The following is a 71,214-nucleotide window of genomic DNA, read 5'->3' as shown; positions in this document are numbered from 1 at the left end:
ATGGGTTGAATCGGTTGAAAAATGTAGAAATTAGAAGGGAAAAACTAAATTTTGGGAAAATTTGGTGTGAATTTCAAAATTGAAAATTTGCAAATTTTGCTAAGTGGGAAGGTGTGGAATAGGTAGGCAAAAGATGAACAGTTGAAAGTTGGAACGAGTTGAATCGGTGGAAAAATGTAGAAACTAGAAGTGAAAAACTAAATTTTGTGAAATTTTGCAAAATTTTGTGCAAATTTTAAAAGTGAAAACGTGAAATTTTTTAATTTGGCAAGTTTGGGAATGTCCCCAATGTGATTTGAATGTGTTGAAATAAGTGAATTTCAAACTGGAACAACAAAAATGTGAAATGTTGAATCTGCCATTAAGAATGAATGGGGAAAAAAATGCCACAAAATCGTGAATTTTGTGAAAACGGAAAATTTTTCGAAAAAAAAAAATGTAAGCAGCCGTGTCATGAATATTTGGAATAAGTGAAAAGTGGAACGGAGTGAATCGGTTGAAGTATGTGGAAGGAGTTAAGCGTCAAAAAAGTGAGCGGAATAAGTAGAATAATAATAACTAGAATTTGCAATTCCTGAAGAAATTGCGTGTGAAGGTGAAGAGGTTGAATAAATACTTGGGGAATGTTGCAGAATGATGTTGAAAAGAGTTGAATCGGTTGAAAAATGTAGAAATTACAAGGGAAAAAGGAAATTTGGGAAAATTGGGTGTGAATTTCAAAATTGAAAATTTGGAATTTTGGGTAAGTGGGAAGTTGTGGAATAGGTAGGAAAATGATGAACAGTTGAAAGGTGGAATGGGTTGAATAAGTTGAAAATGTAGAAATTAGAGTAGAAAAACAAAATTGTAGAGAATTTTTGGTAAGTGGGAAGTTGTGGAATAGGAAGGCAAAAGAGGAACAGTTGAAAGTTGGAACGAGTTGAATCGGTTAAAAAATGTAGAAGTTAGAGCAAATCTTGAATCCTAATAGAGAATGAATGGGAATTAAAAGAAAAAAAAATTGCACCAAAAGTTTCTGAAATTTGGAACAAAAGGAAAGAAACGGCTTCAGGAGGTTCACTTTTGGGGTTAAAATGTTGAAATGGGTTTAATCGGGCAAAATTTGCAAAAGTTAGCGCAAATGTAGGTATTTAGGGCACTTAATGTTGAAATATGGTCATTTCCGGTTTGATTTGGGTCACTTCCGGTTTGATTAGAGGCACTTCCGGTCCAGCTGAGGTCACTTCCGGTTTATTTGGGGTCACTTCCGGTTGAAAAAGGTCACTTCCGGTTGAAAAAGGTCACTTCCGGTTTGATTTGGGGTCACTTCCGGTTTGATTTGGGGTCACTTCCGGTTTACCTGAGGTCACTTCCGGTTCATTTGGGGTCAATTCCGGTTTGATTTGGGGCACTTCCAGTTCATTCCGGGTTCATTGGGGCACTTCAGGGTCAATCCAAGATGGCCGCCACTCTGGAAGTGGGGGTCAAGGGTTGAATTGTGGAAGTGGGGGTGAAGGGGGTGAATATGGTAAGCATAAGGTGAACAAAGTGAATAAAGTTGGAATGGGTTGAATCGGTTGAAAAATGTAGAAATTAGAAGGGAAAAACTAAATTTTGGGAAAATTTGGTGTGAATTTCAAAATTGAAAATTTGCAAATTTTGCTAAGTGGGAAGGTGTGGAATAGGTAGGCAAAAGATGAACAGTTGAAAGTTGGAACGAGTTGAATCGGTGGAAAAATGTAGAAACTAGAAGTGAAAAACTAAATTTTGTGAAATTTTGCAAAATTTTGTGCAAATTTTAAAAGTGAAAACGTGAAATTTTTTAATTTGGCAAGTTTGGGAATGTCCCCAATGTGATTTGAATGTGTTGAAATAAGTGAATTTCAAACTGGAACAACAAAAATGTGAAATGTTGAATCTGCCATTAAGAATGAATGGGGAAAAAAATGCCACAAAATCGTGAATTTTGTGAAAACGGAAAATTTTTCGAAAAAAAAAAATGTAAGCAGCCGTGTCATGAATATTTGGAATAAGTGAAAAGTGGAACGGAGTGAATCGGTTGAAGTATGTGGAAGGAGTTAAGCGTCAAAAAAGTGAGCGGAATAAGTAGAATAATAATAATAACTAGAATTTGCAATTCCTGAAGAAATTGCGTGTGAAGGTGAAGAGGTTGAATAAATACTTGGGGAATGTTGCAGAATGATGTTGAAAAGAGTTGAATCGGTTGAAAAATGTAGAAATTACAAGGGAAAAAGGAAATTTGGGAAAATTGGGTGTGAATTTCAAAATTGAAAATTTGGAATTTTGGGTAAGTGGGAAGTTGTGGAATAGGTAGGAAAATGATGAACAGTTGAAAGGTGGAATGGGTTGAATAAGTTGAAAATGTAGAAATTAGAGTAGAAAAACAAAATTGTAGAGAATTTTTGGTAAGTGGGAAGTTGTGGAATAGGAAGGCAAAAGAGGAACAGTTGAAAGTTGGAACGAGTTGAATCGGTTAAAAAATGTAGAAGTTAGAGCAAATCTTGAATCCTAATAGAGAATGAATGGGAATTAAAAGAAAAAAAAATTGCACCAAAAGTTTCTGAAATTTGGAACAAAAGGAAAGAAACGGCTTCAGGAGGTTCACTTTTGGGGTTAAAATGTTGAAATGGGTTTAATCGGGCAAAATTTGCTAAAGTTAGCGCAAATGTAGGTATTTAGGGCACTTAATGTTGAAATATGGTCATTTCCGGTTTGATTTGGGTCACTTCCGGTTTGATTAGAGGCACTTCCGGTCCAACTGAGGTCACTTCCGGTTTATTTGGGGTCACTTCCGGTTGAAAAAGGTCACTTCCGGTTGAAAAAGGTCACTTCCGGTTTGATTTGGGGTCACTTCCGGTTTGATTTGGGGTCACTTCCGGTTTACCTGAGGTCACTTCCGGTTCATTTGGGGTCAATTCCGGTTTGATTTGGGGCACTTCCAGTTCATTCCGGGTTCATTGGGGCACTTCAGGGTCAATCCAAGATGGCCGCCACTCTGGAAGTGGGGGTCAAGGGTTGAATTGTGGAAGTGGGGGTGAAGGGGGTGAATATGGTAAGCATAAGGTGAACAAAGTGAATAAAGTTGGAATGGGTTGAATCGGTTGAAAAATGTAGAAATTAGAAGGGAAAAACTAAATTTTGGGAAAATTTGGTGTGAATTTCAAAATATAAAATTTGGAAATTTTGCTAAGTGGGAAGGTGTGGAATAGGTAGGCAAAAGATGAACAGTTGAAAGTTGGAACGAGTTGAATCGGTGGAAAAATGTAGAAAATAGAAGTGAAAAACTAAATTTTGTGAAATTTTGCAAAATTTTGTGCAAATTTTAAAAGTGAAAACGTGAAATTTTTGAATTTGGCAAGTTTGGGAATGTCCCCAATGTGATTTGAATGTGTTGAAATAAGTGAATTTCAAACTGGAACAACAAAAATGTGAAATGTTGAATCTGCCATTAAGAATGAATGGGGAAAAAAATGCCACAAAATCGTGAATTTTGTGAAAACGGAAAATTTTTCGAACAAAAAAAATGTAAGCAGCCGTGTCATGAATATTTGGAATAAGTGAAAAGTGGAACGGAGTGAATCGGTTGAAGTATGTGGAAGGAGTTAAGCGTCAAAAAAGTGAGCGGAATAAGTAGAATAATAATAATAATAAAGGACAGCAATAACAATAGTGTGAAGGTCTTCACCTTCACACTAATAATAATAATAATAATAAAGGACAGCAATAACAATAGTGTGAAGGTCTTCACCTTCACACTAATAAAGGACAGCAATAACAATAGTGTGAAGGTCTTCACCTTCACACTAATAATAACTAGAATTTGCAATTCCTGAAGAAATTGCGTGTGAAGGTGAAGAGGTTGAATAAATACTTGGGGAATGCTGCAGAATGATGTTGAAAAGAGTTGAATCGGTTGAAAAATGTAGAAATTACAAGGGAAAAGGAAATTTGGGAAAATTGGGTGTGAATTTCAAAACTGAAAATTTGGAATTTTGGGTAAGTGGGAAGTTGTGGAATAGGTAGGAAAATGATGAACAGTTGAAAGGTGGAATGGGTTGAATAAGTTGAATGGGTTGAATAAGTTGAAAAAAGTAGAAATTAGAGTAGAAAACCAAAATTGAACGGTTGAAAGTTGGAACGAGTTGAATCGGTTAAAAAATGTAGAAGTTAGAGCAAATCTTGAATCCTAATAAAGAATGAATGGGAATTAAAAGAAAAAAAAATTGCGCCAAAATCTTTTGAAATTTGGAACAAAAGGAAAAAAACGGCTTCAGGAGGTTCACTTTTGGGGTTAAAATGTAGAAACGGGTTTAATCGGTCAAAATTTGCAAAAGTTAGCGCAAATGTAGGTATTTTGGGCACTTAATGTTGAAATATGGTCACTTCCGGTTTGATTTGGGTCACTTCCGGTCTATTTGAGTCACTTCCGGTTTGAATAGAGGCACTTCCGGTCTAGCTGAGGTCACTTCCGGTTTAAAAAGGTCACTTCCGGTTTAAAAAGGTCACTTCCGGTTTGATTTGGGGTCACTTCCGGTTTGATTTGGGTCACTTCCGGTTTATTTAGGTCACTTCCGGTTTGATTAGAGGCACTTCCGGTCTATTTAGGTCACTTCCGGTTTGATTAGAGGCACTTCCGGTCTAGCTGAGGTCACTTCCGGTTTATTTGGGGTCACTTCCGGTTTAAAAAGGTCACTTCCGGTTTGATTTGGGGTCACTTCCGGTTTGATTTGGGGTCACTTCCGGTTTACCAGAGGTCACTTCCGGTTCATTTGGGGTCAATTCCGGTTTGATTTGGGGCACTTCCAGTTCATTCCGGGTTCATTGGGGCACTTCAGGGTCAATCCAAGATGGCCGCCACTCTGGAAGTGGGGGTCAAGGGTTGAATTGTGGAAGTGGGGGTGAAGGGGGTGAATATGGTAAGCATAAGGTGAACAAAGTGAATAAAGTTGGAATGGGTTGAATCGGTTGAAAAATGTAGAAATTAGAAGGGAAAAACTAAATTTTGGGAAAATTTGGTGTGAATTTCAAAATTGAAAATTTGGAAATTTTGCTAAGTGGGAAGGTGTGGAATAGGTAGGCAAAAGATGAACAGTTGAAAGTTGGAACGAGTTGAATCGGTGGAAAAATGTAGAAACTAGAAGTGAAAAACTAAATTTTGTGAAATTTTGCAAAATTTTGTGCAAATTTTAAAAGTGAAAACGTGAAATTTTTGAATTTGGCAAGTTTGGGAATGTCCCCAATGTGATTTGAATGTGTTGAAATAAGTGAATTTCAAACTGGAACAACAAAAATGTGAAATGTTGAATCTGCCATTAAGAATGAATGGGGAAAAAAATGCCACAAAATCGTGAATTTTGTGAAAACGGAAAATTTTTCGAACAAAAAAAATGTAAGCAGCCGTGTCATGAATATTTGGAATAAGTGAAAAGTGGAACGGAGTGAATCGGTTGAAGTATGTGGAAGGAGTTAAGCGTCAAAAAAGTGAGCGGAATAAGTAGAATAATAATAATAATAATAATAATAATAATAAAGGACAGCAATAACAATAGTGTGAAGGTCTTCACCTTCACACTAATAAAGGACAGCAATAACAATAGTGTGAAGGTCTTCACCTTCACACTAATAAAGGACAGCAATAACAATAGTGTGAAGGTCTTCACCTTCACACTAACTAGAATTTGCAATTCCTGAAGAAATTGCGTGTGAAGGTGAAGAGGTTGAATAAATACTTGGGGAATGCTGCAGAATGATGTTGAAAAGAGTTGAATCGGTTGAAAAATGTAGAAATTACAAGGGAAAAAGGAAATTTGGGAAAATTGGGTGTGAATTTCAAAATTGAAAATTTGGAATTTTGGGTAAGTGGGAAGTTGTGAAATAGGTAGGAAAATGATGAACAGTTGAAAGGTGGAATGGGTTGAATAAGTTGAAAATGTAGAAATTAGAGTAGAAAAACAAAATTGTAGAGAATTTTTGGTAAGTGGGTAGTTGTGGAATAGGAAGGCAAAAGAAGAACAGTTCAAAGTTGGAACAAGTTGAATCGGTTAAAAAATGTAGAAGTTAGAGCAAATCTTCAATCCTAATAGAGAATGAATGGGAATTAAAAGAAAAAAAATTGCACCAAAATTTTTTGAAATTTGGAACAAAAGGAAAAAAACAGCTTTAGGAGGTTCACTTTTGGGGTTAAAATGTTGAAATGGGTTTAATCGGGCAAAATTTGCAAAAGTTAGCGCAAATGTAGGTATTTAGGGCACTTAATGTTGAAATATGGTCACTTCCGGTTTGATTTGGGTCACTTCCGGTTTGATTAGAGGCACTTCCGGTCTAGCTGAGGTCACTTCCGGTTTATTTGGGGTCACCTCCGGTTGAAAAAGGTCACTTCCGGTTTGATTTGGGGTCACTTCCGGTTTGATTTGGGGTCACTTCCGGTTTACCTGAGGTCACTTCCGGTTCATTTGGGGTCAATTCCGGTTTGATTTGGGGCACTTCAGGGTCAATCCAAGATGGCCGCCACTCTGGAAGTGGGGGTCAAGGGTTGAATTGTGGAAGTGGGGGTGAAGGGGGTGAATATGGTAAGCATAAGGTGAACAAAGTGAATAAAGTTGGAATGGGTTGAATCGGTTGAAAAATGTAGAAATTAGAAGGGAAAAACTAAATTTTGGGAAAATTTGGTGTGAATTTCAAAATTGAAAATTTGGAAATTTTGCTAAGTGGGAAGGTGTGGAATAGGTAGGCAAAAGATGAACAGTTGAAAGTTGGAACGAGTTGAATCGGTGGAAAAATGTAGAAACTAGAAGTGAAAAACTAAATTTTGTGAAATTTTGCAAAATTTTGTGCAAATTTTAAAAGTGAAAACGTGAAATTTTTGAATTTGGCAAGTTTGGGAATGTCCCCAATGTGATTTGAATGTGTTGAAATAAGTGAATTTCAAACTGGAACAACAAAAATGTGAAATGTTGAATCTGCCATTAAGAATGAATGGGGAAAAAAATGCCACAAAATCGTGAATTTTGTGAAAACGGAAAATTTTTCGAACAAAAAAAAGTAAGCAGCCGTGTCATGAATATTTGGAATAAGTGAAAAGTGGAACGGAGTGAATCGGTTGAAGTATGTGGAAGGAGTTAAGCGTCAAAAAAGTGAGCGGAATAAGTAGAATAATAATAATAATAACTAGAATTTGCAATTCCTGAAGAAATTGCGTGTGAAGGTGAAGAGGTTGAATAAATACTTGGGGAATGTTGCAGAATGATGTTGAAAAGAGTTGAATCGGTTGAAAAATGTAGAAATTACAAGGGAAAAAGGAAATTTGGGAAAATTGGGTGTGAGTTACAAAATTGAAAATTTGGAATTTTGGGTAAGTGGGAAGTTGTGGAATAGGTAGGAAAATGATGAACAGTTGAAAAGTCGAATGGGTTGAATAAGTTGAAAAATGTAGAAATTAGATTAGAAAAACAAAATTGTAGAGAATTTTTGGTAAGTGGGTAGTTGTGGAATAGGAAGGCAAAAGAAGAACAGTTCAAAGTTGGAACAAGTTGAATCGGTTAAAAAATGTAGAAGTTAGAGCAAATCTTGAATCCTAATAGAGAATGAATGGGAATTAAAAGAAAAAAAATTGCACCAAAATTTTTTGAAATTTGGAACAAAAGGAAAAAAACAGCTTTAGGAGGTTCACTTTTGGGGTTAAAATGTTGAAATGGGTTTAATCGGGCAAAATTTGCAAAAGTTAGCGCAAATGTAGGTATTTAGGGCACTTAATGTTGAAATATGGTCACTTCCGGTTTGATTTGGGTCACTTCCGGTCTATTTGGGTCACTTCCGGTTTGATTAGAGGCACTTCCGGTCTAGCTGAGGTCACTTCCGGTTTATTTGGGGTCACTTCCGGTTTAAAAAGGTCACTTCCGGTTTGATTTGGGGTCACTTCCGGTTTGATTTGGGGTCACTTCCGGTTTACCTGAGGTCACTTCCGGTTCATTTGGGGTCAATTCCGGTTTGATTTGGGGCACTTCCAGTTCATTCCGGGTTCATTGGGGCACTTCAGGGTCAATCCAAGATGGCCGCCACTCTGGAAGTGGGGGTCAAGGGTTGAATTGTGGAAGTGGGGGTGAAGGGGGTGAATATGGTAAGCATAAGGTGAACAAAGTGAATAAAGTTGGAATGGGTTGAATCGGTTGAAAAATGTAGAAATTAGAAGGGAAAAACTAAATTTTGGGAAAATTTGGTGTGAATTTCAAAATTGAAAATTTGGAAATTTTGCTAAGTGGGAAGGTGTGGAATAGGTAGGCAAAAGATGAACAGTTGAAAGTTGGAACGAGTTGAATCGGTGGAAAAATGTAGAAACTAGAAGTGAAAAACTAAATTTTGTGAAATTTTGCAAAATTTTGTGCAAATTTTAAAAGTGAAAACGTGAAATTTTTGAATTTGGCAAGTTTGGGAATGTCCCCAATGTGATTTGAATGTGTTGAAATAAGTGAATTTCAAACTGGAACAACAAAAATGTGAAATGTTGAATCTGCCATTAAGAATGAATGGGGAAAAAAATGCCACAAAATCGTGAATTTTGTGAAAACGGAAAATTTTTCGAACAAAAAAAATGTAAGCAGCCGTGTCATGAATATTTGGAATAAGTGAAAAGTGGAACGGAGTGAATCGGTTGAAGTATGTGGAAGGAGTTAAGCGTCAAAAAAGTGAGCGGAATAAGTAGAATAATAATAATAATAACTAGAATTTGCAATTCCTGAAGAAATTGCGTGTGAAGGTGAAGAGGTTGAATAAATACTTGGGGAATGTTGCCGAATGATGTTGAAAAGAGTTGAATCGGTTGAAAAATGTAGAAATTACAAGGGAAAAAGGAAATTTGGGAAAATTGGGTGTGAATTTCAAAATTGAAAATTTGGAATTTTGGGTAAGTGGGAAGTTGTGGAATAGGTAGGAAAATGATGAACAGTTGAAAGGTGGAATGGGTTGAATAAGTTGAAAATGTAGAAATTAGAGTAGAAAAACAAAATTGTAGAGAATTTTTGGTAAGTGGGAAGTTGTGGAATAGGAAGGCAAAAGAGGAACAGTTGAAAGTTGGAACGAGTTGAATCGGTTAAAAAATGTAGAAGTTAGAGCAAATCTTGAATCCTAATAGAGAATGAATGGGAATTAAAAGAAAAAAAAATTGCAACAAAAGTTTCTGAAATTTGGAACAAAAGGAAAGAAACGGCTTCAGGAGGTTCACTTTTGGGGTTAAAATGTAGAAACGGGTTTAATCGGTCAAAATTTGCAAAAGTTAGCGCAAATGTAGGTATTTTGGGCACTTAATGTTGAAATATGGTCACTTCCGGTTTGATTTGGGTCACTTCCGGTCTATTTGAGTCACTTCCGGTTTGAATAGAGGCACTTCCGGTCTAGCTGAGGTCACTTCCGGTTTATTTGTGGTCACTTCCTGTTCAAAAAGGTCACTTCCGGTTTAAAAAGGTCACTTCCGGTTTGATTTGGGGTCACTTCCGGTTTACCTGAGGTCACTTCCGGTTCATTTGGGGTCACTTCCGGTTTGATTTGGGTCACTTCCGGTCTATTTAGGTCACTTCCGGTTTGATTAGAGGCACTTCCGGTCTATTTAGGTCACTTCCGGTTTGATTAGAGGCACTTCCGGTCTAGCTGAGGTCACTTCCGGTTTATTTGGGGTCACTTCCGGTTGAAAAAGGTCACTTCCGGTTTGATTTGGGGTCACTTCCGGTTTGATTTGGGGTCACTTCCGGTTTACCTGAGGTCACTTCCGGTTCATTTGGGGTCAATTCCGGTTTACCTGAGGTCACTTCCGGTTCATTTGGGGTCAATTCCGGTTTGATTTGGGGCACTTCCAGTTCATTCCGGGTTCATTGGGGCACTTCAGGGTCAATCCAAGATGGCCGCCACTCTGGAAGTGGGGGTCAAGGGTTGAATTGTGGAAGTGGGGGTGAAGGGGGTGAATATGGTAAGCATAAGGTGAACAAAGTGAATAAAGTTGGAATGGGTTGAATCGGTTGAAAAATGTAGAAATTAGAAGGGAAAAACTAAATTTTGGGAAAATTTGGTGTGAATTTCAAAATTGAAAATTTGGAAATTTTGCTAAGTGGGAAGGTGTGGAATAGGTAGGCAAAAGATGAACAGTTGAAAGTTGGAACGAGTTGAATCGGTGGAAAAATGTAGAAACTAGAAGTGAAAAACTAAATTTTGTGAAATTTTGCAAAATTTTGTGCAGATTTTAAAAGTGAAAACGTGAAATTTTTGAATTTGGCAAGTTTGGGAATGTCCCCAATGTGATTTGAATGTGTTGAAATAAGTGAATTTCAAACTGGAACAACAAAAATGTGAAATGTTGAATCTGCCATTAAGAATGAATGGGGAAAAAAATGCCACAAAATCGTGAATTTTGTGAAAACGGAAAATTTTTCGAACAAAAAAAATGTAAGCAGCCGTGTCATGAATATTTGGAATAAGTGAAAAGTGGAACGGAGTGAATCGGTTGAAGTATGTGGAAGGAGTTAAGCGTCAAAAAAGTGAGCGGAATAAGTAGAATAATAATAATAATAATAATAATAATAATAAAGGACAGCAATAACAATAGTGTGAAGGTCTTCACCTTCACACTAATAATAACTAGAATTTGCAATTCCTGAAGAAATTGCGTGTGAAGGTGAAGAGGTTGAATAAATACTTGGGGAATGTTGCAGAATGATGTTGAAAAGAGTTGAATCGGTTGAAAAATGTAGAAATTACAAGGGAAAAAGGAAATTTGGGAAAATTGGGTGTGAGTTACAAAATTGAAAATTTGGAATTTTGGGTAAGTGGGAAGTTGTGGAATAGGTAGGAAAATGATGAACAGTTGAAAGGTCGAATGGGTTGAATAAGTTGAAAAATGTAGAAATTAGATTAGAAAAACAAAATTGTAGAGAATTTTTGGTAAGTGGGTAGTTGTGGAATAGGAAGGCAAAAGAAGAACAGTTCAAAGTTGGAACAAGTTGAATCGGTTAAAAAATGTAGAAGTTAGAGCAAATCTTGAATCCTAATAGAGAATGAATGGGAATTAAAAGAAAAAAAATTGCACCAAAATTTTTTGAAATTTGGAACAAAAGGAAAAAAACAGCTTTAGGAGGTTCACTTTTGGGGTTAAAATGTTGAAATGGGTTTAATCGGGCAAAATTTGCAAAAGTTAGCGCAAATGTAGGTATTTAGGGCACTTAATGTTGAAATATGGTCACTTCCGGTTTGATTTGGGTCACTTCCGGTCTATTTGGGTCACTTCCGGTTTGATTAGAGGCACTTCCGGTCTAGCTGAGGTCACTTCCGGTTTATTTGGGGTCACTTCCGGTTTAAAAAGGTCACTTCCGGTTTGATTTGGGGTCACTTCCGGTTTGATTTGGGGTCACTTCCGGTTTACCTGAGGTCACTTCCGGTTCATTTGGGGTCAATTCCGGTTTGATTTGGGGCACTTCCAGTTCATTCCGGGTTCATTGGGGCACTTCAGGGTCAATCCAAGATGGCCGCCACTCTGGAAGTGGGGGTCAAGGGTTGAATTGTGGAAGTGGGGGTGAAGGGGGTGAATATGGTAAGCATAAGGTGAACAAAGTGAATAAAGTTGGAATGGGTTGAATCGGTTGAAAAATGTAGAAATTAGAAGGGAAAAACTAAATTTTGGGAAAATTTGGTGTGAATTTCAAAATTGAAAATTTGGAAATTTTGCTAAGTGGGAAGGTGTGGAATAGGTAGGCAAAAGATGAACAGTTGAAAGTTGGAACGAGTTGAATCGGTGGAAAAATGTAGAAACTAGAAGTGAAAAACAAAATTTTGTGAAATTTTGCAAAATTTTGTGCAAATTTTAAAAGTGAAAACGTGAAATTTTTGAATTTGGCAAGTTTGGGAATGTCCCCAATGTGATTTGAATGTGTTGAAATAAGTGAATTTCAAACTGGAACAACAAAAATGTGAAATGTTGAATCTGCCATTAAGAATGAATGGGGAAAAAAATGCCACAAAATCGTGAATTTTGTGAAAACGGAAAATTTTTCGAACAAAAAAAATGTAAGCAGCCGTGTCATGAATATTTGGAATAAGTGAAAAGTGGAACGGAGTGAATCGGTTGAAGTATGTGGAAGGAGTTAAGCGTCAAAAAAGTGAGCGGAATAAGTAGAATAATAATAATAAAGGACAGCAATAACAATAGTGTGAAGGTCTTCACCTTCACACTAATAATAATAATAATAAAGGACAGCAATAACAATAGTGTGAAGGTCTTCACCTTCACACTAATAATAATAATAATAAAGGACAGTGAAGGAATGAGGTCGAAATACAAAAAGTCCTGCCTCGCTACAAAAACAGATATGCTCAAACCTCATTGAATAAAGTACATAAGCAGACAAGTACATTCACATATTAAATAAATAAAAGAAACATTTGAAGCATATAATTATACCTACACACCAAATCAATAAAGAAGACATAACTAGACATTTTTGATAAGTGGTGATGAGAAAGGTTTTTATAACTTTATGATCTGATATATATATTTCTGAGGACTTTGAAATAACAAATGACTTTTGATATATTGCCTAAATAGCTTAATGACCCTTAAGGAACTGTGGAATGCATGCCTGATGTTTTTTCTCTGAATCATGGACATGGCCAGAGTCGTCTTGACCGTTCAGTACTTGATTGTATCTTATGTTTTGACTAATGCTAGACGCCAGTTTTTGATTTCTACTGAACGCTCTGCACAGAGGGAAATAGTTTGTCTAACAAAGAAAAGATACGGTTGAATGCGGTACACAGTGTATGTCCAAGATTGGAGAAGAATGTTCACAGGAAGGTCACGTGGAGATAAAACCAGTGGGTGCCAGAAGGAGCCACCCGAGAACTCGGCCAAAGATGATCGCCAAGGCCGAGAGACGGGATGGAAGACAACAGCCCCCTCCACACACACACACACACACACACACACACACACCAACAGCCCCCCACCAACACACCGAATCGCCCATAACCAGCACCACTCCCATGGAAGCAGACTCTCCTTCGAACTTGCCCCACCCCGAAGACTCATCGCCCATCAATCCCAGCCCACAATGTGCTACTGAATATAAAACTGATCTAACAACCTTGGACTTTGCCTTTTCTGAATGGAGACTTTCCGCTCTTGAAGGGCCCAGCGCTGTATTGTACTTTCCTGAAAACAGAGCTTTTTGAACAAGAATTGTGATTGAACTCAACCAATCTGTCTAAGTCTAATTTCTGCTTCAGTGTCTTTGCATTTTCCTAAATCTGAAGAAATCAAACGAGCACGCAGTGAGTAAATTGGATAACAGGTGATTGGCAAAGGCTTTTGCCGTGAGGCGCAGATAACGCGCTCCCTAAATTGTGGACAGAATCCAACAAATGGTGACCATCCGACGTGATTTCTTCAGAAGGGAAAGTGCATGCTCTACAAAGGATTCTTCGTTCTCCGCTCTTGCTCAACAGTATTGCAGTCCGATCGGCACAAAAGGTAAGGGGGAAACTTTTTTTTTCTCTCTCCCAGTTCAGCAATATTGTGGAGTGAAAGCGGAATACAAAAATTAATAATTTCAGCTCTGTGTTCAGGAATGGTGGTTGTATAGAAGTGTGTGTTTGTGTGGAACTTGGTAAAAGTGATTTGTGGAAAAAATTAAAAATACAAAAACAGGTGAAGGCGTCGCTGATATAGCAGTACGGATGCCGAGCGACTCCAATAGTGTGACCTTAGAACATTATAGGGCTGTCTAAGGCGAGGGACATCTGGGATGTCCGAGTCGTGGTGAATTAAGAGAAAGGTGGTGAGGACTTTGTCTGATCAGCAAAGGGCGCTCACACCGCTGGAACTTGTGGGATGCCAGTGACTAGCATATGGGCACCTGAGTGGCCTCAGTAGTAGACACTTAGGAACTTATACTGTTGCCTAAGGTCGGGGTCGATTGGATCGGCCAGGCCACCAATACGAGTCGGGGACTCGTGAAAAAAATAAATAAAAAAAAAATAAAAAAAAAAATGGTGAAGGCATCGCTGATATAGCAGGACGGATGCCTGGCGACCTCAATAGTGCGACCTTAGAGACTTATATTGTTGTCTAGGGCGAAGGGTAACTGGGTTAACCAGGTCGCTACATATTTGTTGAAGTGTGTCTATGATGATATTGTGTGGAAAGCAGGCTTGGCTGTCAGATGGGACAGCGGCACAGCTGAAGAAGTGAGTGATTAGTTGTGGTGCTGTTCGTGGGATGGAAGTGATGATTTGTGGTTCATGAAGAACAATAAGTTGATTTGTATAAAATTGTTGATTTTATTTTGATTTTGCATGAGAGTTGGAGTCAGAAAAATGGCTTAACAAGAATTTGATAAAGAATGTATATTTAATTAGCATGAAGGTTATATCCCATTGTGTGGTGGGGTTAAACTGTAACCATTTTTGTTTTCAAAAGGGTGCGGCTCTAAAATTTGGGCCAAACGGTCAGGTGGGCACAAATGCATATTTTGGACAGAGGTGGGGGGTTACATTGGTGGCGAGGCTCTCCGCACTTCAGTTGCCTCCCACCCCATCCTTGTTATCAGCTGGGAAGATTGTCATGTCTATGTTGTGGGCCCGTGTGTTTGTTTATGTGCATGTTTGTCTTTGTGTATCAGTTCGTTATAAAGGATGGAATTGCGTTAAATTGGTCCACGGAAACGGTGTGCTAGACAATGGTTTATCAGATTTGCATTGTTAAATGTAAAAATTAGAAATGATAGAATAATCTGAGGGTTGTGGTCAGAAACTCGTCCAACGAGGAGAGTGCCCAGCCCTCATAAAAATGTGAGAGTAAGAGAGAACATACATTGTAGAATTGGATAAAATTAAATTATGATTGCAGATTTTAAATTTAGGAGGAATTATTGATTGGTTATGACATAAGACTATACAAGGACACATGTAAGGATAAGTCAAAGATTTGAATCACTTAGAGTTAAAAACAACAAATAAAAATGACATTGCAAGGGGGGCACTTTTTATCAAAAGAACACCAAGTAAAGTATTAAGTAGTGGGCATTCGTGATTGGGATTAAATTAAGGATAAAATTAGGTCAATGATTAGAAATCAATGGTGCTCTACACAAAAAGGCTTAAATTTTAATGGGGAAATATTTGGAGTACTGTGTTGGTCTACATAGGTCATGGGCCTAGTTTATTTGGTTTTGATTGTGGTTTGGGTTTATTTTGTTTATTGTTAGGTTTTCCTTGTGTTTATTGTTAAGGTGTTCCTTGTTATTCTCTTATCCCCTGCATTGTAAATGTCTTCTTTATGCAGATAGGTTAACAGGCTAGGAATTTAGTGAGGAGATAATTGATCAATTGATGGGGGTTAATAATTGTCCAAATCCTAGTCACATGTTTTGAGGGACCACAGCATTATATTTAATTTGCAGGCCATTATTTCGTATGTGATGACAGTGTCTAGATAAGTAGACTGTTTTATCAAAAATGTGAGAGTGAAGGAGGAGGTTTGATTTGTAATCTGGCATTTGGGTGCCACTTTTAAGAGTCTGTGCAGGAGCATAGATTGTTTTTGTTTGTTTTTAAAGATATATTTAACAGTTTATCTCGGTGCAGTAAGGATATAGCAATTTTGAAAGACTTAAAATTAAAAGCAAAATTCCATTTTAATTCTGACACATGCCAGCTAACATGAGGATGGGAAATAAATAAAGGAATGAATACTAGCTCAAATGTGGCATGTGTTTTAAATTGGGCGATAAGACATTCACTTCCAAGCACTATCCTTTAGCGCTGCTGACAATAATAACTTATGAGATGTTAAATCAAGGAGGAGTGTCATATTTGGAACACCGGCGCTGTATGACCTATAGATTGAACAATAACATTCACCGCATATACAACCATGTTGGTAGATTGTTAAATTACATTACAGTTTATTACAAAGGATTTCGGAACTTTATTTGATGATAAACACTGGAACAAGAATTTTAGCCGTGTTAATGGGTAGGGTGGATGGATTACTCGGAAAAAAAAAAAGCATTTGATAAGGGCGGCTTGATAGTAAGATGATGAGTGTGCGCAACTGATAGGATACAAAATGTTAATAGGAAGATTTGGGGTGTAAGGAACAAATACTACACATGAAGACTGATAACATGAAGATAGTTTTGTGAAATTTGTGTCCCAGTGTGTTCTGCCCTAGTGCATGGCACAAGTCCTGAACTGAGTCCTTGTACTCTACTGGCTGCCTCAAAATCAACAGAGGACTGTCCCTGGTCATGAGACACCTTTGACCTTTGGGAGAACAACAGGAACTATTATCATGCTTGAAGGGGGCAAGCACAGCTCTTCACAGGACAAGAACCATACAGTTGGTGGAATACACACAGTTGCAGATCAAAAAGAAAATGGACTGAAAGAACAAAGACAAGATGGACGCATTTGAGAATGGCGGACGGTCCAGCCCTGAATCATCATCATGAGAATCTAAGAGGAGAGGCTGCTAAAGACTTGCACGAGTCACATGAAGTCAAACTGGACACATTGCTAAAGACTGCTGAAGCATTACAAAGTTGGTGGAGTGTGGGACAAAAGGGATGGAAGTGTGTTTGGGTGCTGGGGCAGACATAACTGAGGAGTTTTGATAAAAGAGGGAATAATAAGGCTGCTTATTGACACTGAAATGGGGATAAAAAACAAAATACATAGATATGGACAGTGAAGATGCACTGACAAATTATACGACAGCGTGATCAGAAACTTTGTAAAGTGGACATTGATCAATAGAAATTAAATCATTTGAATCATAAATTTTTATATGTAATTTAGCATTTCGAAGACATAATTAATCTAACTGAAATAATGAAATTTTATAATGGACCAGTGAAAATTTGGATTCGGGCAACAGAAGGCTGAATTGCTAAACTTAATTGACCTTTATCAAAACAACAGAATTTAATTACACATCCACTGCGACTGATTTATAGGATGCATATTTCGGCTTGAAGGGGTGAGGGGCCATAATAAAGTTGGAATTCTGGATAGTCAGCAAAATAGTAATACAGTAGGGCTTTAAATAACCAATACAATGACATGACCCTTGCGACAATTGATTTAAATGGCAATTTATGATAGGCACTTGGGGTTAGGATTAACAATCCATCCATCCATCCATTACTGGTGCGGCTTGTCCTTACGAGGGCCACAGATGATTAACAATAATAACTAGAATTATTCATTTCTGTAGAAATTGCGTGTGAAAGCGAAGAGGCTGAATAAAAATTCGGGGAAAGCTACAAGATTATGTTTAAATTTGGAACGTGTTGAATTGGCTAGAAAATTGATAAAAATATAGAAAGAATTTTGTAAAATTGGGCGTGAATTTTAAAGTTGAAAATTTGAAATTTTCCACAAGTGAGAAGTTTTGGAATAGGATGAACCGTTGAAAAATTGAAATGGGTTGAGTCAGAGGAAAAAAAAAAAAAAGAAAAAAGGAAAACTAAGGGAAAAAAAAAGAAATTTTGCAAAATTTTACCGCAATGTTGGAAGTGAGGATGTGAAATTTAAATTTGAATCTAGGAGGTTAAAAGTGTAATGGAATAAATCAGATGAATTATGTGGAAGTAGTTAAGATAAAAATAAAATAAAAGGAAGAAGAATGCAGAAGAAGTTGAATAATAATAAAGTCAAGGCAATTCAAATTTATTTATATAGCCCACAAGCAAGTCTCAAAGGGCTCCAAATGTACAAAAATTGCCAATTTAAAATACAAGAACAATAAGTGTGAGGGCCACAATGATGATCATGACAGCAAAAATATTTCTAATTGGTTTTGATAGGTACAAAGGGGGAACATGGAAGAAGGTTTTCAAAATTTGTGATATAGCGTGACTCAATTATCAAGAGTAAGTATTTCTTTTTAATTCTAAGAATTGGCATCAACAAAAAAATGAGAACGATAATCCAAGGTTATAGTGTAAGTGGCAGGAGGAAGCTGTGTATATTTTTTAAACATTATTTTCAGTATCATTATTTTTTAGGAGGGTCAGTAATGCTTGTGAGAAGATGAATGAAGGAACAAGGTAACAGTAAAAGGGAGTGCTCTAAAAATGTTTGGTTCTTTGCCAGAGGTAGTTATTTGGAGGGATGAATTTAAACTGAAAGCAAAATGGAACTGTTTAGTGGAAGAAATATGGGAAGGTGGAAATATTGAAGTTACAGCTCAACACAAAGTGTCAAATAGTCTAAGTGTGAGATGTGAGCAAACTAAATGGGGAGTTAAATCATGTTCCAGTATTATGCATATTGGCAAACGATGTGAGGACAGGAGACCAGACAATTAGATATTAATTTTGGATTTAAAATAAAAAAGGGAAATTTTAATTGAGGAGAAAATTTTGCGTAGGGAGGGTTTTTTTTTTTTTTTACAATTTGATATGGTATGTTTTATGTGTGTGTTGTGGGATGACAGTTTGTCTGTAATGCTGTATGAATGTCAAGTCTGTACTTGGGATGGGGTTTGTGTATTGTGAATGGTTAACATGATTCAAGGTTGGGGTGATGTGATCACAGCAGAGGATAACATTCCTCTCACCTGAAAAATATAAAGATACTACAGATTTGAAAAAGCAAGATTGATTAGGGCTAATTTTGGACTAAATATGGGTTTAGGATTACTCTGGGGCATCATTGACAACAAAAGACTTCAATGGAGAAGGCCCATTTCAAGATTATGACCAGACGTGACTATACCAGCATTGACAATCAAGACTCTGAGCCAAGACAGTGTATGACAACAACTCTGGACTTACCTGACAGTGTGACGAAATGTATGTGACGGAATTTGTGATGACTTGCTTTGTTTTGATGTTTTACCTAATTGTATTGCAGCCTCTAACAGCAACCCAGGGAGCAGATTGTGCTTTATTTGTTAAACTTGCGTTTACTTTGCAGGTTGTCAACTGCAGTCTTGGAGAATTTTGTGTCATGTCTGTGAACATGCATTAACAACTAACCCCTTACTTTTCATAATGAGTCTGTAAATGTGATCGGTTTCATGACAGGCTCGGCAGGCTCCAATTTTCTATTTCATGCGTTTGACATGCGCCCGTGTGTGGATTATTATTTTTATCATTATGAATTTTATTTTTTGGTATTATGGATGTTTATTGTACGGAGAGCTGCATGCACAGCTACAGGTGGGTGGTGGCTTTTGTTCATACAGCCATGTGAGATGCTGCCAGTCGAGTTTCAGGGACTGAGAATTGGTGATTCCAGGCTAGGATGGCATCTGGAGGTACACCGAAGTCCAGCTGGCGATGGGTATGTCACCATGGACATTGTTATTTTTACTTTATAACCATTGTGACACATTTTTTAGAATGTGTCAAAAGGGGGAGGTAGAAAAAAAAAATAATAAATAAAACAAAGGGGGGAATTGTGAGATTTTAAGTGTTTTCAGATTTGATGGTTTTTAAGTCTTCAACATGCTGGACAGAGGAGAAGAAGCAGCTCGGCAGAAATGAAGTGAATGGGAGACAACATCATGAGATGGAGCCAAAGCCTGGTAACAAGTGTGAAGAGTTTCAAAATAGCTTATAATAAACTGTAGACCTTCACAAGATAGGATCAAATAGGTGGGAGAGTATTAAATGTAAAAGATTACAACAATAACATACAGACTCCAAACAAATTGGGAACAGGTGGATTATGAACGTTAAAGTTTGAATAACACATTATTCACGTGATTCATTTGCAGGATAAACAATGGAAGGGATTGATAAATAGATTCGACAAGTTTTTTCCCTATAAAATGGTGCCGTTTGGGTTTGAAGTACATAGTCGCTTCAAAGGAGGAAAAGCATGATTTAAGATATGTGATTGATCAATGAGAAGGCTATCCCTTGTACCAGGGGGGTCAAACTCATTTGTTCACGGGCCGCAGTGTAGTCATAGCTTCTTTCGGAGGACCGGTATGACTGTCATACCCAAATAAATGTGTGAGCACCTCATATTATATAGAGTAAAAGCTACAAAACAAACTGGCAAGTAACTTGCTTTCAAATCAGACAAATAAAAACCGGTCTGATATTTAAAAATCAAATATTATTAAAAGTGAAGACAATTTGCAATTCGAGTAATGACACGTGAATAAAAAGCACAATTTGTCTTCGCGGGCCGCATAAAATCATGTGTCGGGCTGCATCTGGCCCCCAGGCCTTGAGTTTGACACCTGTGCCTTATACAAAGGTAAAGTAGGATTAGAATTTGATAAAACAGATATGGACATCATCATATTCCATTAGGGTTTAAATTGCTTGCAATACAATTACAAATTAGTTAACACCTGTGTGATTGATTGATTGATTGATTGATTGATTGATTGATTGATTGATTGGTTGATTGATTGATTGATTGATTGATTGGTTGGTTTATTGATTGATTGAGTGATTCATTGAGTGACTGACTGAAGGGCTGAGTGACCGAATGGGCAATCGTTTGATGTCTGTCTGTCTATATGTATGTACTATATATGTATGTATGTATGTATTTCGTTATTTGTTTATGTATTTCTCTTGCACATTTTCTTTCTTATCTTCCACTTCTTTCGGCTGCTCCTGTTAGGGGCCGCGAGTGCAGAGCGATCGTTTCCATATCTTTCTGTACCACCAACCATCTGCATGTCCTATCTTTGTCTCTGCCACACTCTCCATTATTTTGGCCAGTAGATTTCCAAGCCTCGCTTCTAACATTCTTTCCGATAACTTCATGCTTTGCTTAATCAACATAACAACACCTCTGTAGCTACTACAGTTTTGCGCATCGCCGTGGTCTGAATTAAGAAATAGAAGTCAACACCTTTCCGGGGAACTTCTCGCTTTTTAAAAATCTCCCCTGCCATCTCTCCTTGATAGTTCCATGCTGTCACTGGAATGTCGTCTAGGCCAATTGCCTTTCCACTCTCCATCTTTTACAAATGTCTGGGTATGAATTTTATCTATATTTATTTTTCTCACTCATTGGCGGCTCCACAGAGGGACGTGGTGTGCCAACAGAGGGACCCTGGTGGCATCAACGATTTTGGTGACCTCAGTAAAACTGAGGTCAACAGAGGGAGTGAAGGAATGAGGTCGAAATACAAAAAGTCCTGCCTCGCTACAAAAACAGATATGCTCAAACCTCATTGAATAAAGTACATAAGCAGACAAGTACATTCACATATTAAATAAATAAAAGAAACATTTGAAGCATATAATTATACCTACACACCAAATCAATAAAGAAGACATAACTAGACATTTTTGATAAGTGGTGATGAGAAAGGTTTTTATAACTTTATGATCTGATATATATATTTCTGAGGACTTTGAAATAACAAATGACTTTTGATATATTGCCTAAATAGCTTAATGACCCTTAAGGAACTGTGGAATGCATGCCTGATGTTTTTTCTCTGAATCATGGACATGGCCAGAGTCGTCTTGACCGTTCAGTACTTGATTGTATCTTATGTTTTGACTAATGCTAGACGCCAGTTTTTGATTTCTACTGAACGCTCTGCACAGAGGGAAATAGTTTGTCTAACAAAGAAAAGATACGGTTGAATGCGGTACACAGTGTATGTCCAAGATTGGAGAAGAATGTTCACAGGAAGGTCACGTGGAGATAAAACCAGTGGGTGCCAGAAGGAGCCACCCGAGAACTCGGCCAAAGATGATCGCCAAGGCCGAGAGACGGGATGGAAGACAACAGCCCCCTCCACACACACACACACACACACACACACACACACCAACAGCCCCCCACCAACACACCGAATCGCCCATAACCAGCACCACTCCCATGGAAGCAGACTCTCCTTCGAACTTGCCCCACCCCGAAGACTCATCGCCCATCAATCCCAGCCCACAATGTGCTACTGAATATAAAACTGATCTAACAACCTTGGACTTTGCCTTTTCTGAATGGAGACTTTCCGCTCTTGAAGGGCCCAGCGCTGTATTGTACTTTCCTGAAAACAGAGCTTTTTGAACAAGAATTGTGATTGAACTCAACCAATCTGTCTAAGTCTAATTTCTGCTTCAGTGTCTTTGCATTTTCCTAAATCTGAAGAAATCAAACGAGCACGCAGTGAGTAAATTGGATAACAGGTGATTGGCAAAGGCTTTTGCCGTGAGGCGCAGATAACGCGCTCCCTAAATTGTGGACAGAATCCAACAACAGCAATAACAATAGTGTGAAGGTCTTCACCTTCACACTAATAATAATAATAAAGGACAGCAATAACAATAGTGTGAAGGTCTTCACCTTCACACTAATAATAAAGGACAGCAATAACAATAGTGTGAAGGTCTTCACCTTCACACTAATAACTAGAATTTGCAATTCCTGAAGAAATTGCGTGTGAAGGTGAAGAGGTTGAATAAATACTTGGGGAATGTTGCAGAATGATGAGAGTTGAATCGGTTAAAAAATGTAGAAATTACAAGGGAAAAAGGAAATTTGGGAAATTTGGGTGTGAATTTCAAAATTGAAAATTTGGAATTTTGGGTAAGTGGGAAGTTGTGGAATGGGTAGGAAAATGATGAACAGTTGAAAGGTGGAATGGGTTGAATAAGTTGAAAATGTAGAAATTAGAGTAGAAAAACAAAATTGTAGAGAATTTTTGGTAAGTGGGAAGTTGTGGAATAGGAAGGCAAAAGAGGAACAGTTGAAAGTTGGAACGAGTTGAATCGGTTAAAAAATGTAGAAGTTAGGTCAAATCTTGAATCCTAATAGAGAATGAATGGGAATTAAAAGAAAAAAAAATGCATCAAAAGTTTCTGAAATTTGGAACAAAAGGAAAAAAACGGCTTCAGGAGGTTCACTTTTGGGGTTAAAATGTTGAAATGGGTTTAATCGGGCAAAATTTGCAAAAGTTAGCGCAAATGTAGGTATTTAGGGCACTTAATGTTGAAATATGGTCATTTCCGGTTTGATTTGGGTCACTTCCGGTTTGATTAGAGGCACTTCCGGTCTAGCTGAGGTCACTTCCGGTTTATTTGGGGTCACTTCCGGTTTAAAAAGGTCACTTCCGGTTGAAAAAGGTCACTTCCGGTTTGATTTGGGGTCACTTCCGGTTTGATTTGGGGTCACTTCCGGTTTACCTGAGGTCACTTCCGGTTCATTTGGGGTCAATCCCGGTTTGATTTGGGGCACTTCCAGTTCATTCCGCGTACATTGGGGCACTTCAGGGTCAATCCAAGATGGCCGCCACTCTGGAAGTGGGGGTCAAGGGTTGAATTGTGGAAGTGGGGGTGAAGGGGGTGAATATGGTAAGCATAAGGTGAACAAAGTGAATAAAGTTGGAATGGGTTGAATCGGTCGAAAAATATAGAAATTAGAAGGGAAAAACTAAATTTTTGGAAAATTTGGTGTGAATTTCAAAATTGAAAATTTGGAAATTTTGCTAAGTGGGAAGGTGTGGGATAGGTAGGCAAAAGATGAACAGTTGAAAGTTGGAACGAGTTGAATCGGTGGAAAAATGTAGAAATTAGAAGTGAAAAACTAAATTTAGTGAAATTTTGCAAAATTTTGTGCAAATTTTAAAAGTGAAAACGTGAATTTTTTGAATTTGGCAAGTTTGGGAATGTCCCCAATGTGATTTGAATGTGTTGAAATAAGTGAATTTCAAACTGGAACAACAAAAATGTGAAATGTTGAATCTGCCATTAAGAATGAATGGGGAAGAATTTGCCGGAATTTTGTGAATTTTGCGAAAACGGAAAATTTTTTGAACGAAAAAAATGTAAGCACCCGTGTCATGAATATTTGGAATCAGGGAAAAGTGGAATGGAGTGAATCGGTTGAAGTATGTGGAAGTAGTTAACGGACAAAAAAGTGAGCGGAATAAGTAGAATAATAATAATAACTAGAATTTGCAATTCCTGAAGAAATTGCGTGTGAAGGTGAAGAGGTTGAATAAATACTTGGGGAATGTTGCAGAATGATGTTGAAAAGAGTTGAATCGGTTGAAAAATGTAGAAATTACAAGGGAAAAAGGAAATTTGGGAAAATTGGGTGTGAATTTCAAAATTGAAAATTTGGAATTTTGGGTAAGTGGGAAGTTGTGGAATAGGTAGGAAAATGATGAACAGTTGAAAGGTGGAATGGGTTGAATAAGTTGAAAATGTAGAAATTAGAGTAGAAAAACAAAATTGTAGAGAATTTTTGGTAAGTGGGAAGTTGTGGAATAGGAAGGCAAAAGAGGAACAGTTGAACGTTGGAACGAGTTGAATCGGTTAAAAAATGTAGAAGTTAGAGCAAATCTTGAATCCTAATAGAGAATGAATGGGAATTAAAAGAAAAAAAAATTGCACCAAAAGTTTCTGAAATTTGGAACAAAAGGAAAGAAACGGCTTCAGGAGGTTCACTTTTGGGGTTAAAATGTTGAAATGGGTTTAATCGGGCAAAATTTGCAAAAGTTAGCGCAAATGTAGGTATTTAGGGCACTTAATGTTGAAATATGGTCATTTCCGGTTTGATTTGGGTCACTTCCGGTTTGATTAGAGGCACTTCCGGTCTATTTAGGTCACTTCCGGTTTGATTAGAGGCACTTCCGGTCTAGCTGAGGTCACTTCCGGTTTATTTGGGGTCACTTCCGGTTTAAAAAGGTCACTTCCGGTTTGATTTGGGGTCACTTCCGGTTTGATTTGGGGTCACTTCCGGTTTACCTGAGGTCACTTCCGGTTCATTTGGGGTCAATTCCGGTTTGATTTGGGGCACTTCCAGTTCATTCCGGGTTCATTGGGGCACTTCAGGGTCAATCCAAGATGGCCGCCACTCTGGAAGTGGGGGTCAAGGGTTGAATTGTGGAAGTGGGGGTGAAGGGGGTGAATATGGTAAGCATAAGGTGAACAAAGTGAATAAAGTTGGAATGGGTTGAATCGGTTGAAAAATGTAGAAATTAGAAGGGAAAAACTAAATTTTGGGAAAATTTGGTGTGAATTTCAAAATTGAAAATTTGGAAATTTTGCTAAGTGGGAAGGTGTGGAATAGGTAGGCAAAAGATGAACAGTTGAAAGTTGGAACGAGTTGAATCGGTGGAAAAATGTAGAAACTAGAAGTGAAAAACTAAATTTTGTGAAATTTTGCAAAATTTTGTGCAAATTTTAAAAGTGAAAACGTGAAATTTTTTAATTTGGCAAGTTTGGGAATGTCCCCAATGTGATTTGAATGTGTTGAAATAAGTGAATTTCAAACTGGAACAACAAAAATGTGAAATGTTGAATCTGCCATTAAGAATGAATGGGGAAAAAAATGCCACAAAATCGTGAATTTTGTGAAAACGGAAAATTTTTCGAACAAAAAAAATGTAAGCAGCCGTGTCATGAATATTTGGAATAAGTGAAAAGTGGAACGGAGTGAATCGGTTGAAGTATGTGGAAGGAGTTAAGCGTCAAAAAAGTGAGCGGAATAAGTAGAATAATAATAATAATAATAATAATAATAAAGGACAGCAATAACAATAGTGTGAAGGTCTTCACCTTCACACTAATAACTAGAATTTGCAATTCCTGAAGAAATTGCGTGTGAAGGTGAAGAGGTTGAATAAATACTTGGGGAATGTTGCAGAATGATGTTGAAAAGAGTTGAATCGGTTGAAAAATGTAGAAATTACAAGGGAAAAAGGAAATTTGGGAAAATTGGGTGTGAATTTCAAAATTGAAAATTTGGAATTTTGGGTAAGTGGGAAGTTGTGGAATAGGTAGGAAAATGATGAACAGTTGAAAGGTGGAATGGGTTGAATAAGTTGAAAATGTAGAAATTAGAGTAGAAAAACAAAATTGTAGAGAATTTTTGGTAAGTGGGAAGTTGTGGAATAGGAAGGCAAAAGAGGAACAGTTGAAAGTTGGAACGAGTTGAATCGGTTAAAAAATGTAGAAGTTAGAGCAAATCTTGAATCCTAATAGAGAATGAATGGGAATTAAAAGAAAAAAAAATTGCACCAAAAGTTTCTGAAATTTGGAACAAAAGGAAAGAAACGGCTTCAGGAGGTTCACTTTTGGGGTTAAAATGTTGAAATGGGTTTAATCGGGCAAAATTTGCAAAAGTTAGCGCAAATGTAGGTATTTAGGGCACTTAATGTTGAAATATGGTCATTTCCGGTTTGATTTGGGTCACTTCCGGTTTGATTAGAGGCACTTCCGGTCTATTTAGGTCACTTCCGGTTTGAATAGAGGCACTTCCGGTCTAGCTGAGGTCACTTCCGGTTTATTTGGGTCACTTCCGGTTTAAAAAGGTCACTTCCGGTTGAAAAAGGTCACTTCCGGTTTGATTTGGGGTCACTTCCGGTTTAGCTGAGGTCACTTCCGGTTCATTTGGGGTCACTTCCGGTTTGATTTGGGTCACTTCCGGTCTATTTAGGTCACTTCCGGTTTGATTAGAGGCACTTCCGGTCTATTTAGGTCACTTCCGGTTTGATTAGAGGCACTTCCGGTCTAGCTGAGGTCACTTCCGGTTTATTTGGGGTCACTTCCGGTTTAAAAACGTCACTTCCGGTTTGATTTGGGGTCACTTCCGGTTTGATTTGGCGTCACTTCCGGTTTACCTGAGGTCACTTCCGGTTCATTTGGGGTCAATTCCGGTTTGATTTGGGGCACTTCCAGTTCATTCCGGGTTCATTGGGGCACTTCAGGGTCAATCCAAGATGGCCGCCACTCTGGAAGTGGGGTCAAGGGTTGAATTGTGGAAGTGGGGGTGAAGGGGGTGAATATGGTAAGCATAAGGTGAACAAAGTGAATAAAGTTGGAATGGGTTGAATCGGTTGAAAAATGTAGAAATTAGAAGGGAAAAACTAAATTTTGGGAAAATTTGGTGTGAATTTCAAAATTGAAAATTTGGAAATTTTGCTAAGTGGGAAGGTGTGGAATAGGTAGGCAAAAGATGAACAGTTGAAAGTTGGAACGAGTTGAATCGGTGGAAAAATGTAGAAACTAGAAGTGAAAAACTAAATTTTGTGAAATTTTGCAAAATTTTGTGCAAATTTTAAAAGTGAAAACGTGAAATTTTTGAATTTGGCAAGTTTGGGAATGTCCCCAATGTGATTTGAATGTGTTGAAATAAGTGAATTTCAAACTGGAACAACAAAAATGTGAAATGTTGAATCTGCCATTAAGAATGAATGGGGAAAAAAATGCCACAAAATCGTGAATTTTGTGAAAACGGAAAATTTTTCGAACAAAAAAAAATGTAAGCAGCCGTGTCATGAATATTTGGAATAAGTGAAAAGTGGAACGGAGTGAATCGGTTGAAGTATGTGGAAGGAGTTAAGCGTCAAAAAAGTGAGCGGAATAAGTAGAATAATAATAATAATAATAACTAGAATTTGCAATTCCTGAAGAAATTGCGTGTGAAGGTGAAGAGGTTGAATAAATACTTGGGGAATGTTGCAGAATGATGTTGAAAAGAGTTGAATCGGTTGAAAAATGTAGAAATTACAAGGGAAAAAGGAAATTTGGGAAAATTGGGTGTGAATTTCAAAATTGAAAATTTGGAATTTTGGGTAAGTGGGAAGTTGTGGAATAGGTAGGAAAATGATGAACAGTTGAAAGGTGGAATGGGTTGAATAAGTTGAAATGTAGAAATTAGAGTAGAAAAACAAAATTGTAGAGAATTTTTGGTAAGTGGGAAGTTGTGGAATAGGAAGGCAAAAGAGGAACAGTTGAAAGTTGGAACGAGTTGAATCGGTTAAAAAATGTAGAAGTTAGAGCAAATCTTGAATCCTAATAGAGAATGAATGGGAATTAAAAGAAAAAAAAATGCACCAAAAGTTTCTGAAATTTGGAACAAAAGGAAAGAAACGGCTTCAGGAGGTTCACTTTTGGGGTTAAAATGTTGAAATGGGTTTAATCGGGCAAAATTTGCAAAAGTTAGCGCAAATGTAGGTAATTAGGGCACTTAATGTTGAAATATGGTCATTTCCGGTTTGATTTGGGTCACTTCCGGTTTGATTAGAGGCACTTCCGGTCTAGCTCAGGTCACTTCCGGTTTATTTGGGGTCACTTCCGGTTTAAAAAGGTCACTTCCGGTTGAAAAAGGTCACTAACGGTTTGATTTGGGGTCACTTCCGGTTTGATTTGGGGTCACTTCCGGTTTACCTGAGGTCACTTCCGGTTCATTTGGGGTCAATTCCGGTTTGATTTGGGGCACTTCCAGTTCATTCCGGGTTCATTGGGGCACTTCAGGGTCAATCCAAGATGGCCGCCACTCTGGAAGTGGGGGTCAAGGGTTGAATTGTGGAAGTGGGGGTGAAGGGGGTGAATATGGTAAGCATAAGGTGAACAAAGTGAATAAAGTTGGAATGGGTTGAATCGGTTGAAAAATGTAGAAATTAGAAGGGAAAAAACTAAATTTTGGGAAAATTTGGTGTGAATTTCAAAATTGAAAATTTGGAAATTTTGCTAAGTGGGAAGGTGTGGAATAGGTAGGCAAAAGATGAACAGTTGAAAGTTGGAACGAGTTGAATCGGTGGAAAAATGTAGAAACTAGAAGTGAAAAACTAAATTTTGTGAAATTTTGCAAAATTTTGTGCAAATTTTAAAAGTGAAAACGTGAAATTTTTGAATTTGGCAAGTTTGGGAATGTCCCCAATGTGATTTGAATGTGTTGAAATAAGTGAATTTCAAACTGGAACAACAAAAATGTGAAATGTTGAATCTGCCATTAAGAATGAATGGGGAAAAAAATGCCACAAAATCGTGAATTTTGTGAAAACGGAAAATTTTTCGAACAAAAAAAATGTAAGCAGCCGTGTCATGAATATTTGGAATAAGTGAAAAGTGGAACGGAGTGAATCGGTTGAAGTATGTGGAAGGAGTTAAGCGTCAAAAAAGTGAGCGGAATAAGTAGAATAATAATAATAATAACTAGAATTTGCAATTCCTGAAGAAATTGCGTGTGAAGGTGAAGAGGTTGAATAAATACTTGGGGAATGTTGCAGAATGATGTTGAAAAGAGTTGAATCGGTTGAAAAATGTAGAAATTACAAGGGAAAAAGGAAATTTGGGAAAATTGGGTGTGAATTTCAAAATTGAAAATTTGGAATTTTGGGTAAGTGGGAAGTTGTGGAATAGGTAGGAAAATGATGAACAGTTGAAAGGTGGAATGGGTTGAATAAGTTGAAAATGTAGAAATTAGAGTAGAAAAACAAAATTGTAGAGAATTTTTGGTAAGTGGGAAGTTGTGAAATAGGAAGGCAAAAGAGGAACAGTTGAAAGTTGGAACGAGTTGAATCGGTTAAAAAATGTAGAAGTTAGAGCAAATCTTGAATCCTAATAGAGAATGAATGGGAATTAAAAGAAAAAAAAATTGCACCAAAAGGTTCTGAAATTTGGAACAAAAGGAAAGAAACGGCTTCAGGAGGTTCACTTTTGGGGTTAAAATGTTGAAATGGGTTTAATCGGGCAAAATTTGCAAAAGTTAGCGCAAATGTAGGTATTTAGGGCACTTAATGTTGAAATATGGTCATTTCCGGTTTGATTTGGGTCACTTCCGGTTTGATTAGAGGCACTTCCGGTCTATTTAGGTCACTTCCGGTTTGATTAGAGGCACTTCCGGTCTAGCTGAGGTCACTTCCGGTTTATTTGGGGTCACTTCCGGTTTAAAAACGTCACTTCCGGTTTGATTTGGGGTCACTTCCGGTTTGATTTGGCGTCACTTCCGGTTTACCTGAGGTCACTTCCGGTTCATTTGGGGTCAATTCCGGTTTGATTTGGGGCACTTCCAGTTCATTCCGGGTTCATTGGGGCACTTCAGGGTCAATCCAAGATGGCCGCCACTCTGGAAGTGGGGGTCAAGGGTTGAATTGTGGAAGTGGGGGTGAAGGGGGTGAATATGGTAAGCATAAGGTGAACAAAGTGAATAAAGTTGGAATGGGTTGAATCGGTTGAAAAATGTAGAAATTAGAAGGGAAAAACTAAATTTTGGGAAAATTTGGTGTGAATTTCAAAATTGAAAATTTGGAAATTTTGCTAAGTGGGAAGGTGTGGAATAGGTAGGCAAAAGATGAACAGTTGAAAGTTGGAACGAGTTGAATCGGTGGAAAAATGTAGAAACTAGAAGTGAAAAACTAAATTTTGTGAAATTTTGCAAAATTTTGTGCAAATTTTAAAAGTGAAAACGTGAAATTTTTGAATTTGGCAAGTTTGGGAATGTCCCCAATGTGATTTGAATGTGTTGAAATAAGTGAATTTCAAACTGGAACAACAAAAATGTGAAATGTTGAATCTGCCATTAAGAATGAATGGGGAAAAAAATGCCACAAAATCGTGAATTTTGTGAAAACGGAAAATTTTTCGAACAAAAAAAATGTAAGCAGCCGTGTCATGAATATTTGGAATAAGTGAAAAGTGGAACGGAGTGAATCGGTTGAAGTATGTGGAAGGAGTTAAGCGTCAAAAAAGTGAGCGGAATAAGTAGAATAATAATAATAATAATAATAATAATAAAGGACAGCAATAACAATAGTGTGAAGGTCTTCACCTTCACACTAATAATAATAATAAAGGACAGCAATAACAATAGTGTGAAGGTCTTCACCTTCACACTAATAATAATAATAATAATAAAGGACAGCAATAACAATAGTGTGAAGGTCTTCACCTTCACACTAATAATAAAGGACAGCAATAACAATAGTGTGAAGGTCTTCACCTTCACACTAATAATAATAATAATAATAAAGGACAGCAATAACAATAGTGTGAAGGTCTTCACCTTCACACTAATAATAAAGGACAGCAATAACAATAGTGTGAAGGTCTTCACCTTCACACTAATAATAAAGGACAGCAATAACAATAGTGTGAAGGTCTTCACCTTCACACTAATAATAATAATAATAATAAAGGACAGCAATAACAATAGTGTGAAGGTCTTCACCTTCACACTAATAATAAAGGACAGCAATAACAATAGTGTGAAGGTCTTCACCTTCACACTAATAAAGGACAGCAATAACAATAGTGTGAAGGTCTTCACCTTCACACTAATAAAGGACAGCAATAACAATAGTGTGAAGGTCTTCACCTTCACACTAATAATAATAATAATAATAATAAAGGACAGCAATAACAATAGTGTGAAGGTCTTCACCTTCACACTAATAATAATAATAAAGGACAGCAATAACAATAGTGTGAAGGTCTTCACCTTCACACTAATAAAGGACAGCAATAACAATAGTGTGAAGGTCTTCACCTTCACACTAATAATAAAGGACAGCAATAACAATAGTGTGAAGGTCTTCACCTTCACACTAATAATAATAGAGAATGGTGTAGAATAACATATGTGTGAAGGCCATCGCCTTCACACAATAATAATAGAGAATGGTGTAGAATAACATATGTGTGAAGGCCATCGCCTTCACACAATAATAGAGAATGGTGTAGAATAACATATGTGTGAAGGCCATCGCCTTCACACAATAATAATAATAATAATAGAGAATGGTGTAGAATAACATATGTGTGAAGGCCATCGCCTTACCAGCTCAGTGGCCTAGTAGTAGAGTGTCCGCCCTGAGACTGGAAGGTTGTGGGTTCAAACCCCGGCCGGGTCATACCAAAGACTATAAAAATGGGACCCATTGCCTCCCTGCTTGGCACTCAGCATTAAGGGTTGGAATTGGGGGGTTAGATCACCAAATGATTCCCGAGCGCGGCACCGCTGCTGCTCACTGCTCCCCTCTCCCCCAGGGGATGGATCAAAATCACATGGGGATGGGTTAAATGCAGAGGACAAATTTCACCACACCCAGATGTGTGTGTGACGATGATCATTGGGACTTTGGGACTTTAATAGAGAATGGTGTAGAATAACATATGTGTGAAGGCCATCGCCTTCACACAATAATAATAATAATAGAGAATGGTGTAGAATAACATATGTGTGAAGGCCATCGCCTTCACACAATTACTGCGGCTATGACCTCTTTTTAAATGACTAATGCCTACAAAAAAATCCTCTTACTTTTCCCTGTCGTGGGCGTTTCACACTCACTTCCTACCTGTTGAACAATGAAGCAAATGTTAGCTGCAAGATTCAAATGAACCATTCTCGAATGATAAACTTTGCACTGTTTGAAAAAAAAAAAAAATGGTGGCATTCTGTCTGTGCCTTTGAATGTGGTGCAAATTAATTTGACTGTTGTACATATACAATCACGTTATTTTAAAATAGTACTGATAAAATTGCTTGTTCTACAAGTTGTTATCCAAATGATGAAAATGTACAGGGTAAACCTGGGTTTTATTTTGCACTTTGAGTTTTTACCCTGCAATAACTCGTCCGACTAGAATCACATCTCACAGTGCCACTATAATTGATAATATATTTACAAATGTGATTGAAAAGAAAGTAAAAACTGGACTGATAATAAATGATTCAAGCGACCACCTGCCAGTGTTTGCGGTGATCCAGAACTGTACAAAGAAAAAAAAGGATGCTATAGCTCTTAAAATGTGTAGAATGAACTCTGGTAATTCAATTAACTCATTCAAAAATGATCTTCTAAAACAAGACTGGAAAAAGGTATATGTGGGTGATGTAAATGAAGCCTACAACACATTCATGGCCATTATATCTGAACTTTATGATAAAAACTGTCCTCTTGTAAGGAAAGTGGTCAAACACAATTCAGTGGAAAAACCATGGCTGACAAAGGGAATCTTAAACGCCTGCAAGAAAAAAAAAACTGTTATACAAAGATTTCCTAAAGATAAGAACAAAAGAAGCTGAATTCAAATATAAGACCTACAAAAACAAATTGATCAAAATAATGAGAACCAGTAAAAGGAACTACTATAGCAAGAAACTGGAGGAAAACAAGAGTAACACAATAACAACATGGAAAGTGTTAAATGAAATTATTAAAAACAGAACTGGAAAGCCAGGATGTCCTTCGTACTTTGTAAACAGTAACAATATAACTATAAATGAACTTGCAATGATTGCAGAGGAGTTTAATGATTACTATGTTGGTATTGGGCCTACTTTGGCGGAAGAAGTACCAAAAAAAGGGAGTACAAGTGACCTAATTAAGGATGTACCCATAGCCAAAAGTATGGTTCTAAGGGGAACGGATGAGACGGAAATAATAGAAATTGTTAGAGGATTTAAAGGTAAAAAGTCAACTGATTGTAATGGAATGGATATGTCACTTGTTAAAAATATTATTGAAAGTGTGGTGAAACCCCTAACACATATTTGCAACCAATCCCTGACAAATGGTGTTTTTCCAAGTGAAATGAAAACAGCTAAAATTATTCCGATATATAAAGCTGGGGACAAAAACATTCTCAAATTACAGGCCAATATCTTTACTCCCACAATTCTCCAAAATACTAGAAAAAATATTTTATAAAAGGCTTGATGATTTAATCACAAAACAAAATATTCTGTGTGACCAACAGTATGGATTTCGGAAAAATAGAACCACCACAATGGCTTTGTTAGATTTCGTAGCTGAAATAACAACAGCTATTGAAAATAAACGATATGCTGTAGGTGTCTTCTTAGATCTTAAGAAAGCTTTTGATACTGTAAATTATAAAATACTGTTAACAAAACTTGAGAGATATGGCATACAAGGTATGCCACTCACTTGGTTAAACAGTTATTTATCAAACAGGAACCAATATGTGCAATTAATGGACTTCAAATAAAAACTAAAGCAGGTAAAGTGGGGGGTTCCTCAGGGCTCAATATTAGGCCCCTTGTTATTTATTTTGTATGTTAATGATATGTGCAAGGTCTCCAGGTTACTCAAGGCCGTAGTTTTTGCAGATGACACGAATCTGCTCTGTAGTGGGGACGACCTGGACCAACTACTGGATACTGTGGGTATTGAAATGGAAAAATTACAGAGTTGGTTTGACACAAATAAACTTACATTGAATTTAAGTAAAACAAGGTATATTATATTTGGAAACCGTCCGACAAACACAGACAAAATTCTTACAATAAATAATATAGAAATAGAAAGAGTGAATGAAGTAAAATTTCTTGGAGTGCTAATAGATAAAAAATTAAGTTGGAAACCACATATAATGTATATCAAATCAAAGATCTCAAAAGCACTGGCAGTATTGTATAAAGTAAAAGATCTTATAAACCAAACATCATTATATTCCTTGTACTGCTCCTTCATACTCCCATACATTATGTACTGTGTGGAGGTGTGGGGCAACACATACAAAACAAACACAGATCCAATCTACATTCTACAAAAAAAAGCTATACGACTTGTAAATAATGTTGATTACAGAGAACCATCTAACCCTCTTTTTGTAAAACTGATTGCTGTCATGCGGTCACGTTTATTTTCCGGATTTCTGTCTTGTCGGTGCCGTAACTTCACTTCCTGTTTTATTTTGTCATCCCTTCCGTTTCAGTTCGTGGTTCCTTCCTCTGTTTCTGTTGTCTTGTATTCCCTGATCCCGATTGTGTGCACCTGTGTGGTTGACGCTAATTGTCAGCACCTGTGTCCCAGCCCTTTTGTGTGTATTTAGTCCGTGTCTTCCCCTTGTCTTGTGCCAGTGTGTCTTGCCTCGTCCCGACCACCAGCGATTCCTTGACGTCCGAACTCCCAGTAAGATTCCTCCTTTTTGTCTCGCCACAGAGCGACGCTTTTTGTTAGTGCCTTGTTCTCCCTAGCTCTTTTTGTCACGCCCGAGTGCGACGCCTTTTGTTTGGATTTTGCCGAGTGTTTCCCTCACAAGAGGCGCTTTGAGTTGTCTTTTTGGTCATCTTATTTTGGAATAAATCAGTGCAAAGAAAGACTCTGCATCCGAGTCCTCCGCCTTGTTCCCTGCCTGACAAATGCACTGAAATACAATGATCTAGTCAATTTTAAAACCATCCAACTCATGTACAAAATAAAAAATAATCAATTACCAAACAGTATCCAGAGGTTGTTTGAGTGGAGGGAAAGTACCTATTATTTAAGAGGAACACTTATGTTTAAAAGAGATTTGGTGAGAACAACTTTAAAGTTGCATTGTATAACAGCTAAAGGTGTGGAATTAAAGAACGCCAGCAGTGACGAACTAAAGAATTGTAGTTCTTTACCTCAGTTTAAAAAAATTTATAAAGGCAAAATACTGATGGGATACCGTAGCATGCTGTGAGGTGTTTAAACTGCTTTTGTATTTATCTAAATGTGTATGTATGTATAAGTGTGTGTATGTATAATATCTATATGTATGTATGTATGTGTGTGTATATGTATGTATATATATATATATATATATATAATCTCTTTAACATACCTGAAAATGGACAAATCTTGACGGAATCAAGCAAACGTGGTTACAAGGGGTAGAGCTAGATAAGCCTAGGCTTCCTTCTACTCCCTTTTGAACAAATAAGATTTTTATGATAAAGTGAAAATTTATAACGCAATGTTTTTTTTCTTTTCTTTCTTCTCTATTGTACTATGGAGTTATTATTTTCAGTATTTTTTACTTTCTTTTCTTGTATTTCTTTAAATGTTCGAAATAAACAAACAAACAAACTTTGACATCAGCCATGGTTTCCGGAGTGTGAAAGTCAAGGCAATGACAAGTCATAAATGCAAGTTCCATATTGAAGATTGCAATTACAACATACACTTTTTGCATAGGCGCGACAGTAGCTAAGCATACATAAGTATATTCAAACCACCAATAACAGATCAATTTCCAAAGATAATGCAAGGCAGTTGTGATTACTTCTACAATCAAGAATTAATCAAAAATCAATCTGTACCTTGTGGAGTCCATTCAGTTTTTAATACAGATGCTCCTCTTATCTCCATTGCTTGGAGTCTGAAAAAGGGAAAGGGAAAAATATGTCTGATTTGACAATTCCCCCATTAACCGCTGTTAATAACACAACACAATTTTAACTTGTGAAGTGATTTGCCTTAGAGTTCCAAGGACTGTTGAGCACAAAACAAAGTTAGGTGCACATTTTAATGACATCAGAAGATAAACACCTACTTTTTCACTTGCCACTCCTTGAGCTAAATCTGGTGTCACGAATCACTACATGGGTACAAAAGGGAAATTACATCTTTGCCATGCCATCATCTCAAAGCTCATCCAGAGTGAATGGTTTTGTACCCTACAAAATCTATTAGGAAAAAAATACTTCTATTTTAGGTCTATGTGTAGACCTAAAATAGCTGTCTATTTTAGGTTATTCTATAGACCTAATATAGACATCTAAATTAGGTCTGTTAGAAAAATTGTATATACATGTTATCATGCGTTCTCTAATGATTTCTTATTCATAATGTTACTGCTCAGTATGCTTGCTGTTTTGCCTTGCTTATTCTTATCTTGTGCAACAGAACAGAAGGATTACGGCTGGGTCAGGGGCGAGATGACGGTTGTGTCAAACAAGATACTGCTGACATCTCAGCGTCCACCAGAACAGATCATGAAAACAACACGTCAAACGATGCGTCATGAACCTTCTGATCTTCCTTAAAGGACGTCACTTTCTCTTTTTATCTCTCGGAATATTGCTTAAACTGTTTTGCTGATATAGCCATATCTGCATGCAACACTTTGTGCATTACTTTTTGTTTCTTTTCTTACGAGACGAAGCCCGCAATCTTTTTTTCGCCCTCACCCTCAGGGGCTAATCGTCTCACACTGTGGGTAGGGCATTCCAAATAAAAAGAGCGAGGAGTGTAAACAGATTTTTAGTGTACTCAGATTGTAGAAAGCAATCTGTATCTCACTCCTCGCGAGAAAACTCAATATTCTGCCTCACTTGTTTTTTGTCTGCTGACTCTTTTCTCTTATTCAGATATTTAGTTAGCACTTTGAACCTGACAGAAATTTGGGGGCTCGTCCCGGATTCTCAACAGACCCATTTCGGGGGTCCAGCTGACTTTTCGACGCAGGACAAGTCCTTGGCCAAGGCACATAAAGAAACCCTTTTCACGGGGCTGACTCGATCAGTCGGTTGGACGCCAGAGTGGTTGACGAGAACATCCGAGGAAAAGAACCAGCAGACTGTGAGTACGAATATTGATTCTGTTAAAAGGAATGAAAGTGCGGTGACAAGAGGTCACTTAAAACCTTGACAATTCTAGACCCTATCAAGTGCAATTAGAAACAGTTAAATTCCGCATGGGATGGTGGAGTCCCCTGACGTAAAAGTCAGTTAAATTCCACGGGAGGGCGGACTCCTCTGTTTTTCTAATAAGGTACAGGTAACCGAGAGCAGTTAAATTCCGCAGAAACATTTTCGGGAGGGCGGACTCCCCTGCTTGCCTATGAGACGACAAAAGTGCGCATTGTGTGTGTGTGTATGGTTTGACTGAGAGTGACCTCATTTGAGCTCTCCTCTACTATATAAACACACAGGATTGTAAACAGTGTCTTTGTGTGGAGGCAGAAGCAAGGACTCTCTGCTTCCTCCGGGAAGGTGAAAGGAGACTCACCACACATCGAACATTTAACCACTGTCCTGTGACTAAAGTTAGCTTTAGGACACTGTAGGTGCCATTCGAATTGCCAACTCCGAAATTTAGAAAAATAAACCATGGGAAAATCAAATAGCAAACAAAAGCCGCTACCCTGACATGAATTAAAATGCAAAGATTGGAAATTGATGGAAGAGGTCGACCCCGAAAATATAAAATATCTTGACAAATGGATAACCGATTACAAATTTGATGGTCAGCTGAAAATGAATTCGTTGAATAACCTAAAGCAATCAATTGATGCTAAATGTGGCGTAAAGCAGAATAAAGACAGTTATCATCTAATAGTACAATGGGAATTGGAAGCTGAGAAGAGAAAATGTGGGCAGATGAGAGGAAAATTGAAAGATAAGGAAGACGAAGAAAAGATCAAAAAGAACTTGCTGTTGCACAGGCAGGAAGATGATGAGACAGTGTCAGCGCGGGCTCGCTTGAAGACCGAAGCTGACAATGTGATGAATGAGGATGAGAAAAATGATCAAATTATAAAGACGGTGATTGCAGCATGCCAAAGCAAACCAATTTTTCCATCTCTGTACCCAAAATTACCAAGCACAGATCATCCTCCTGAGTATAGTGATTCCGCCCATCGTATGTTGACGTGGAGCCGTGCTAAGTTGGGTCCCTCGGCTGACGCATACCCGATGATTGAAGTGGCCAATCCTCATGATGATGGAGGACCCACAATTTTAGTATACAGAACATGGACCCAAGCTGATATAAAATCAGCAATTGAGGGTATAGAGTTGCCCACTGAAGATGTTGATCAATACTGTATCGACATGAAACAACTCATTGCTTCCTATAATTTGAGTGGCGATGAAGTACAACAGGTTTTCATGGCATCCTTAACCAAACATTGTGCAAGCGTTAAAGGCACCTGGAATCCCTTTGATTCCTGGGGCCGTCCATTGGAATGTAACGGGGTGCCATTACAAACAGACATTGACCAACTATTGGGCAGGATAAAAATAAAATTCGAACGTAGAGCAAATTACACAGATATTGGCCGAACCAAACAAAAAGAAGATGAGTTGTTTGAAGACTTTAGACACAGACTAGAAAGAGTGTTCAAAGCCAATAGTGGCTTGGAGCATGGAACTGATGTTTATGACCAACAACTCAAAAATGCTCTACATGCAAATTCGCGACCAGCAATCCAAAACTGGATCACTAAACATATGATCACTTTCCCGACATCTACCTTGCCACAGTTCATTGATCATGCTATACACGCCGAAAAAGTTGTCAATTCAAAAAGAGCAAAAGAAAAAGGGAAAACAGGCACCATTTTTTTCGTTAAAGGAGAGCAGTCTGAAGTGTTCTATCAAAATAAGACCTTCGAACCACACCTAGGGGGGCGTGGTCGTAACAAATTCCGTGGCAAAGGTAGCGGGGGGTATAGTCATGGTTCTCCCAATTATGAAACAAATGACCAGCCGGCCTCAGGTCAGTCAAAACGGTACAATGCTGAACCTCCTATTTGCTGGTCATGTGGGAAAAAAGGCCATATAGCAGAAAACTGCCCAGGTAATCACAAGGGCGAGAGTAAACCTCCCTTATGACTAGCCGACGGTCAAAATACAGTTGAAACAACAGCCTTGCCAACAGCTCCCCCTGTTAATGTAGATTTGAACATTCAAGATTTGTTGATGAACAATATTGAGAAGCCAGTGATAAATCTAATGGTAAACGGGACTCCAATAACTTTTCTGTGTGACTCAGGGGCATGTGTGACCACATGTCGTGACATACCTGCAGATGTGCAAAAAAAACGGTAAAACTTTTTGGGTGAGAGCAGCAAATGGGCTGGCAACCCCAGTTCCCCAGTCTCGACCAGTTTGGATACGGGACCCAGAAGGGGGAAGTTGTTGCATTCCCATTTTGCTGATGCCCAGTTGCCCTATTAATTTGCTAGGTAGAGATGCTCTCACTGCCCTTGGGCTTTCCCTTGTGTCTCTTAACGATCAAATTGTTGTCAAAAGGCAACACCAGTTACAGATTTTTGGTCAATTTCACTGCGACTATTTTTATTCATTGGGTTTGGCTGATGCAGAAGTGGTGGAATTTGGTTCCCCTCTTTTGGCCCGTGTGGCCACTCTTTTGCACTGCCCTGAACAGGCAGTGGAAGCCAATAAACTACACATAACTATGTGGCATAAAGACACACCTGGTCCTGATTACAACTACGAGAACATGCTTGAGGCTGCTACACCTGCCACTTCGACAACATCTTTCCTTCTGCATGATGGTGAAAGCCATGCTTGTGTAGTCATACAAACGGCTCCCCCTGCTGTTCACAAGTTGCACGTGTCTCCCACTCTGATCCACATCTCTCTCTACAGGCCTCACACTGCAACGTGGCAAAGTTTGGGATTTATGGCTGGTGATGCCTTGGCAGCTTCTGACTGGACTCAGGTTAATCCTGACTCCTTTTATAGTCCTTCCACCAAGCTCTTCAAACAAAATATGACTCAAGACTTGTCATTTATTAGTGGAATCCACGCTGATTCTTGTGTTGAACAAACACCCTCATTTTGAGATTTTGTGTTGATGACGAGCACATCCTCGCTGAGGTCCCGAGTCATCTTTGGTCTACGGGTCCTTCTGACGTTGATTTAGTGAAAGGTGCGCTTCCTGTTGTCATAAGACCTCGAACTGAATACCGCCCTTGTCTGAGGCAGTATCCTTTAAAACCTGATGCTTTACAGGGTATTGCACCTGTTATTTCTGATTTGTTAAAAGCAGGTGTCATTGTTCCTTGCCCTGATTCTCCTTGCAATACTCCAATTTTACCTGTAAAGAAGGCGCCCCCTTCTGTGGGGTGGAGAATGGTGTAAGACTTGCAAGCTGTAAACAATGCTGTTATTCAGAGAGAACCTTGTGTCCCTGACCCGCATACCTTGTTGAATTCATTGACACCTGATGCGAAAATCTTTACAGTGATTGACATTAGCAATGCTTTTTTCTCTGTCCCTATTGCAGAAGAGAGTCAGTTTTGGTTTGCATTTACATATGCTGGCTCAAGGTACACCTTTACAAGGTTACCACAAGGGTATTGTGAAAGCCCGACAATTTACTCGCAGGTGATGGCAGCCAGCATGGCTAAATTTGTCCCGCCAATGGGAAGTCAAATCTTGCTCTATGTTGATGACATTTTAATAGCATCTCCTGATTTTGCCTCTTGCCAGAAAGACACGCTTGCAGTGCTGCATCACCTGGCAATTCAAGGCCACAAGGTCAGCAAGAACAAGCTTCAACTGTGGTCCACTGAAATTAAGTATGTAGGCCACAATCTAAGTTCCCAAGGTCGATCTAAGTTTGAGAGCAGAAAAGCCTCTATTTTGCAAGCTCCTAAGCCACTCACAAAGAAACAAATGATGTCTTTTTTGGGTCTCACAGGTGTTAGAGATTTGCTCACTCCAACTTATTTTGCAAGAACCACACGGGAGACAAGCAAGTTCTTTTAGACACCTGCAGGTGGAGAGTTCACTCGCTCCAGGAATGAAGTCTGAAAACCCTCCCAACTGCAAGGACATATTTATTAAGAGAAAGAGTGGGGGCTGGTGTAGACTGAATAGGAAGCCCAAAACATATCAGGGGGTGTTTTACGACCTTGTGTAGGATGAGACAAGGTAGGTTATTTATTACCGGTTGCATTCCAACATAATCATACAATAAGGATAATCTGAAAAACCCTAACATCTCCCTCCTGTTTTATCATATGATTATGCCACCGCAAACAACAAAGACAAGTAAAAAAACACACATATATATGTATAATGAAGAAAGAAGAATAGTAAAAATAAAAAACAACAAACAATGATAGCAACACTTTCCAGTGAAGATGAGGTATTACTCGACAGGAGTAAACTGGATGGGAGCTTTGGACATCACCGATGAGTGTCAAGATAAGAGAGCCATTTCAGGTGGTGAGGGCTCTCCAACCAACATAGCTATACCGTCAAACGGAACATACTTCATACAGAATGGCTGGTGGCTTTGTGGTCACAAGGTTTATCCGATGCTGCCCGCCAACTGGACAGGAGTGTGTGCACCAGTGTGGGTGACAGACCACACCTACAGGATACGACATCTTCAGCTGACAGAAGCACACAACTCTTCTGGACGTCGACGCAGGGCAGTTGCAACCTTTGACCCTCATGACCCTGTCTGGGGTGCAAACGTTCCAGACGACCATAAAGTATGGTCCGTCGGAGACAAAGTTGTCCTTGCGCTCTTTCCTCAGATTGGGGTTGGGAAACTATCGCTCTTCATCGAGACACTGAACTATCGTTTTCAATCCTTTGTGAATCTCTCACTGCAAATCAACGATGGACAAAATAGAGAGATTCAGGCTATTAGACTGATGGTCTTGCAAAACAGGATGGTTCTGGACTTGTTGACGGCAGCACAAGGTGGTGTGTGCCACATCATTGGGACTTCCTGTTGCACATACATACCAGGAGAAAATGACACCCACATCAACGACGCCATGAATTCACTGAAGAACTTACAGCAGGCCATGTCTAATGACAAGGTCCCACATCAGTTTGATTTCTTTTCGTGGCTATTCTCTGGCAACTGGTGGCAACTGCTTTTGAAATTGCTGTCTCCTGTGCTTGTTGTGCTGGTGGTGTTGTGCTTGTTTACGTCCTGCGTTATCCCATGTTTGAAGTCTGCTGTGTCGAAGTTTGTGTCCTCTACTGTAGCCCAAGTTCATATACAACTTCTTAGAGATGATGGATGTGATGACGATAATGAAGCGTGGATTGCGTAGATGCTGTTCTATTGAGCAGGTTTTACAGAAACTTGATGATTTGACCATCGAAAATGCTTCGCAAGTGATGGATACAATGATGTACTGTTTCTGTGTTTTTGTTTTTTATTGATAGCATTCTGGTCGTCTTAGGCAAAGGGACCGTGTAAGAATTTTCCTGCTAATAACATCTGGCTGGCAGGTTTTTCGCTTACACAATAAGTTTGATCTAGGGGAATTGAGGTAATGCCTCATCTTCACTGGAAAGTGTTGCTATCATTGTTTGTTGTTTTTATTTTTACTATTCTTCTTTCTTCATTATACATGTATATATGTTTTTTACTTGTCTTTGTTGTTTGGGGTGGCATAATCATATGATAAAACAGGAGGGAGATGTTAGGGTTTTTCAGATTATCCTTATCGTATGATTATGTTGGAATGCAACCGGTAATAAATAACCTACCTTGTCCCATCCTCCACAAGGTCGTAAAACATCCCCTGATATGTTTTGACTAGAGCACAAGGGCTTCCTATTCAACCTACTCTTACCCCCACTCTGTTTCTCTTAATAAATATGCCATTGCAGTTGGGAGAGGCTCCAGATTTCATTCCTGTAGCGAGTGATCTCTCCACCTGCAGGTGTCTAAAAGAACTTGCTTGTCTTCCGTGTGGTTCTTGCAAAATAAGTTGGAGTGAGCAAATCTCTAACAGTAGATACCCAATACGATAGGCTAACGTTACTGGACTGGCAGTCCGAACATATTCTAAGAGAATATTACATCCCCCTTCTTAAATGTAAACAAATGTATTTCAGAATACAGTCTTTGTAGGATAAACAGTATACCAACACACATAACCGATTGCTCTGAACATCACAGGTTAATCACATAGGCTAACTATATAGCAAAATCACAACTCAGGTTATATGCATTAATTAAACTGAACAGTGCATATTGTTAGATTTTGTCCACAATTTAGGGAGCGCGTTATCTGCGCCTCACGGCAAAAGCCATTGCCAATCACCTGTTATTCTATAATTTCTAATTTTTACATTTTAACAATGCAAATCTGATAAACCATTGTCTAGCACACCGTTTCCGTGCACCAATTTAACGCAATTCCATCCTTTATAACGAACTGATACACAAAGACAAACATACACATAAACAAACACACGGGCCCACAACTGTCACGTCTCGTCCCCAACTGCTCCACTATGTGTCTGTTGTCTTGGTTTCTGTCTGTGTGCTCGCCCCTCCCCTCCTGTGTGCCCATGATCAGTGTGATTGTTCCCACCTGCCTCTCGTTACCTGTCGTGTATAAAAGTCCTGTCTCCCCCTCGGTCCCTGTCGGATCATTGGTTTTGGTTGCTGTCGTTCGGTGTTGTCGTACTGTCTTGATGCCGTCATGTCCTGCTGTCTTCTTGTTTCACGTCCCGGTCAGTCAGTCAAGTTATTGTTTGTTAAGTCATGTCAGTTTGCCTTTTGAGTTGCTTCAATAAACCCTGGTCCAAGCTGCACTTGTTCGTCCTGGTCCATGCCCCACCCGACCGTGACAGAATGATCCGACCACTACAACGACCAGCGCTTGGACCCCCCCTCCTCCATCAGATCCTGCTGCAATGCCCAATCCACGACCGCCAATCCGTGTATGTTCCAGCGCCATGGGCTTCGCGGCATCGTTGGGACTCTGCTGCCGGAACACCGGACCCATGGCCACCATCGGACTTTGTTCCGGCGACGCTGGACCCGCGGCCGCCATCGGAATGCTTCTGGCGCCAGCGGCTTTGCGGCCGTGATCGGACTCTGGTGCCGCGACGCTGGACCCACGGCCGCCGTTGGAGTGCCTCTCGGCGTCATCAGACTCACGGCCGCCATCGGGCTCCACCCCAGCGTCGCAGGACCCGCGAACGTCAGCAGACATCCAAGCCAGCTGCGTCGGACCCGCGATCGTCCCTGGCTCCACTCCCACTGCTGCGGTGCGTGATGGCTCTTGCCGCCGCGCACAGCCCCGCCTTCCGAATGCCGCCGATCACGGTACGGACTTTGTGAGTGGCCGCCGATCGCGGCACAGACTTCCAAAGTCGCCGCCCGAGCGCGGTTCGGTTCCCCAAGTCCCCGCCCGAGCGCGGTTCGGTTCCCCAAGTCACCGCCCGAGCGCAGTTCTGTTCCTCAAAGTCGCCGCCCGAGTGCGGTTCTGTCCCCGAAGTCGCCGCCCAAGTGCGGTTCTGTCGCCCGAGTCGACGCCCGAGTGCGGTTCTGTCGCCCAAGTCGCCGCCGGAGTGCGGTTCTGTCCCCTAGGTCGCCGCCCGAGCGCGGTTCTGTTTCCCCAAGTCGCCGCCCGTGTGCGGTTCGGTTCCCCAAGTCGCCGCCCGAGTGCGGTTCGGTTCCCCAAGTCGCCGCCCGAGTGCGGTTCGGTTCCCCAAGTCGCCGCCCGAGTGCGGTTCGGTTCCCCAAGTCGCCGCCCGAGTGCGGTGCGGTTCGGTTCCCCAAGTCGCCGCCCGAGTGCGGTGCGGTTCGGTTCCCCAAGTCGCCGCCCGAGTGCAGTGCGGTTCGGTTCCCCAAGTCGCAGCCCGAGTGCGGTTCGGTTCCCCAAGTCGCCGCCCGAGTGCGGTGCGGTTCGGTTCCCCAAGTCGCCGCCCGAGTGCGGTGCGGTTCGGTTCCCCAAGTCGCCGCCCGAGTGCGGTTCGGTTCCCCAAGTCGCCGCCCGAGTGCGGTTCGGTTCCCCAAGTCGCCGCCCGAGTGCGGTGCGGTTCGGTTCCCCAAGTCGCCGCCCGAGTGCGGTTCTGTTCCCCAAGTCGCCGCCCGAGTGCGGTTCAGTTCCCCTAGTTTTTTTTTGGGGACGTCGGGAGCCGTCCCTTGTGGGGGGGTTCTGTCACGTCTCGTCCCCAACTGCTCCACTATGTGTCTGTTGTCTTGGTTTCTGTCTGTGTGCTCGCCCCTCCCCTCCTGTGTGCCCATGATCAGTGTGATTGTTCCCACCTGTCTCTCGTTACCTGTCGTGTATAAAAGTCCTGTCTCCCCCTCAGTCCCTGTCGGATCATTGGTTTTGGTTGCTGTCGTTCGGTGTTGTCGTACTGTCTTGATGCCGTCATGTCCTGCTGTCTTCTTGTTTCACGTCCCGGTCAGTCAGTCAAGTCATTGTTAAGTCATGTCAGTTTGCCTTTTGAGTTGCTTCAATAAACCCTGGTCCAAGCTGCACTTGGTCGTCCTGCTCCATGCCCCACCCGACCGTGACAACAACATAGACATGACAATCTTCCCAGCTGATAACAAGGGTGTGGGGGGGGGGGGGGGGGGCAACTGAAGTGCGGAGAGCCTCACCACCACCACGTCGCACAATGCAACCCCCCACCTCCGTCTGAGCCGCACCCTTTTGAAAACAAAAATGGTTACAGTTTAACCCCACCACACAATGGGATATAACCTTCATGCTAATTAAATATACATTCTTTATCAAATTCTTGTTAAGCCATTTTTCTGACTCCAACTCTCATGCAAAATAAAAATAAAATCAAAAATTTTATACAAATCAACTTAATGTTCTTCATGAACCACAAATCATCACTTCCATCCCATGAACAGCACCACAACTAATCACTCACTTCTTCAGCTGCGCCACTGTCCCATCTGACAGCCAAGCCTGCTTTCCACACAATATCATCATAGACACACTTCAACAATTATGTAGCGACCAATTATGTCGCCAGGCATCCGTCCTGCTATATCAGCGATGCCTTCACCCTTTTTTTTTTTTTTTTTTTTTTTTCACGAGTCCCCGACTCGTATTGGTGGCCTGGCCGATCCAATCGACCCCGACCTTAGGCAACAGTATAAGTTCTTAAGTGTCTACTATTGAGGCCACTCAGGTGCCCATATGCTAGTCACTGGCATCCCACAAGTTCCAGCGGTGTGAGCGCCCTTTGCTGATCAGGCAAAGTCCTCCCCACCTTTCTCTTAATTCACCACGACTTGGACATCCCAGATGTCCCTCACCTTAGACAGCCCTATAATGTTCTAAGGTCACACTATTGGAGTCGCTCAGCATCCGTCCTGCTATATCAGCGACGCCTTTACCTGTTTTTGTATTTTTAATTTTTTCCACAAATCACTTTTACCAAGTTCCACACAAACACACACTTCTATACAACCACCATTCCTGAACACAGAGCTGAAATTATTAATTTTTGTATTCCGCTTTCACTCCACAATATTGCTGAACTGGGAGAGAGAAAAAAAGGTTCCCCCTTACCTTTTGTGCCGATCAGACTGCAATATTGTTGAGCAAGAGCGGAGAAGGAAGAATCCTTTGTGGAGCATGCACTTTCCCTTCTGAAGAAATCACGTCGGATGGTCACCATTTGTTAGATTTTGTCCACAATTTAGGGAGCGCGTTATCTGCGCCTCACGGCAAAAGCCATTGCCAATCACCTGTTATCCAATTTACTCACTGCGTGCTCGTTTGATTTCTTCAGATTTAGGAAAATGCTAAGATACTGAAGCAGAAATTAGACTTACACAGGTTGGTTGAGTTCAATCACAATTCTTGTTCAAAAACCTCTGTTTTCAGGAAAATACAATACAGCGCTGGGCCCTTCAAGAGCGGAAAGTCTCCATTCAGAAAAAACAACATTCAAGGTTCTTTGGTTAGCTTATATCAGTTGCACATGCTAGTGTGGGCCGAGTTTGATGGGTGATGAGTCTTTGGGGTGGGGCAAGTTCGCCATGGGAGTGGGTGCTGGTTATGGGCAATTCGGTGTGTGTGGGGGCTGTTGTCTTCCATCCCGTCTTTCGGCCTCGGCGATCATCTTTGGCCGAGTCCTTGGCTGGCTCCCTCTGGCACCTGCTGTTTTTATCTCCACGTGACCTTCCTGTGAACATTCTTCTCCAATCTTGGACATACACTGTCGTACCTCATTCTTTCAATTTTGTCATTTTGTACGAAATTATGTTAGCTTTTGGCTGTGACATCATTAATCTATTGCTGTTCTTTTGATACTCCATGTCTTTGCTTATTCTTAGTTTAATCATGCTTCCAACCGTATCTTTTCTTTGTTAGGCAAAATATTTCCCTCTGTGCAGAGCGTTCAGTAGTAATGAAAAACTGGCGTCTAGCATTAGTCAAAACATAAGATACAATCAAGTACTGAACGGTCAAGATGACTCTGGCCGTGTCCATGATTTAGAGAAAAAACATCAGGCATGCATTACACAGTTCCTTAAGGGTCATTAAGCTATTTAGGCAATACCGTATTTGCCGGTGTATTGGTCGACCTTTTCCGATCCAAAATCGACCTCGACTTATACACCGAGTCATAAAATTTAACTTCGTATTCATCGCTTCAAATGTGATGGTAACCAAGGCCGTTTCTCATGCATCTCATTGTGCGTTGCACTTAGAAAATTTGAACCGGGCGGCGTGCGCGAGTGCGCGGCCCGCTGGAAGTCGAATGAGGCTCAGCGATCTCCTCCGCGGTGCTTATAAACAGCTGATCCGCTCGGCGGGGGCTATTTTCGGCCACTCGGCGCGTGCGCACGGCCTCCCGGATGTGCCAGGCGGCGTGCGCGAGTGCGCGGCCCGCTGGAAGTCGAATGGGGCTCAGCGATCTCCTCCGCGGTGCTTATAAACAGCCGATCCGCTCGGCGGGGGCTATTTTCGGCCACTTGGCGCGTGCGCACGGCCTCCCGGATGTGCCGGGCGGGTGCGCGAGCTCGCCGGCCGCTGGAAGTCGAATGAGGCTCCACGATCTCCTCCGCGGTGCTTATAAACAGCCGATCCGCTCGGCGGGGGCTATTTTCGGCCACTTGGCGCGTGCGCACGGCCTCCCGGATGTGCCGGGCGGGTGCGCGAGCTCGCCGGCCGCTGGAAGTCGAATGAGGCTCCGCGATCTCCTCCGCGGTGCTTATAAAGTGCCGATCCGCTCGGCTTGGAGCTATTTCCGGCCTCCCGTTGGTGCCGGGCGGCGTGCGCGAGCTCGCCGGCCGCTGGAAGTCGAATGAGGCTCCGCGATCTCCTCCGCGGTGCTTATAAACAGCCGCATGCGCACGGCCTCCCGGAATTTGAACACATTTCGTCAATAAATTTCGCATATTGAATTTTGAAGTTTAATATAATGCAACAATTGAGCTCGACTTATACAAAGGATATATCATAAAATCGTAAATTTTCGTCGAATTTTAGGGGGTCGACTTATACACCGAGTCGACCTGTACACCGGCAAATACGGCATATCAAAAGTCATTTGTTATTTCAAAGTGGTCAGAAATATATATCAGATCATAAAGTTATAAAAACCTTTCTCATCACCACTTATCAAAAATGTCTAGTTATGTCTTCTTTATTGATTTGGTGTGTAGGTATAATTATATGCTTAAAATGTTTCTTTTATTTATTTAATATGTGAATATACTTGTCTGCTTATGTACTTTATTCAATGAGGTTTGAGCATATCTGTTTTTGTAGCTAGGCAGGACTTGTTGTATTTCGACCTCATTTCTTCAACTCTTATTATTATAACAACATTTTATAACAAGGTACAAGTGTACATATGTAAATATGTTTTTAACCTCATAACAAGGTACAATACTGTAAATATGTTTTTAGAACTCTTATTATTATAATCCATCCATCCAGTTTCTGAACCGCTTAGTCCCCACGGGGGTCGCGGGCGTGCTGGAGCCTATCCCAGCCGTCATCGGGCAGTAGGCGGGGGACACCCTGAACTGGTTGCCAGCCAATCGCAGGGCACACAGAGAGAGACAACCAATCGCACTCACACTCACACGTAGGGACAATTTGGAGTCTTCAATCGGCCTACCAAGCATGTTTTTGGAATGTGGGAGGAAACCGGAGTGCCCGGAGAAAACCCACGCGGGCCCGGGGAGAACATGCAAACTCCACACAGGGAGGGCCGGAGGTGGAATCGAACCCGCACCCTCCTAGCTGTGAGGCGGACGTGCTACCCAGTGCGCCACCGAGCCAGCCCTTATTATTATAATAATTTTTTTAAATAAAAAGGTACAAGTGTACGTACTGCAATTGTGTGGACACTCTGCTGGCATGTGGGCAACTTTCGTGCCATAATTCCTCAATTAAAGAAGGTTTATTTTGAATTTGTGAATTCCATCCATCCATCCATCCATCCATCCATCCATCCATCGTCAGGTCGCGGGGGCAACAACTTTAGGAGGGACTCCCAGACTTCCCTCTCCCATTCACTTCATCCAGCTCATCCCGGGGGATCCCAAGATGTTCCCAGGCCAGCTGAGACATAGTCTCTCCAGCGCGTCCTGGGTTGTCCACAGGGTCTCCTGCGGGTATTAAAGAGGTGTAATTCATGAACCCTTGCTCCAATTTGGATGTGAATATTCCTCTCAAATTATAGCTAACAGTCTACACTTTAAGCCCGTATTGATTATATACAGTAATCCCTCGTTTATCGCGGATAATTGGTTCCAAAACCAGCCCGCGATAAGTGAAATCCGCGAAGTAGGTTCACCCTCTCATCTGTACATTTTTTGTGTCAATATAAGTGTATGAAACCATTTAAGTGCGTGTGTTATTATTAGAATATTAACTAATAGTTTCAAACTTGTAAATAATACTTTAATAGTATAAATAACAGAAAATATTGTCTAAATATTGAAAATATAAATGTGTGTGTGTGTGTGTGTGTGTGTGTGTGTGTGTGTGTGTGTGTGTGTGTGTGTGTGTGTGTGTGTGTGTGTGTGTGTGTGTGTGTGCGTGTGTGTGTGTGTGTGTGTGTGTGCGTGCGTGTGTGCGTGTGTGTGCGTGTGTGTGTGTGGGTGGGTGGGTGGGTGGGTGGGTGGGTGTATGTGTAACATGTATAGATGTGTTCTGTTGTTAACCTTGGTTAAACAGGGACTTCTAGTGGTCACAAGTTACCATAGCAGCGCTGTGCGCATTTTGTAGATGTACAGTCAAGCCTCGGTTTTCGAACGTCCCGGTCTCCCCAACAAATCGGAATTCGAATGAAAAATTCGAGATTTTTTTGCTTCGGTTGTCGAACAAAATTCGGAGGTCGAACCTCGCGAGATGAGCCGAAAGGACCCGAGAAAACCCGACCGTGCGGCCCGGATGCCGACTGACTCTGTTCGTTACTGTATTTTCGTTACTTTGAGGATTGTATTACCCCCTAACTATGCCTCAAAATAAAACAAGTGGGAGCAGTAATGCCATCCTACATCACAAAGACGCTCTTAAAGCAATGCGACAGTGAGCGCCCAGCGCTGCGGTTGCGCGATCAGCTCCCTGCGCACTGAGCTCCACTTAAATTTTCGAAAGTACATCAGGACTTTAAAAATATTTTCTAAATTTCAGCGACGGCTCTTTCACAACAATGCGACCAGCGCGGTCCAGGTGCGCGGTCGGCGGCGTGCTACGGTTGCGCGTTCGGCGGTGCGCTGCAGTTGCGCGATCAGACAAAAATGCGCGAATGAAAAAATGCTTAAATAAGGCGGGTTTTTTTTAGTCTTGGAACGGATTCAAATTTTTTCCATTATTTGTAATGGGTAAAACAGATTCGGAATTCGATCAATTCACTTCTCGAAACGCCTTCTGGAACGGATTATGGTCGAAAACCGAGGTTTGACTGTATATGTATATGTAGCTAAAGTATACACTCTATAAATATGATTTTAGGACTCTTCTATTATTATAACAACTTTTTATAACAAGGTACAATACTGTAAATATGTTTTCAGAAGTCTTTTATTATAACAACTTCTTTTATAACAAAGTACAACACTGCAAATATGTTTTTAGAACTCTTATTATAACAACTTTTTTTGGGCTCGAATAAATCTGCAATGCAGTGAAGCCGAGATAAACGAACCGCAAAGTAGCGATGGATCACTGTAATTGTATCCTAAATACCGTATCTACACAATATACCCATTTACAACGCTAGATGGCGCCGGATATCTTTAAAGCGAAGGCTGAACTTAACTCCCCAGGCCAAAGCGAACCCCTGTCACGAAGAAGAAAAAGAAAAATAGCCGTAGCACGAAGAAGAAAAAGAAAACTAGCGGTAAGAAAGAAAAGAGAAGAAAATAAGAGAAGAGATAACAGAAAATGGACAAACCAGAAGCCATTCATTTACAAATGTGATTGCATTTTAGTTTACATATTTAAATGTTCAGATACTAAGATGTGATAGACAGTTTTTGCATGATTGATTGAGGCAAAATAACATGCTTTTTCTCCACAATGTATTGTTATAATCATTTGTTTCAGATGTACTGTAATTATTTTCTGTATAAAAATTAAATTTGGTGTTCAAAAAGTCTTTTTTCAAACTTGAGTCTTGAAAAAGAGGGGGTCATCTTATAATCAGGGTCATCTTATATTCGGGCCAATATGGTATGTTTTCATAAACAGGTAAAATAACAAAACTTGTGTCACTGTCCAAATATTTTTGGACTTAACTGTATGTGCAAAGAGTGTCTTAGAGAAGGGAACGACAATAAAGCAAGAAAAGGGTTACATAGCTCAAGCTACCCAGCCAATCACAAGTGCCAGAGAGGTCTATTCTAAGAATATGTAAACTAGCAAACGAGGCCAAGTGGACTGTTGAAGGAGGCTGGGCCGGATTCGAGGTGAGAGCGGCCCCCACCCAAATGTCATTTGCCCATGCGGCCCTGGCTTTGTCCTATAAGGTTATGTTTTTAAGTCAACATCCTTTATGTGATACTTGGTTCAATATTGACTCAAGAGGAGCAGCAGCCAGTGACATCATCATCGACGTCAACAGGCACAGATCACATTCTGAAGACGGTCTTGGAGCGGTGGAGTTTTTTGTACAATGGGGGTGGGTGGGGGGAGGGGGCGACACCATTTACATTTCCGAATGGAAGGGAATGTCTTTTACCATTAAGCCTTATAAAGAAACCTTGCCCTGCTTTGAAACCCGAATAACGTTGAGCTCCTTCCTAGGGTTCTCACTACTGAATATTTTTAGAATTGAGTCCTTTATTGTTTATTCCACTGGTGCAATTGGATTTTGCATTTGAGTCTCTTCCAAATCCATTTTCCCCACGAGAACTGTTTATTAACCAGACGTAGGCTGTTCGTATCATGTTCAGTAATTGCAAAACCGCCGCGCAATTGCGCAATCTCACACGAGAGGGATCAAAGTACTCGCCAATGTTTTTTTAAATGGGTTCAGGTCCCGGTTGGGTTATTGTTTTCCACTGCCAAAGCAGATGTTTGCAAATGTTCCTTGTGATTCAACACAAAGGCTTACCAGTCTGCTTTCACCAAGGGTAACAGAAATCCAAACAATTCCTGCAATCGGAGGTTTTGGATGGTTTGCGCTTCAGCGGCTGTTCCAAGTTGCATTTACTCTGACGGAAATAGATGTGGATGAACTTGATAATCTTCTTGATAGTCTTCTTCCTTATCTGGTTGAGCGAGTGCACAACTGCATAGCTTAGGGCAGGCATGACAAAAGTCCGGCCTGCGGGCCAAATGCAGCCCGCGTCTAAATTTAGAATGACCCGAAGCATTGTCATAAAATCAAGCGGTCCTCTGAGGATGCCATCTGCTCTGCCCTCCACTCGGCCCTCACCCACCTGGAGAGAAAGGACTCATATGTGAGGTTGCTGTTTGTGGACTTCAGCTCTGCCTTCAACACCATTGTGCCGCAGCGACTCATCTCCAAACTCGACGAGCTGGGCCTCAGTACCTCCCTCTGCAACTGGCTACTGGACTTCTTCTGTCAGAGGCCTCAGGTGGTGCGTGTTGGCGACAAAATCTCCGCCAGCATCACGCTGAGCACGGGGGCCCCCCAGGGCTGCGTGCTCAGTCCATTGCTCTTCACCCTGCTGACGCATGACTGCTCTGCGACCTACAGCGACAACCGCATAGTGAAGTTTGCTGACGACACGACTCTGGTGGGTCTCATCACGAAGGGCGACGAGACTCGGTACAGGTCGGAAGTTGACCTTCTGACCACGTGGTGCAGGGACAACAACCTCCTGCTGAACATCAATAAGACCAAGGAAATCATTGTTGACTTCCGGAAGGGTCACACAACACACCTGCCGCTGATCATCGACGGTGCTGTGGTGGAGAGGGTGAGCTGCACCAAGTTCCTGGGGGTGCACATCAGTGAGGACCTCTCCTGGTCCGCAAACACCTCGTCACTGGCAAAGAAAGCTCAGCGCCGCCTGTACTTCCTGCGGAAGCTCAGGCGTGCATGTGCTCCTCAGGCAGTCCTGTCTACATTCTACCGTGGCACCATTGAGAGCGTCCTCACCAGTTGCATCGCTGTCTGGGGTGGTAACTGCACTGAACAGAACTTGAAGGCCCTGCAGCGCATAGTGAATACGGCTCGTAAGATTATTGGTGCTTCGCTCCCCTCCCTGAAGGACATTTACACCTCCCATCTCGCCCGCAAGGCAACCTCGATTGCCAGAGATGTGAGTCACCCGGCTCACTCTTTGTTTGACCTTCTGCCCTCTGGGAAGAGGTACAGGAGCCTGCGCTCCCGCACCACCAGACTCGCCAACAGCTTCTTTCTCCTGGCTGTCAGGGCCCTGAACTCGCTACCCCCTTCTGCGTAGCGTGGGGCACTGTTGCGCTATTTTCGGGAATGTCTGCTGTACGCGCACTTGCTCCTTTTTTTTCTGCTCCTCTTATTTATTTATTTATTGTTGTGTTATTTATTCATTATTTATTCAGCACGCTTTTGTTGTACTTGTTTACTTGTTTGTCTGTTGTGAGCCATGTCTTGTCACCGTGGGATAGGGGGGAACGAAATTTCGGTTTCTTTGTGTGTCTTTGGCATGTGGAGAAATTGACAATAAAGCTGAGTTTGACTTTGACTTTGACTTTGATCAATAATAAGTGGCCCGTTGGCACTGTCGCGGGGACCTGCGCGCCCAGGAGCGAGCCACATAAGTGAAACTCGTCCTAACGGGAACGCGCACATGAGCCGGCGCTCATGATCGGTTGCGAGCGTGTCTCCTCCATCCCTTCCCAGTTCACGCGCACACAGGTGTCCGTTTGCAAGATAATCAGCGACACTGACACTTCCTCATTCAATTGTCCACACACCAAGGACTAAGGCGACGCTAAAATTAGAGACGCTGCAAGTGACGCAAATAAATAAATAAATAAATAAATAAATAAATAAATAAATAAATAAATAAATTTAAAAAAAAGACGGACTATTGGTGAGAGCTGTCTACTACGCGTCCGCGCCTTCCACTCACAGTGCTCGCAAACAACAAAAAGACTATGGATTATTATTTTGTGATTATGAAGTAATTTGTTGCTTATGAAGTTGAAATAAAAAAGATAAAAATGGAGAATGATTTAATTTGGATTAAAAACTGACATGATGCAACCCGGCCTGTTTACTGCAGTCACAAACACCAATATCACCCTTCTCATGAATACAACAATAACAATAATAAACAAACTTGTTCATTTGTATTTAATTTATTATTATTTTAATCTTATATCTTATCATGACAATCAGGACATAATTAGAAGTGTCAAGGACCAATGTAAGGAGGCCATCATTGTGGTGCGGTGTTTCTATATTTCAGAACCCATCCGTGTACTGTATTGAGTCGATGTCAGCGCGATGCGAAGGAACGATCCGCCTGGAAAAGTGCTCAAATTTGGCGGAAAGGGTAAGCGCTCTGTGGGCGAGCTTTTTATTGTCAAAGTCCCAAGCAGACGCGCTTGCCGCCAGCGGAAGTGACGTCCGGAAAGGGGCAGGGATCGGGCGCCTGCGGGACATCGACAGGTGATCCGGAAACCTGCCGAGCCACACAGCGAGCGACCGGGAAGTCACTAACGTCACTTACTTCCAATTCTTGCGCTTTTCCTCGTTGAGGCCGCGACCCTTTCTCGGCTCCAACTTGAGGAGAAGTCGGATGAAAGTTTGCGTGGTGGCCAGCCATGAGTTCGTCGGAGAGTCTCCGTCCGGCTATCGGAGGTCGCAAGCCACTCGGCAAGCTGGCGGCCCGCCTGGAGGAGCTCAAGAGTCCGTGGCGCCAGGTGTCCTCACTGGAGCTCAGCCACAACGAGGCTGCCCGCCTGGCTACCGACGCGCTGCTCGAGCACGGCGAGCGCGAGTACCGCCGCGTCCTCACCGAGGAACGGGAGCTCAGCTTCCTGTCCCAAGCCGAAATCCAGTACATTACGCGTCACCGGGTCCCGGGTAGCGACAGCACGGCGGCCGGGAGCGGGACCGGTCCTGGGAACGGCACCGGCCCGGCGGCGGAGGACCATCCCGAGGCCGGCGAAAGCGCGGGCGGCGATGACGTCGCGTCGGACCTTACCTCTGGGACTTACTTCCCGACAATGACCGACGACGAGCCGCCGGTCCTGGAGCTCGGCTGGCCGGACGCCCCGCTCAGGTACGGGCCCTCGGAAACGCAGATATATTTCCAGAGGGACAAGACCGTCAACGTCAAAGACAGAATACGCTCGCTCATCAACAAAGCAAAGAAGGTACGCGCGCACACGCACAGAGAGCGTAAAAAAAAAAAAGAAAGTAGATAAAGCTAGATCGAGACTCACGCAAATATAGAGAAACAAAAAAAGAAGCACAGCTGCACATTACAACTGTCATACTCATTTAAGCTGTAATGAAAAATCCCGTAAAGAAAATCTAATGGGGTAGGTTGCCCCTCAAATTGTTAAATAGCTGATAGTGCGAATATGCCACATTATGTTTCCATATCCAGTGCTCCTCAAAACAGGCGACTTGCTGCAGAAAAAGCCAGTTATTGAGTGGACTCTTCTTTGCTTTCTCTGGCAACGGCCTTCGCTTCTTCTCCCATGCCTTGCAGGTGATCGCGCTGGTCATGGACGAGTTCAGCGACGTGGATTTGCTGTGTGATCTGATGGAAGCGTCCAGCAAGCGCAAAGTTCCCGTCTACATCCTGCTGGACCACAAGAACCTTCACCTTTTCACCGACATGTGCTCCTTTTTGGACGTGCACGGCGTCAACATGAGCGTAAGCGTCCCCGAGCCAGGCACGTGAGGCGCCTGGCCCACGTGGCGCCTGGTGCTTCCTAGCTGACTCTCCACTTCTCTGGCCCCTCTGGCTCCGGCAGAACATGCGCATCCGCAGCGTGTACGGCGACACATACTGCACAAAGAGCGGCAGGAAGTTCAGCGGCCAGGTCCTGGAGAAGTTCATGATCATCGACTGTGAGGAGGTCATTGCTGGATCCTACAGGTAAGACACACGCCAGCTTTCAAATGTCAGTGGCAAACACACCTTCTGAAGAGGAGTGCTTCTTCTTGGCGTCCCTTCATGCGGAGTCCCAACGGTGTCCTCGATGACTTGTGCGGCTTGGAGCTCGGCTGAAAAGACGCCAACGTTGTTGTTTGTTGACGTCTTCTCAGCTGAGCCACTTCGGCACCGCGCCTTCATCTGCTCCTTTGCGGAATGGCAACGATGCATCCCAGATTCATCCTTTTGTTTTCCTCAATACGGCGACCAAATGGCTCAATTGCGTTGGGAGTCATCACTTCGTTAGTGGGCAGATATTGCGGAAGCTGCTCCCCAAGATCTATCTGAAACGACAGATAGGGTTGAAGCCAATCTCGCAAGCGGTGCCAGGAGCAACAAATTCAAGATTCATGGGTTTTTTATTCGCCATGTTTGAGCGTGCCAAACAAGGAATTTGACTTCGGTACATCACAGCCTCTGTTCAACATTTAGGTGACTAACAACACTCAGGACATGTGAAAAATGACAAATATTCTCAAACATCCCCTGATCTTAAACTCCCAGGAGGGCAAGGAAAAACTCAAAACTCCAGCTAGGGGAAATGAGAAACCTTGAGAAGAGAACACAGAGGGAGCCTCTCTTCTCAAGGTTTCTCATTTCCCCTAGCTGGAGTTTTGAGTTTTTCCTTGCCCTCCCCCATCTGTGGTCTCTTCTCATGGTTTCCCATTTCCCCGAGCTGGAGTTTTGAGTTTTTCCTTGCCCTCCTGTGAATGTTTGCGCCTCAGTGGTTGGCGCAAGCGCCACTCACTCAGCGCGGCAACGTCCCAGTGAGCCGTGCACTGCCGGAGGATAGCGAGCACTGTCGGCTGGAATGAAGGGCGAGGCTCCACCTCCCGGTAGGCCTGCCCGAGGAATTCTAAGCTTGCCGGCTGGGTGTGTCTACCAATCGTTTTCACATCCTCGACGCACCTTGATAATGTCAACACTTTGCCATCATATCGGCAAGGCCCGTGCTCTCTTGTTGTCGTGGCCAGCTGGTTAGGGCCGGCTGGCGTGGCTGGCGTGGCCGGTGCGGCCGGCGCGAGTTGCCTCGAGCGACCCCAGTTACAGGTGCCCTCACCATGCTCAAATGCTCCGTGATGAATGTGATGTCACACGCTTGATTTTGTTGCACGCGTCCACAGCAGAATGGCTTAAGCTCATTTTCACCTCCAGAACCAGCCATTTGGGACTACGGCGGAGGCGGCGACGAGACCCGAGAGTCAAAATGCGTCGGGGGCTGTGCCGCCTCAAAAGCCGTCGGGACATCAAGCGCGGTCTAAGCGTTGTCTCCGTTTTGTTTGCCTCGGCTGGCGACCCACAAAACGATTCACCGGAATTATTCAGGCGCAGGTGAAAGTGAAAAGTCGTCATTCCGGTTGCGCGGGCTTTGGATGAACACCGGCGCCAGGCAAATGCGGCCGTTTGCTTGCTCGCTAATCAAGTCAAACACGCTAACTGTACACGCAAAGGACGTCTTTTTATGTCTGTGCTAAACCAGCATTCCATTCATGGGCTATCAGAATTGGGAGCATATTTTGTTATTTTTGGACTGAGATCGCAAAAGGGGGGGTGGGGGTCACTTCAAACCAATTAAAGCTGGCCTGCAACAATACAGTATGATCTTGCTCAAGAGTTTGGCTGCATATGTCAATAGTAGGACTGCCAGGGGACATGTCCGTCTGTCTCTAGGTGTCTATATGTATGCATTGGTGTGAACAAAGTGACTTGACTGAAAGTCTTTGTGTGCGCGCGTGCACACAGCTTCACGTGGCTGTCGGCCCAGGTCCACAGCAACATGGTGATGCATTTCTCGGGCCGCATCACGGAGAGTTTCGACCGCGAGTTCCGCTGCTTGTATGCCGACTCTCAGATCATCGAGTCCTTCCACAATGACGACGACGAGGGGCTTCCGTACTTCCCACCGTACTCAACGCCACTCACGGTGACGGGCTTCATGCCGCTCATCAAGGCCGATCTGCTTTCAGACAGGTACGCACGCTACGTCGTGGCGCATTAAAGCGACGTGGTGCCCAAAGGTACGTTCCTATGCAAACAGCTTGTTGGAGCCTGCTGCGGCGCCCGGACGGGCTTTACTTTGGGCCCAAATTCGATTGTTCAGGATGTGTAAAGCTGACTGTGGTGGCGTTCCCCGCAGTGTCCACTTCTGCGCACATTACCGCTGCACATGTTTTTGACAGCGTAATCTCCCAACAAGGTGACCTCATACTCAAATCGGCCGCGTTTGTCATCAAGGCGACAACGGCACGATGAAAAGCAAACATGAGCCTTGCGCGGCAATGCGGTGGTGCAAATACATTCCTAATGTCTCCAATATGTGTGTATGTTTTTTTCCTGTTTGTTTTCTCATCTCACCATTGGGCCGTTCTGGTCGTCACCTACAGGCAGCGGCCCGGTTCCGACAACTCCAGCAGCCAGTCCGGCAGTAGCTTGTCCAGCGTGAAGGCAGCGCCCGGCCTGATCTCCAACCCTGTGTACAAGGTGACCCAAGGCCCGGATAAAGGCGACCCGCTGTGCTCTCACCTCAGTCTGGAGCGACGGCTCCAAAACCTGGCTCCACTGCGCCCTTCCTCCAACGGGGCCATGATCAACCAGAGTCCACTCTTGGAGCGCCGCGCTCCAGCCTACGGGCTTGAGCGAACCAAAGGCAATCCGGCCGACATCATGTGGGCCCACCGGGGAGGTGTGCCTTCCAAGTTCCAGGCTCTGGGCCTGTACGAGCACAAAGTCAACCTGTTCCACGCCACGTCGCCGCCACCTCGCCTGCACCGGAGCCGCACGCCGCCGCCGCTGGTGGTGCCGGAACCCAAACTGGGCGCCAAGCAGAGGAGCTCGTCCAATCAGCTCCTCCACAAATTGTCTGACTTCTTCCTGCCGCCGTCGGGCAAGGACCACTTGGCCAGGTCAGCCTCGCCTCATGGCACGGTGGTGTGGGGGGGGCCCGACCTCTCGCAGAGCGAGCCAGAGAGCCAGCAGGTTCCCCCACCCTCATTGCTCCAAGTCTCCAGGCAGGACCAGAACCTCGACCAAGACAAAAGCAGCAAAGCAGAGCAAAGTGCCCAACAGGACCCAACGGCCGGGCATGACCAAATCACCAGGCAGGACCAGAAGCGCATGACGCTGGGCCACAGCAAGCTAGATCTGGTCAACCAGTACAACAAGATGAAGACGAAGCAAGTGTACAGTCGCTTTGAGCTCAAGAGCTCCCAGTGACATACCAAGGTGAGCCCAGCGTGCTCAAAACGCCCCGCCAAAGAAAAAAAACAAGCAGAAAAACCCCAACGCCATTTGTTCGGGCAGGACTGGAAACGCGGCTCACCTGGCACGACAAGATGAAGGCAGAGCAGGTTCGGCCGCTCGCAAACACACTTGGAAGCAGCTGTGTACTGGCAGGGGCTACTCTGGACACTGGGCACATGCTGAAGGCTCTTTCGAACGCGCGCGCAAATTTCTTGGAGGCGCAGCCATGCCCTGCCCAGACCCCTGTGCCCAAAATTTGTTGCAATCGCTAAAAAGTCACGATGGGCTCAAGTCCGACGCCAGCCTGAGTTTTCAAATTCCAAAGAGATCCGCTTTGACCACTCTGTGGGCGCCTTGCGTTGGAAGGCGTCGAAAGGGCGTCCAGATGGAATGGAGGCCACATCGTCAACAAACGGCTGTTTGGGAACAGACCCGCAAGCGTGCTGGCGTCTTTACTGTGTATATAGGGGAGTGCATTTTTGTTGGATTGTTTTTTTCTTTGCAGAAAACAAATTCTCTCGCCTTGACTGCCAGTCAGTCGACGCTGAGCATTTGCGCCACGAACGCCCGCCGCCATTGCTCAACACTTCTGACATATATTTGTGCTTGGTTCTTCAAAAGCATTTTAGACGTGTTTCTTTTTGGGGCTCATGTCAAAAGGGCGTCCCGGTCTTCTGCTATGATCTCATTTCCAAACCGGTGGAGAAGAAGCAGCGCCCACGCACTGAGGCTAAAAAACAAAGCTAGCCAGCGAGGGCCACGAGGCGCTTCATGTGGCGCGAGGACACCTCGGTACGAGGCGGCCGCATGCGGACAGTTCGGCTCCACTGGAGTCTCTACTTTGGAGATGACGTTCAAAGAAGAATAATTTGTTGGTGAACGCAATAAAATAACTTTCCCCCTAATTCAAATGTTTGGCCAGATTGAATTTTGTTGAATATGTCAAGTGAACATAGACGGCTTTGTTGATCAGACAGACAGCCATGTTGCTCTTTGTGAGTATGCTCAGAGAGGAGCCCCATCAGAGGCAAGCCAGAGCACAAATTTGAACTGTTTGATGTTAGAACTCAAAGTCAGCTTTATTGTCAATTTCTCCACATGCCAAAGACGCACAAAGAAACCGAAATTTCGTTCCCCCCTATCCCACGGTGACAAGACATGGCTCACAACAAACAAACAAGTAAACAAGTATAACAAAAGCGTGCTGAATAAATAATGAATAAATAAAACAACAATAAATAAATAAGAGGAGCAGAAAAAAAAGGAGCAAGTGCGCGTACAGCAGACATTCCCGAAAATAGCGCAACAGTGCCGCACGCTACGCAGAAGGGGGTAGCGAGTTCAGGGCCCTAACAGCCTGGAGAAAGAAGCTGTTGGCGAGTCTGGTGAACTGAGGCCACAACTAGGGCACAAGGGCTGTCCAAGTGTTGGCGAGCAACCTGCTGGGATTCGTGTGGAGTTCCCGCAGCAGGCTTTTATCCATTTATCCAGTTCTAATATCCATTGGTAGGGCATTCCAAACCTCTGGAGCCCGAATAGAAAATGCTCTCGATCCTGCAGACATCTTTTTGGTCCTCAGAGTCACTAAAAGACTAGCATTTTGCGAGCGGAGGTTACAGGACAGAACGTAAGGAACAAATAGGTCGACGAGAAACGAAGGCGCTAAGCCATCCCTGTAAGCCATAGACGTCTATTAGACGTTTGGTCTATGTATAGACCTAATTTAGACGTCTAACATTGGTCTATGTGTAGACCTAAAATAGACGTCTAAATTTAACACATCAAATATGATAATATTTCAGAATTTTAAAGTCTCAACCAGCTGTAAGTTGTATAAATAATGTACAGAAGTTGTTTGGCTTTGTTTTTAACAACCATATTGATCTGTACATGTGAAGTGGTTATTTCTGTAACCTGATATAGACGTCTATTTTAGATTATTATGATTTAGATTAACCTGGATGGCCGAACACACCGGTAGCACCCCCCCCCCCCCCCCCCCCTTTTGCGGATGGCCGAACACACCGGTAGCAAATACATCAAATAGGAAATATTGAACCCTAAACCAGCTGTAATTTGTACGAACAATGTTGTATTGCTTCATCCGAAACGTTAGGGGCAGACACGTGCATAGATTGTGCGCCACCGTAAGAAAAAAAACAAAAAGAAGAAGTACCTAAGTGTGCATAGCAAGTAAACTGCTCAGTCGACGCATGTTGCTTCTAAAAGACAAAATTAAAAAAAAGACACTAAGGAAGAGGTGAGTCTTCAAGGTTTTTCAGTAAGCGCTATTTTGTCCTGCAAAGTTTGTCCATTTCATTATCAATTGATTTCAAGCTTGGATTTAAGTTGTAGCTTGACTGCTAGCTGGTACTTTGTTTTCCCATAATTCGCTACGTGACTAGTTGTTTTAGTTTTAATAATTTGGAAGAGAAAAGCTTCTGACCCAAACGTTAATGGTCGCTAAATGATAATGGTAAGTAAATAAATTATCAAGTGAATAAAATATTTTTGAAAGTTTATATCTGTATGAGTAGCCTACAAAAAAAAAAGCTAAAAAGCAAATGGTTATTTTTTGACAAGAGGTTATGCCGTATGCCTCTACAATTCATATGTGAATTCAAAACTAATGTAAATAATGGCATTGAAGTTGAAGTTATTTTTGAACATGAGATCGACCAAACACAAAATCATATTTTTCACATTTTCACATAATTTCATGTTATGCCAATAAGACAAATAAATCAACATGTTCAAAAAAGGAGAAGGAAGAAGCTATTGCTTTTGCAGATGTCAGCTACTCACCTTCAAAATTTGCCATGTCTATTATAAAGGAAAAAAACAAGATCAAACAGTAAGTATAGATCACAAATTTGAGATTTTCTGATGGCATGGCAAAGATGTAACATCCCTTTTTACCCATGTTGTGATTTGTGACTCCAGATTTAGCTCAAGTGGCACGTGAAAAGGTAGGTTTTTATCTTCTGATGTCATTAAAATGTGCACCTAACTTTGTTTTGTGCTCAATAGGGCTTGGAACTCTAGGGCAAATCACTTCAAAAGTTAAAATTGTGTTATGCCATGTGATTAACAGCGGTTGATAGGAAAATTGTCAAATCAGACATGTTATTTTTCCTCCTTAACAACACAGACTCCAAGCCTGGAGAAAAGAGGAGCATCTATATTAAAATTGTGTTGTGTCATGTGGTTAACAGCGGTTAATGGGTGAATTGTCAAATCAGACATGTTCTTTTTCCCTTTCCCTGTTTTAGTTTTTTCGGACATTTTTAACTATAAAAATTTCATGCAAATACACACTGTTATAAAACAGATTTCATTCTCACAATTGTCTTTATTTTTCAAATGACAAAATAACCAAATATAAGTCACTCAGGCAGATGTCAACAACTCTAAAAACATAAATTCTGCCTTTCATTCATATCTGAAGAGTCAGATAACAAACTGAACAAACTGTATGAAATACCTTAAATTTACATGCCTCATGAACATTTTAAACGGAAATTATAAGTAATGCAAAGTTGTCTGTTATTATTAAAACTTAAAACAAGTGAATTTTGCTCTTGTCATTTATATCTTTCAGAAAGTAATAGTTTGTGTCACGTCTACAGGTTCATAACATCAACAGTATTAACATGGCCACTTCGTAGCTTGCTTTAGTAATAATTACTTTTGACTCACAGCCCCGCATGAAGAATCGCTGTTGTGATGCAGGTTCAGCTTGGAGCTGCTTCACTTTATCAGCGCGGTCACTGTTAGCTTGTTGTATGTTAGCATGATTAGTCTATTTAGAAATTAGACAAACACAATTGCCTTGATTTTCAGTGAAGTATTGTAATTCCCATTTCTCTTGAAAGTGACGGCCCTCAATGGCCTTCAATGTCAACTTTCCTCGTTTTCTTTGCAATCGGCATGGCAGAAATGAGCGGAGAGGGGTGATGCTGCCACCTTTTGGTAATAGGAGAAATTACAATTTCAAGTTTCATGATTTTTTTTTTTTTAAATTCAGTTTGACAGTGCAGGCGGGCGATAAATAATACATTATAAGACCGAAGCTGCGGGCCGTATGAAATCTGACCATGGGCCGGATTTGGCCCGCGGGCCGGACTTTGGACATGGCTGATATAAGGTCTATGGAATAACCTAATATAGACTTCTATATCAGGTTACAGAAATAACCAGACTTCACACGGATCATTGGTTGTTTAAAACAAAGCAATACAACGGGAGTGGCCAACCAGTCAGAGACTAAGAGCCACATTTTTTACTGTTACCGCAAAGAGCCACATCATACACATGAGCACACATGAAACATCACAACTTCTGTACATTATGTATACAACTTACAGAATGGTTTTGAGGTTGATATTTCATATTTGATGGATTTAATTTTGTCGTCTATTTTAGGTCTGTCACTCTATAGACCTAAAATAGATGCCTAAATTAGGTCTATGTGGAGACCTAATATAGACGTCGATCAGGTTACAGAAATAACCACACTTCACCCGGATCAATGGTCATTTAAAACAAAGCAATGCAACCTCTGTTCATTATTTATACAACCTACAGCTGGTTTATGGTTTAATATTTCATATTTAATGGATTTGAATTTGTCGTCTATTTTAGGCCTATACATAGACCTAATTTAGACGTCTATTTTAGGTCTATAAAATAACCTAAAATAGACGTCTATATCAGGTTACAGAAATAACCACTTCACATGTACAGATCAATATGGTTGTTATAAACAAAGTCAAACAGCTTCTGTACATTATTTATACAACTTACAGCTGGTTGAGACTTTAAATTTTCTAAATATGATCATATTTGATGTTTTTAATATAGACGTCCATTTTAGGTCTATACATAGACCAATTTTATGGCTGACAGGGTATTAGCGCGATTAGCGCTAATCACGCTAATAGCTATTAGCCATCATTCGAACATCTACGCAATAAATGTATAAATATCTTTCACATATAGACGTCTAATAGACGTCTATCCCAGAGACGTCTAATAAACGTTTACATATAGACGTCTAATAGACGTCTAATAGGCGTCTATCCCGTAGACGTCTAAAACAGTGGTCCCCAACCTTTTTGCGCCACGGACTGGTTACGTGCCGGTAATATTTTCGCCGACCGGCCTTAATATAAATAAATAATACATTTATAATAAATATATATACAAACGATGAAATAGAATGATACGACTGGCATAAAACCAAATAAAAATAAAACTCACCATTGCGTTGAATTAGTGGGAGCACTGAGCTTGTTTCTCAGAAACGAGCCGGTTCCATCTAGGCATAATCGGAGAAAATGACACCCGAAGTGTGCTGTTGTTCATGTTTTTTTCTTTCAAAAAATTCCAAAGGTTTGTTTTTAATGCAGGATGCTTGGTCTCCATGTGCCGAAGCAGTTTTGAAGGCTTCATAGCCTCGTGAGCTAGCCTGTCGCCACGTATTATGCAGAGTGGGCTTGGCGCATCAGAGTCACCTGTGGCGATAAATCCATATTTTAAGTAGGACCCCAGAAATTTTCTTTTAAATACAACTTTCCTTTTCGTAGGTCGTAGCCCAGGGGTTGGCAAACTTTTTGACTTGCGGGCCGAATTGGGTTCTAAATTTTGACCGGGGGGCCGAACCAGGAGCAGATGGATGTAGTGTTTGTGTGAAGTAATATAAACGACCTGTAAAGGTCATTGCATAAAATGTTTTGGCCTTTAGTAGGTAGTAAAGCATAGATATTCAAAAAAAGTTTTTTGAAACCAAATGCATTTATTAACAGCATTAAAAAAAAAAAAATCCCTAAAAAACTGCTATCAGTGATTCTCATAAAATACGACACTGTTATTATGAATAACAGTCTCCATCACTTCAGTGCCTGCAGGTCAGATTAATGAAAGATGTTTATCTTATGAGGTCACATCAAACGGCAAACATTCTGACCAAATATATCATCTTGAAGAATCGGTGAAAGCATACATCCAAATAAAGTAATCAAAACGGCAACACGGTGAGGGGTATCTGAAAATCAGAGCAGAGTTTTAACTCACAAACACCTGGTAACAGAGGTGAGGAAACGGGAAACACTTCCTTAAAGTAAGCCTTAAGAACTTTAAAGGTTAAGATTAGTCACAAACGGGTGGTGCGTCAATGTCCTTGAGCATCCTGCATTGTTTGAAAATGAGAATGGTCGCTAGTTTCAATCCCTGCTATTTGTACAGATCATATTCAAAATGCATTTTTTTACAACAAACTTGAAAGCCTCCCTTCATTTTCAGTGGGAACATTGTTGTTGGTCTCCCTTTTTTTTGCTAGTGTGTCATAGTCTGGAGTAAAATTTGTTGTGGCAATTCTTAGGAGAGATCCGAGGTGTTGGTCCGTTTACCTAGATCTGTGACGGGTTGATGTTGATGTTCATGTGGCTGAACGTCACGTCGCGTACGTCGAGCCAAATTGGCCACTCTTTTTAAACACTCGGCACTCAGTGTCCACCTTGCTTTTCCTTGGGCGACTCATTTTAATGGAAGGATTCCAGGGGAAGGTTTGTGGGTGGCTTTAGCGTAAAACTGTATCCGAAAGGTCGGCGCGCAAATTACAAGAATGCTGTACACAGCCCACGCTCTAAATTCGGCACTGATACAAATAGAGCGCGAGTGCGCCATTTCCGTACTACTGAGTACGTACACGCACTTGTGAGTGTGCACCGAGCTTTCTGACACGGCTTCCGGTAGTAAATGCGCAGGCGAGTGGTTCCCCATCTACTGGGGAAACGCAGTAATTGCAGGCTAAATGACCGAAAAAAAAAAAAATGTTTAATACAATTTATTTAGGGTTGGCGGGCCAGATTAAACGGTCCCGTGGGCCGGATGTGGCCCGCGGGCCGTAGTTTGCCCATACCTGTCGTAGCCTCTTCTTCTTCCGTCTCTTCATTGGGCTTTGTTCCCTTTCCGAAGAAGCTTTCCAAACATCTTTCTTGCTCATTTTTGCTTGCTTCGCTAGATCGACTGGGGTGACGTCACGTGACCGCGACGAGCGTCTTGACCTGAATTAACCTGTGTCACGAGACACAGCTGCACCGACGGATGTAATTGGGATAGAATTGCCACATTTTTTAAAATTTTCAGAATGAATTCTTACTCATTTTTGCTAGCTTTGCGGGCTCAACTGGTGAAACGTCACGTGACCGGCACGAGCGTCTTGACCTGAATTAATTGATCGTCGATATATATATATATATATATATATATATATATATATATATATATATATATATATATATATATATATATATATATATATATATATATATATCATTTTTTCTGTGCGGCTTGACGGCCCGGCACCAAGTGACCCACGGACTAGTACCGGTCCGCGGCCTGGTGCTTGGGGACCACTGGTCTATCAGACGTCAAAGTGCTCGTAGGGATGTGTTTGGTGCATTGAAATTCGTGCGACACAATGGGAAGATGCAAACTGCTCGTGTGGCCTCCGTTTTAAAGGGGGCGCTAACGCATCACAAACTCACTTGCAACCTGCGACAAAGAGCTCTGCGGTCCGCAATCACAATCACGTCGACGTGCTTAAGCAAACAGGACAAAGGTTGCCGAGAGACATGGAGCGGCACGGAGATCAAGACCAAACCAAGAAAATGTTTGACCAAACCGAGAAGATTCAAGACCAAACCAATAAAATTCTGTGCGTCGGCCTGGTTTGTCTGGACATCATCAGCGTGGTGGACACTTTTCCCCAAGAAGATTCGGACAGCAGGTGAGCGGGCCAGGAAGGCTCACGCCAAGGGTCGTGCTTTTGTTTATTTCAACACCAACACATGTTGACATGACCCGCGTATGGACAAACGGCTGTTTATTGATGATGGAACTGTTAACGTCAAGCGGGAATGTGGTCGTGCGTGTGGCAGGTGCGTGTCACAGCGATGGCAGCGAGGCGGCAATGCGTCCAATTCGTGCACAGTTTTGTCGCTTCTGGGATCGCCGTGCGCATTTATGGGATCGCTTTGTGCTGGACCTGTGGCCAGGTAACATGCACGCACACGCATATTCAAATAAATGGGCAAACACGCACGCACACACTCACTCTCACACTGCGTGCTGGAACCTTTGACCATGTACTAACCATACAAACACGCATACTGAGTGCCAGAACGTTGACCTGACAAGGTAAGACAAACACAAACGTGCGCACACCAATCAGGTGATTTCTTTTTGAGGGCAGAGAAAGCATGAAGCAGTTTTCTGTTTGTAGTTTTATTTTGGAGGATTTTCAGAGGTTCTAGGTAGAGGTGCATCAGCCGCGCGAGCGGGCCGGCGGCGTCACGCCATGCTCGCTCGTCATCTTCAACGCTGCCACAGGAAGTCGCACCATCCTGCACATGAACAGGTTTGTGCGCTTTTTAGCGAGTGAGCGCTCTCTTGCGCGCGTGTCTCAGGTTTCAGGACTGCGGTGCGGAGCGCGCCCGGCTTGCAGTACATGGGCGCCGTGTGGGCGGCTAGGTTTCTGCCGTTTTTATTTTGGAGGGGTGGGCAATGGCTGAATTCCCCGCCCGCGTGCGTGTGTGTGTGTCAGTTTCATCGTTGACGACTTCTCGCGTCGGGGCATCGACAGTTCGCGGGTGGTGTGGCAGCAGACAGGCCAAACTCCCAGCGCCTGTTGCGTGGTTTGCCCGTCCAGCGGTTCTCGCACCGTCCTCCTGGCCGACACGTAAGACCGAGCAGGCGGCTTCCGCGCGTGCTGAGCGCCGCGGGTGTCTCGCGTCAATCTGCTGTCTCTTCTAACCAAGCCCTTCTCGATGAAATCCGTTGCTTGTTAATGTTGATGAATTTCCATCAATGGTTTTGTCTTGCTCACTTGCCCACTTTGGCGGCGCACTCTCGCTCGAGGACGCGTTTCCGCACTAATTGTTCTGAATCGCTTTGAATGCGTGGGTTTCTCTCTCCGACCTCGCTGATTGTTGTCCATACCGTGTCAAGGGGACGTCAAGTTGTAAACCATGCACCTCTGCGCCGTGCGGCCCCCAACCATTTCAAACGCGGTCCCGTCGGACAGCATGTGTGCATTGTGCTTTTAGGTGGCGGCCCCCGGCGCTTTCTGATGGCCACGCTAGTCGAGTTTGGGGCGGCGCGTTTGAACGAGCGTGCGACAACCAAATGTCGCTTTGCATCCTTCACGGTGCGTCGCCTGCTTTTCATTGGAGTCCTCGGTCACGTTGCATGCTGTGACGAGTCCGACACGCGCCAGCCGAGCAATTTTACCGACAGTTTTGCTTAGCTTAGCAAAAGTGGGCAAGCTCCCTTTTCATGGTGGCCCTAATTTGCCTTTTAATTACGTGGGTGTCCTTGACAGCATCTTTCATTCAGAAATCCTCCTTTCTCCAAATGATCTGCACCAAACACATTTTAATGTTGAAACAATGGCAGCAAAGTCCTCATTTGATGTTTCCCAACGAATCGCACGATGGAGTCGTGGATGCCACGAGTTGCCACTCCTTCTGATTGTAAAGGTTCTGATGCTATTTTTTTCCCCTTAAAATCTTCATCCATGGAAAAAAAAGGCCTAAAGCGTGCCGTGCACAAATTCAAAACCAAATTCAAATTCTGCAGTGGATTGGGGCAAACATCGACTAGTCATTGAAAATCGGCATTGGAATAATGTTTTGTTTTCCCTCTGATACAGCTTAAGAATGCTAAACATCTTTTTTTTTTTTTTTATCCACAAGTTATCACGTCTCGTCTCCGCTCCACTGTGTTTTCTCGTGTTTGTTGTTATGGTGTCCGTTCATGCATTTGTGCACTCGCCCCTCCCTGCCTGTGTCTACCTGAATCGGCGTGCTGATACCTGACACTCGTTACCTGTCTTGTACTTAAGTCACTCCATGTCATATCGTGCCTGTTTGCCCGTCCTGTTAGTATGTCCCTGTTGCCATTCCTGTTAGTCCCATTTTCCTACCCGTTTGTTTTCCTGTTTATTCCTGCCTGTGTTACTGTTTGCCAGTTATTCCCTGTTTTCCTTTTTGTTCCCCTCATCCTCTCCACCACCCTTTTCCCTTCAATAAACCCTGGTCCAAGCTGCATTTGGTCGCCCTGCCCCATTCCGCACGTGACACAAGTAACTGAGATATGAACATTTGTCAGAATGAAAGCAAGCCACAATAAGCCGAGCTCAACACACCCCAACGATTGAAATTCTAGAACATTTTGAAAAAATTCCAAACGCAAACAACAGACCAGAGTGTGCAAAAACCTGCAAACAGTGGCAAGTTTGCCGGGGGTTTTGAAATGATCAAACACGACTCAAGTCTGCGAGGAAACGGGAAACATCGAGGCAGGTGTCCGCCAAGGCAAAGAATCATGTGACGATGCAATTTGTGCAGCAACATCCGAGACGTGACGTCGGACGACTTCAGCCGACTGGACCTGACCGCCTTCAAGTGGATCCACTGGGAGGTGAGCCTTATTCGGGCGGGACGTCTCCAGTCGAGTGACAGAGCAAGCCGGCACCATGCGTGCGGCAGGGGCGCAACGCCGAGCAGCAGCTGAAGATGATGGCGGCGGTGGTCCGACACAACGCTGCGTTGCCACGTCGTCTCAGGATCGCCGTCTCCGTAGAGATTGAGAAGCCTCGAGAGGAACTGTATCAGCTCTTCCCGCACGCCGATGTGGTCAGCCACCGAACTACCCGCAGCGACATTTAGTGCTTTCGAGTGAAGTTGTTTTACTTTTTGTTTTCTAATCGTGCTGTAAGACTTCAAAGCACAAAGTTGCAAGAGGCTCTGTGGCTTTTTGGGTGACATGCAAGTGAGAGCGAGCGACCCTCTGACTTTTCCGACAGGTATTCGTGAGCAAGGACGTGGCTCGACACCTGGGCTTCACTACGCCTCAAAGCGCTCTCCAAGGACTCCGAGGACGCCTCCGAGCTGGGTGAGTCCTTTCCATCCCCTCCCTTTGCCTTTAGAACCGAAGAGGCGGAGAAGCGCTGCCGTTGGTTCGTCGTGGCCCATCAAGCTTGACCTGCCTCGGTTGCGTTCGGCTCCTCTTTTGTGTCGGAAATGTGTGAGTAACGCTCTGCCTTGGGCGTCTTTCAGCGCTGTCCTGATCTGCGCTTGGGCCGAGAAAGGAGCGGACGCTGTAGACGCCGATGGAACGCTGCTCCATTCCGACGCCTTCCCGCCCAAGCGCGTGCTGGACACGTTGGGAGCCGGAGATACCTTCAACGGCGCCGTCATACACAAGCTGGCCAACGGTGACAGGCGAATGCGCTGCGCAGGTGGAATGCGCTCACTGACGGGCACTCTGGTCATGTGCGGGCAGGTTGCAGTCTGCAAGACGCGCTGACTTTCGGCTGCAGGGTGGCGGGTGCCAAGTGCGGTTTC

General features: G+C 42.1%; 2 protein-coding genes and 3 long non-coding RNA genes across 6 annotated transcripts in view; 4 read left to right on the top strand and 1 right to left on the bottom strand.

Moving 5' to 3' along the window:
- Nucleotides 1-5,438, top strand: part of LOC137840759 (uncharacterized) — a 7,322-nt gene extending 1,884 nt beyond the window's left edge. The window contains exons 1-2 of the long non-coding RNA XR_011087768.1: nt 1-3,677; nt 3,857-5,438. The exon at nt 1-3,677 is cut by the window's left edge and continues 1,884 nt beyond it. This is a non-coding gene — a long non-coding RNA (uncharacterized lncRNA). The remainder of the gene's footprint in view (nt 3,678-3,856) is intronic.
- Nucleotides 5,439-9,230: 3,792 nt separating this feature from the next.
- LOC125977614 (uncharacterized) lies at nt 9,231-12,091 on the top strand. The gene is made up of 2 exons (XR_007484695.2): nt 9,231-9,750; nt 9,793-12,091. It is a non-coding gene; the product is annotated as an uncharacterized lncRNA (long non-coding RNA).
- Nucleotides 12,092-46,355: 34,264 nt separating this feature from the next.
- Nucleotides 46,356-52,732, bottom strand: LOC125977586 (uncharacterized). Its single transcript, XR_007484687.1, has 2 exons — nt 52,549-52,732; nt 46,356-49,594 (listed from the first exon to the last, which is right to left on the bottom strand). It is a non-coding gene; the product is annotated as an uncharacterized lncRNA (long non-coding RNA).
- Nucleotides 52,733-55,033: 2,301 nt separating this feature from the next.
- fam83c (family with sequence similarity 83 member C) lies at nt 55,034-60,714 on the top strand. The gene is made up of 5 exons (XM_049734274.2): nt 55,034-55,772; nt 56,114-56,281; nt 56,382-56,506; nt 58,307-58,534; nt 58,948-60,714. The coding sequence occupies exons 1-5, from the start codon at nt 55,218-55,220 to the stop codon at nt 59,774-59,776; spliced, it is 1,905 nt and encodes a 634-aa protein (XP_049590231.1). The 5' UTR covers nt 55,034-55,217; the 3' UTR covers nt 59,777-60,714.
- Nucleotides 60,715-67,312: 6,598 nt separating this feature from the next.
- khk (ketohexokinase) overlaps nt 67,313-71,214 on the top strand; it is a 4,003-nt gene continuing 101 nt past the window's right edge. The window contains exons 1-8 of one of the 2 annotated variants that reach the window (XM_049734293.2): nt 67,313-67,595; nt 67,747-67,863; nt 68,412-68,546; nt 70,216-70,288; nt 70,357-70,503; nt 70,674-70,762; nt 70,927-71,084; nt 71,153-71,214. The exon at nt 71,153-71,214 is cut by the window's right edge and continues 101 nt beyond it. In XM_049734293.2, the coding sequence (XP_049590250.1) occupies nt 67,441-67,595; nt 67,747-67,863; nt 68,412-68,546; nt 70,216-70,288; nt 70,357-70,503; nt 70,674-70,762; nt 70,927-71,084; nt 71,153-71,214 (936 nt within the window). In that variant the 5' untranslated portion in view covers nt 67,313-67,440. The remainder of the gene's footprint in view (nt 67,596-67,746; nt 67,864-68,411; nt 68,547-70,215; nt 70,289-70,356; nt 70,504-70,673; nt 70,763-70,926; nt 71,085-71,152) is intronic. The other variant, XM_049734294.2, reaches the window with a different exon arrangement.

Source organism: Syngnathus scovelli, chromosome 11 (assembly GCF_024217435.2).
Source record: "Syngnathus scovelli strain Florida chromosome 11, RoL_Ssco_1.2, whole genome shotgun sequence".
Classification (NCBI taxonomy): Eukaryota; Metazoa; Chordata; class Actinopteri; order Syngnathiformes; family Syngnathidae; genus Syngnathus; species Syngnathus scovelli.
The sequence above is the reverse complement of the archived record's forward strand: the minus strand, read 5'-3'. Positions and strand labels throughout refer to the sequence as shown.

Bases quoted from the DNA above. Each gene is read 5' to 3' on its own strand.
- fam83c (XM_049734274.2), top strand. From the start codon at position 55,218: ATGAGTTCGTCGGAGAGTCTCCGTCCGGCTATCGGAGGTCGCAAGCCA. The intron at 56,507-58,306 runs GTAAGACACACG...GCGTGCACACAG, and splicing joins GTCATTGCTGGATCCTACAG to CTTCACGTGGCTGTCGGCCC. The intron at 58,535-58,947 runs GTACGCACGCTA...CGTCACCTACAG, and splicing joins GCCGATCTGCTTTCAGACAG to GCAGCGGCCCGGTTCCGACA.